Raw genomic sequence first — 72,089 nt, forward strand, 5'->3', positions numbered from 1 at the left:
TTTGGAAAACAATTAAATTTGCAGACAAGATTTCTGATATTCGGTAGAGATATGTTAATGAAATGCTATTGATAAAAAGCGTATTTGGGGTAGTTAGTAACAGGCATAGAAAATATTTACTTACAGTGGCCCTTTAAGTTTTTATCCATCTTCCTTGAGTCCATTTATTTTGCTCTCTCATTTTAGGACACCCTTTTTACTTAAAAATCTGAATGTGTGTCCAACACTCCTTTTTTATACCTTCTTATTATAATGTTAAAACAATTACTAAAAAAATTAGAATTCATTCTCTATTATTTTAATTTGTGTCCTTATTTGCGCTGACAAGATTTTTCTATTGCAAACCTTGCGCATGGTGTTTTGGCGTGGGATTACAAGTTGAAAATAGAAACATTGCTTGCGCCATTTATGTGTTTGTGTATATTATCGCAAAGGGATTTTCTACAAAATCGTGTTCGCACTTACTCGCTCAAAAGCCTGCTTGGGATATGATGTCATTAATTGTGGGGATAAGAACACTTTTTTTTTTTTCCATTAAAACAGACTAATTACTTAAAATGGTAACAACCATTTATGTGTTAGAAAACCACTAACTGCATATTAACACCTACCATGTGCATATGCCTATACAAAATGTAATTATAGGGTTATCACAAGAAAGGACAGCGGTCACTTTAATTAGATTTACATCTTTAGCACCATTTTACGATTGCTGAAATGCACCTAAGATTGACACCTCGACCATGTTTTTACGGACATTTATGACTTAGGACAGCGTTCACTTAGGAGTCCTAAGGGAGTGTTGTGAGTTCCACCACTAATAAAAACCTAGGCAAAAAATATTGTGCCCATTCAGTTCTGCAATATAGTTCTGCCTCACAGTTAACATCAACTAGGCTTCTGCTAGAATCATGAGATGTAAGGATATCTCATGACAATCCCAATAATGCTAGTGATCACAATTTAATGTAAGCATATGTTTCCCACTGATGTTTGATGTGCTTGGTAATCATCTGTAGTGCTTACTTTGTGGTTTTACAATCCATTAGCGACATTTGTATAGAGTGTTTTGTAGTCTTCACTAATAAAGTATATGGTCAGTCTTGCTTCATAGCAACCCAAATAGGTATCTGACATATACTGTACATAATGTAATACAATTCATTTGCAATTCTAACTGTACCCCACTTTTTAACCAATCACAATTTTTTTAACAAAACACGTCAGCTATAATTCAGTGCAAAGTTTATTTTCACCAAAAATACAATTATCATCCATATTAACAGCCAATGAGATTTTATAACACATTCTACTAATTCCATGACAAAAAAATAGAAATTGAACCACTTCCTTAAATCCATTACAAAAACATTGCCATGGTGGCATCACACTTTACCCTAGAAGAGAATGAAGTGCTTGTGGCCACCTTAGAGCCACAATATATCTACCTAATGGGATCGTGGAGGATGGAGAAGAACCCACATGAAAGGGATCCCATGTGGAGTGACATTGCAGATATTGTCAACTTGATAATTGAGAAATCTGTTCCGCAATATTGGAAAAGGATTTACAACATTAAATGGAAGGTCTTAAGGAAGAAAAAAAATTACGGAAATTTAAAAAACTAAAAGCTAAGATCATAAATGGAAAAATTTCAACAACCAAAATTTAAATAGTATGAAAACGATTTCCTGAACCTTTTGATGTCAGAAAATAGTTTCCAACATTTTGCAACAGATTAATATTTGATCTGAGGACCATCCCATCCCTTTCATGTGGGTTCTGTGTCCCCCTCTAATCCCACAGATCTTGAAAACAATGTACACGGCGAAGATGAGCGTTTGTGTACAAATTGTTTGGCTACAAAAAAAGTTTACTTTGTATTTCAGACACTCTGGATAACGGTAATATTTTTCATACTCATTTGTGACAGAAATGCCAGATTTCACAATACTGATATCTGATTCCTCAGGAAACTTGGTATTTAAAGGGTCAGTCTACACCAGAATTTTTATTGTTTTAAAAGATAGAAAATACCTTTATTACCCATTCCCCAGTTTTGCATAACAAACACAGTTATAATAATATACTTTTTACCTCTGTGATTATCTTGTATCTAAGCCTCTGCCAACTGCCCCTTTATTTCAGTTCTTTTGACAGACTTGCAGTCTAGCCAATCAGTGCTGGCTCCCAAGTAACTTCACGTGCGTGAGCACAGTGTTATCTATATGAAACACATGAACTAACACCCTCTAGTGGTGAAAAACTGTTAAAATGCATTCTGAAAAGAGGTGGCCTTCAACATCTAAGAAATTAGCATATGAACCTCCTAGGTTAAGCTTTCAACTAAGAATACCAAGAGAACAAAGCAAAATTGGTGATAAAAGTAAATTGGAAAATTGTTTAAAATGACATGCCCTATCTGAATCATGAAAGTTTATTTTGGACTAGACTGTCCCTTTAATTAACTATTTCCAATGTAAAATGTCAAACATTAACAAATAAATATATAAATGTATTCGCAGATATATTTATATATTTATATATTTATATATTATTTGTGAGTGTATTTTTGGTAATTAACACTTTGTTTAAAAAATATATTTACATACTAGATGAAAACATATCTGAGCAGAAAGAAAAAACAAAGGTTGAAGGTTTGCAAAATATTAACTATTAACAACTATATCCTACCACCTATAAACTACTTACTATTAACTATTTACAAATCTAACCTAATAACAACTATTTCTTATTAACTATGAACTAATTACGTTTAACTCTTAGCTATTTACTATCTATGAACTTCTAGCTAATCTATACTACCTATATCCTAATAATAACAAATAATTTAGGGTACTTTTCCTTTACCAGGCCGTCACTGCCAGCAAATTGCGCTTTAGTTTGTTTTGGTCAGTTATTGCCAAAGCACTGTAGAAGCGGAAATTCCCCCATCTCCACTCTCTGGGGGATTCAAGGGAGGTGAAGCATCAATCCACGAGTTTCACTTGGGGTGGATGCCAAAGGATTGGCGCAGAGCAGCATTGATCCACCGGCATTTACCCCAAGTTAAACTCGTGGATTAACGCTTTGCCCCCTGGAATCCCCCAGGTGGAGACAACAAAGAGAGTGGAGATGAAGGAATTTTAGCTTCTATTTTACTTTGGCAATAACAGAACAAAACTCTATTGCGCCAGAATGGTGCCCCATGAGTACCCTAACCTATTTCTAAATACACATCTCTCATTTGCAAAACAACTATGCATGAGGTTATTATTAACCCTTTAAAAGAAAGTCAGAACTGCAATGTATAATAAGGAAAAATATTATTTGCAAACATCATAAAATGTATTATTTCAGATAATCCTTCAGATTTAACTGTTTTTGAGAAATTGTACAAATTAATAGACAAAGACCAACCTTTTGAAAGTGTTTGTTGTAAAAGGTCATTTTAAAGACAAGTAAAAGCTTAAAGCGCCAGATTACGAGTGAAACACTATTTAGCACGTTCACTCGAGCACTAACTCCGCTAGAAGTAAACTTTGTGTGGGTGTCGGGTTGCGCTCGTATTACAAGTTGAAAGTAAACCATTATCGCTCGCGCTCTTAACTAGCAGTAAGCTGCACCACGACGGCTTCAAAGCAGCTTCTATTGCTTAATAAATGGAGCCCATTGTCAACATTCTGGTAGCAATCTCCTTTTAATAACGCCGGGAATCTGGCGAAACATGTTAAGGAAGGGAGCGGGCTGATGGGAGGCTCTAAATGTTTTTAATACTTGCAGTGTCTATTGGTTCAATCTAATATTATAATTATGCAGCCGATCTCAGTATACTATTTTATTAATATACTTACTTTTGAGCAGTAATTTGTAATGCAACTTAGATATGCCATACAGACAACTAGTATCTTTTAAGGCAGAGCACATATAGGTATGGTGGAACAACCTAACTTATACAATATATATTTTACAACGATCCAGTGTAAAAGACTAATTTAAAGTTTATTATCTAGCCTTCAAACTCAAATTCACTCACTACAATGGAAACTTACTAATAACAAGCCGCTTCTGTGATTACCAGCATTACTACTTAACCGACTGATACAGCTGAAACTAAAATTTATGTAGTTCTTCACAGTATTATTTACAGTCTGATAAACCTCAATGCTAACTGTTTATAACATTATCAGCAATTGATAATATTAAAACTACAAAGGATATTACTATGACCAGAACGGATTACTGTATACTGAATATAGCATGTTGTGATTAACTCATTACTAAAAATAAAGGTACTACAACGTTGGAACACTTTTTAACCCTTTGAGTGCTAAGCCATTTCCCACCTGGGTGCTAAGCTGGATTTAAGCTTTTTTTTTTTTTTTTAACTATTTTTAAATACATATATTTTTTCCCTTTTTTTTTTTTCCACAGCCACAAGACTTATACCGTTGGAAAGGTTAGGCGATTACCTTTCCAACAGCGGGTCTTGGGGGTCTGTAGCTGCTTAGATACAGGCTGCTAAGGAGCATGCCCCCTTTTCCTACACTATATTGTGCATTGTAAAGTTAAAATAAAGTTGCACGGTGACGTCATCACGTCATTGCGCGTGACAATCGCTGGGGTAGGAGTCGATGGGAGCCCAGATTGCCCTCAATGTGGGTGAGTGCTTGCGATGGCTCTGAGCAGTAACCGCTGTACCTTACACAATTCCTAGCAAACACATAGTAGTAATCCAACTACCTTAGATACTAGGCAGTATGCTGTGGATTATACAAGCAGTATTGTTCTAGCCATAACCATTATTTGGGAGTAGGTAATTACTGCATAATTTTCCAATATTTTTGCACAGAAGTAACACTTAGTTATGTTTTCTGATAACTTCACAACTTATTGTACTTAATGGCAATTTCATTAAAGGGACACTGAACCCAAACTTTTTTTTTCATGAGTCAGATAAAGCATTCAATTTTAAACAACTTTCTAATTTACACCTATTATCAATAAATCTTCGTTCTCTTGCTATTTTTATTTGAAAATCATGAATGTAAATTTTAGCAGCCAGACCATTTTAGGTTCAACACCATGGATAGCGCTTGCTTATTGGAGGCTGACATTTACCCACCAATAAGTGAACATAACCCAGGTTCTCAACCAAAAATGAGCCGGCTCCTATGCATCACATTCCTGCTTTTTAAATAAAGATAGATAGAGAGAACGAAGAAAAATTGATAATAGGAGTAAATGAGAAAGTTGCTTAAAATTGCATGCTCTATCTGAATCATTAAAGAAAAAAAAATTGTGTTTAGTGTCCCTTTAATAGGATTCTAATACTTGTAGGCATAATATGCAGTTGATATCTACTCAAGCCTAGTTTTCGCCAGTATTTTAGTTTTATATTCTCACCCACTTTTTTAAGATTGTTTCAATAAAAGTTTATGTTTTAATTACTTATGACATACACGCCCCAATATAATGCAATACATACAAGGGGTAACTTTGAGTGCTTATTTAGTATCCTTACTTTTGTTAAGTTCTGTAACTGAATTGTTGAAAAGCAATGTCCTCTTTCCCAAAGGGAATGTAGAACCAATGTCTTCTGATGTGTTAAAAATGATGGTGCAATACAGCTACCTAGATAGCAGGATCTGTTCAAGTCACTGCATGGTATTCTTGTTCTATCTAATATCTATCCCAGTCTATCCATCTATCTATCTATCTATCTATCTATCTATCTATCTATCTATCTATCTATCTATCATCTATCTATCTATCTATATATCATATATCTATCCCAGTCTATCTATCCATCAATCTATCTATCTATCTATCTATCTATCCGAGTCTATCTATCGATCTATCTATCTATCTATCTATCTATCTATCTATCTATCTATCTATCATCTATCTATTTATCCCAGTCTATCTATCTATCTATCTATCTATCTATCTATCTATCATATATCTATCCTAGTCTATCTATCAATCTATCTATCCCAGTCTATCTATCTATCTATCTATCTATCTATCTATCTATCTATCTATCTATCTATCCATCATCTATCCCAGTTTATCTATCTATCCCAGTCTATCTATCTATCTATCTATCTATCTATCTATCTATCTATCTATCTAACTATCTATCGATCGACCTATCTATCTATCTATCTATCTATCCCAGTCTATCTATCTATCCCAGTCTATCTATCCATCGATCTATCTATCTTTCTGTCTGTCTATCTGTCTGTCTTTCTATCTATCCATCTGTCTCTCGCATAGTGCATAAACAGGGCAAGCATTGTGTACTTCATTTAATGGAATGTTTAAACATAAATCCGGCTTTCAAAATAGCTGAAGTCCACAAGCCGCCACCTATTTCTGCATTCGGCAGCTAACGAAGCTGACAAATGCCAATGCCTAATAATTGTTTTAGCCTCTTAGTAATCGGTTTTCATTTCATGTGTGAGATATCATGGATTGGGGCATTTAACACAACTATAGATATTAAAGGGACATTAAAGCCAAAATTAAACTTTCACGATTCAGATAGAATATGCAATTTAAATCAACTTTCCAATTTACTTCTATGATCAAATTTTCTTTGTTCTTCTTCTATCCTTTGCTTAAAATCATTCCTAGGTAGGCTCAGGAACAGCAATACACTACTAGGAGCTAACTTGTGATTGATGACTGCACATACTGTACACGCCTCTTGTCATTGACTCACTAGATATGTTCAGCTAGCTCCCAGTAGTAAGCTGCTGCTCCTTCAACAAAGGAAATCAAGAGAATGCAGCAAATTTGATAAAATAAATGAAAATGCTGAATTTTGTTGTAAATGAAAAATCTGAATCATGAAAGATACATTTTGGGTTCATGTCCCTTTCATAGCAGGAATGCCCATTAACAATACATTAGAAAATACAGGTGAAGTGGTGATCAATGATTTTAGACATCATCTCAACTTTACACGAGGCCCCTGTGCAACCTCACAAGCATCTTGTGATTTATTATTTTTATTTTAGCATTTTTTTGGTGAGCACCAACAGATTCTGCAACATTATATGCTATTGGGTACAATCTCCAGAAGGGGACAGTTAATGTCCTATCTGCACTGTTCAGGGCTTTTGCTGCAATACATATTATGGTGCATTTCTTCTAAGTAAACACTATTGGGTTTTGGAAGCTCAGGATCTATCTATGAAGAATAACATGAATTTAGCTTAGAATTATTTTTTCTCTGAAGAACCAGTATGACAGTCTATACACTGATTGCGAGTGGTGCGTTAACACTTACGCACGAACCAAAAGGTTTTTTATCGAGGGTGTTTGTACACATCGGGTTTACCGCTGGTATTACAAGTTGAAAGTAAACGCGATCGCTTGAGTGAAATTGCGATTTACACTAGAATGATTACTGCTTACTTACAGCTCTGGTTAACTGTTTCGCAAAACAAAAAAGTGTCAGAAAAAATACATTACAGTTACACACATAATAACACTATCTAATAAATATACATTACACAGTACAATTACACTCATAATAACACCATCTAATAAATATACATTACACAGTACAGTTACACTCATAATAACACCATCTAATAAATATACATTACACAGTACAGTTACACTCATAATAACACTATCTAATAAATATACATTACATACTACAGTTACACTCATAATAACACCATCTAATAAATATACATTACACAGTACATTTACACTCATAATAACACCATCTAATAAATATACATTACACAGTACAGTTACACTCATATTAACACTGTCTAATAAATATACATTACACAGTACAGTTACACTCATAATAACACCATCTAATAAATATACATTACACAGTACAGTTACACTCATAATAACACCATCTAATAAATATACATTACACAGTATACAGTTACACTCATAATAACACTATCTAATACACATTACACAGTACAGTTACACTCATAATAACACTATCTAATAAATATACATTACACAGTACAGTTATGCTCATAATAACACCATCTAATAAATATACATTACACAGTACAGTTATGCTCATAATAACACTATCTAATAAATATACATTACACAGTACAGTTATGCTCATAATAACACTATCTAATAAATACACATTACACAGTACAGTTATGCTCATAATAACACTATCTAATAAATATACATTACACAGTACAGTTATGCTCATAATAACACTATCTAATAAATATACATTACACAGTACAGTTATGCTCATAATAACACCATCTAATAAATATACATTACACAGTACAGTTATGCTCATAATAACACTATCTAATAAATATACATTACACAGTACAGTTATGCTCATAATAACACTATCTAATAAATACACATTACACAGTACAGTTATGCTCATAATAACACTATCTAATAAATATACATTACACAGTACAGTTATGCTCATAATAACACTGTCTAATAAATATACATTACACAGTACAGTTACACTTATAATAACACTATCTAATAAATATACATTACACAGTACAGTTATGCTCATAATAACACCATCTAATAAATATACATTACACAGTACAGTTACACACATAATAACACTGTCTAATAAATATACATTACACAGTACAGTTACACACATATTAACACTATCTAATAAATATACATTACACAGTACAGTTATGCTCATAATAACACTATCTAATAAATATACATTACACAGTACAGTTATGTTCATAATAACACCATCTAATAAATATACATTACACAGTACAGTTATGCTCATAATAACACTATCTAATAAATATACATTACACAGTACAGTTATGCTCATAATAACACTATCTAATAAATATACATTACGCAGTACAGTTATGCTCATAATAACACCATCTAATAAATATACATTACACAGTACAGTTACACACATAATAACACTGTCTAATAAATATACATTACACAGTACAGTTACACACATATTAACACTATCTAATAAATATACATTACACAGTACAGTTACACACATATTAACACTATCTAATAAATATACATTACACAGTACAGTTATGCTCATAACAACACTATCTAATAAATATACATTACACAGTACAGTTATGCTCATAATAACACAATCTAATAAATATACATTACACAGTACAGTTATGCTCATAATAACACTGTCTAATACAAATTATTTTAAAAAATATTGCCCAAAAAAGTTATAAGGGCTCAAAGATATGAGGTCTCAGGTCTTTAAAAAAAAGGCAAAGGGCTTAAACATTGAGATACATACAGATACATTTCTAAATATTATATTCTAAGTTCAGCTTTTTATACGCATCAGGTTACTGCACGAGCGAAAACAGTTTACTTTCAACTTGTAATACAAGCTCTACCTGACGCATGCAAACCGCTAGCGGAGTTAGCACTCAAACAGGACATTAATCTGGTCCTTATATTTTATAATCTTCCCTGTTATTATTTTACACCTTCCCTGTTATTATTTTACACCTTCCCTGTTATTATTTTACACCTTCCCTGTTATTGTTTTACAAAGTGTATTAGCTACACCTTAAACAACTCTGCTATGTTGCACACATGCTACTATTACCTGTAGTTGCCAGTGTAAAAATATTTAATTTTAGCCCAATTTAGCAGGTGGTCTGTTCCCTTTCTAATAATCAAGTAGAAAGTGGGAACCGCGGCAGGTGTGCACGAGGACACGTTGACAGGCACTATGCAATCTCTGGGCTGGGTTACTTCACTGTGGGAATGGTTAACAATATATAAACCCTACCTGTGAAACTCAATCTCTCATCTTTCTGGCACGATGAAGGGAATATTCATTTTATTTGCGCTGGTGGCTGCTGCCTCCAGCATGGAGAATTTTGGAGGGTGAGTAGAAATGAATTTCAAAAAATAATCTGCCCATTTGCTCCATCTCTATTTAAAGGGGCGTGGGAGTCAAAACTCAACTTTCATCATTTAGAAAGAGCTTACAATTTAAAAAATAATCCAAACATTCTGTTATTAAAAGTACATCTTTCTTATAGTCTCTGTGAGAGAATACTGAGGTAACCTCAAGTGAATGTGTCTACAGCACCATGTATAACATAGTTAGAAACATTGTTGCAAGCACTGCTGCTATATAATGCATAAGACATGTGCACACTCCTGAGCATCACTATGCTTTCATAGAATCAGCTAAGTTTCAACAAAGGAGACCAAGAAAAATTTTGATAACAGATCTAAACTGATTTTTTAAATTATGCATCTACTATCTAAATCTAAGTTGTTTAAACTCACAAGCTCTGTCTGAATCATGAAAGAAAAAGAAAACATTTTTGGATTTGTGCCCGTTTAACTATCGCCGTTATCAGTCCCTGGATTCCATGTTTTAATTTCACAAGAACTACAGCACACATCTCACTAGCTGCAGCGAGATTTTGTATTTGTGATTTCACAAGAACTACAGCAAACATCTCACTAGCTGCAGCGAGATTTTGTATTTGTGATTTCACAAGAACTACAGCACACATCTCACTAGCTGCAGCAAGCTTTTATATTTGTGATTTCACAAGAACTACAGCAAACATCTCACTAGCTGCAGCGAGCTTTGTATTTGTGATTTCACAAGAACTACAGCAAACATCTCACTAGCTGCAGTGAGCTTTGTATTTGTGATTTCACAAGAACTACAGCACACATCTCACTAGCTGCAGTGAGCTTTTGTATTTGTGATTTCACAAGAACTACAGCACACATCTCACTAGCTGCAGCAAGCTTTGTATTTGTGATTTCACAAGAACTACAGCAAACATCTCACTAGCTGCAGCAAGCTTTTGTATTTGTGATTTCACAAGAACTACAGCAAACATCTCACTAGCTGCAGCAAGCTTTGTATTTGTGATTTCACAAGACCTACAGCACACATCTCACTAGCTGCAGCGAGATTTTGTATTTGTGATTTCACAAGAACTACAGCAAACATCTCACTAGCTGCAGCGAGCTTTTGTATTTGTGATTTCACAAGAACTACAGCAAACATCTCACTAGCTGCAGTGAGCTTTTGTATTTGTGATTTCACAAGAACTACAGCACACATCTCACTAGCTGCAGCAAGCTTTTTGTATTTGTGATTTCACAAGAACTACAGCACACATCTCACTAGCTGCAGCGAGCTTTTGTATTTGTGATTTCACAAGAACTACAGCAAACATCTCACTAGCTGCAGCGAGCTTTTGTATTTGTGATTTCACAAGAACTACAGCAAACATCTCACTAGCTGCAGCAAGCTTTTGTATTTGTGATTTCACAAGAACTACAGCACACATCTCACTAGTTGCAGCGAGCTTTGTATTTGTGATTTCACAAGAACTACAGCAAACATCTCACTAGCTGCAGCGAGCTTTTGTAGTTGTGATTTCACAAGAACTACAGCACACATCTCACTAGCTGCAGTGAGTTTTTGTATTTGTGATTTCACAAGAACTACAGCAAACATCTCACTAGCTGCAGCGAGCTTTTGTATTTGTGATTTCACAAGAACTACAGCAAACATCTCACTAGCTGCAGCAAGCTTTTGTATTTGTGATTTCACAAGAACTACAGCACACATCTCACTAGTTGCAGCGAGCTTTGTATTTGTGATTTCACAAGAACTACAGCAAACATCTCACTAGCTGCAGCAAGCTTTTGTATTTGTGATTTCACAAGAACTACAGCAAACATCTCACTAGCTGCAGCAAGCTTTTGTAGTTGTGATTTCACAAGAACTACAGCACACATCTCACTAGCTGCAGTGAGTTTTTGTATTTGTGATTTCACAAGAACTACAGCAAACATCTCACTAGCTGCAGCGAGCTTTTGTATTTGTGATTTCACAAGAACTACAGCAAACATCTCACGAGCTGCAGCAAGCTTTTGTATTTGTGATTTCACAAGAACTACAGCACACATCTCACTAGCTGCAGCAAGCTTTTGTATTTGTGATTTCACAAGAACTACAGTAAACATCTCACTAGCTGCAGCGAGCTTTTGTATTTGTGATTTCACAAGAACTACAGCACACATCTCACTAGCTGCAGCGAGCTTTTGAATTTGTGATTTTTGAATATAAAACACTAAAGTCAAAATTACACTCTTTAATTTATTTCTGTTATCAATTTTTCTTAGTTCTCTTGCTATTCTTTTTTAAAGAGTAATCCTAGGTGAGCTCAGGAACGTGCATGTTAGCCATCTGGCAACCGTATTTGCAACAATGTTGAAAGTAGTGTTATACATTGTTGCAGACACTGCTGCCATAGAATGCTAAAGAAATGTGCGCACTCATAACCTCTTATCAGCCAACCTTTATTTACTCTTTAACAAATGATACCTGGAGAACAAAGCAAATTTGATAATAGAAGTCAATTTGCTCAAAACTATGCTCTACCTGATTTATGAATGTTTCATTTTGACTTTACTGTCCCTTTAAAGTGACATGAATACCAATTTATTTATTTTTTCATATTTTTTCAAACCTGTCCTCAGACCTCCCTAACAGGTGAGATTTTAAGGATCACCTTTAGTGAGAGCAGGTAAAATAACCATTTTTATTATTTCTCCGGTACTTCAGTTCAGATATCCTCAAAATCTGGCCTGTTAGGGAGATCTGAGGACAAGTATAAAAACCAGTGAGATGGAGAATGCAATTTTATAATCAAATTTGCTTCATTCTCTTGGTATCCTTTATGGAAGAAGCCGCAATGCACTACTGGGAGCTAGCTGAACACATAGAGTCTGCAAATAACAAGAGGCATGTATATATTTATATATATGGAGTATACCAACCAGTATTGCATTACTGCCCCTGAGCCTACCTAGCTATGCTTTAAAATAAAGGATACCAAGAGAACAAATCAAGTTAGATAATTGAAGTTAAAACGTTTTTTTTAAATTGTTTGTTCTGTCTAAATTGTGAACATTTAATTCTGACTTTACTGTCCCATAAATATTGTCCTCCTGGAACACCCTCAATCTACTCCAGATAAGAATATGGCCAGTGGTTGCAGGAAACACGTGTAATGCTAATTCTGGTGACTCACTAGCTGTATCCTCATTCAGAGTGGCACAGAAACATACATTTAACTATGCATTTAACAGTTTTCAGCGATTAAACATGTAGTAAAAGAAATGAAGTTGTAAATAACTAACTACAGACACAATGTTGTCTCTTTAAATCATGGTCTGTTTGGGGCACCTGATGTTTGGAGTTAATATTCCAGCAGCCATAGGTTTAGCATCACTGGTAACATCTTCCACTTTACTGTCTACAGACAACAGGTCCTCCGAATCCTCCCAGAGAATGAGGAGCAAGTAACGCTGGTGAGGGACCTGGAAAACCTGGAACATCTGCAGGTAAATGGAACATTTTACAGTTTAATATTGTTCCTGATCTTGGTAAACTCAGTCAGGCTGCTTGATTTTGTATTTAATTACATTTTTGTGGAGTTTAAAAAACAAAGTAGAAACAGTTACAAGTGTTGGTGTTAGGGTCGCCACCTCGGCCATGTTTTCCTGGACAGTTATGCGTTACACATGCTGCAGGGTGTGCACGGAGGACATGCATAGCTGCTGGCCAGGATCAGTATTCTGGTGCTATCCAGGGGTGCAATTCATGTTGGCCTCTGCACACCCTGCAGCATGTGTAACTCATAAGTGTTCAGGAGAACATGGCCGAGGTAGCAACCCTAGTTGAAGTCCTAATCTAATGAGCTATTTAATTAACCTTTTGGCTACCAGAAAGAACTGCTACACATTGTGTCACAATAAGTAACAACAGTTTTGTTTGGTAACGGATGAGCTATAACTGATACAATGCAGAGGTCAATTCCTGTGTATTAGAGGAGTTTTTTTGCTCAGTATGATAGGCATTTTTACAATTCAATCCCATTCCATAAGAATATAATTATCAGTTTCATATCTACTAGACCTTTTACCTCTTTAAACTCCATTTTGTCCATCTCCATACAGCTTTTTTATTAATCAGTTTAAAGGGACATTAATATGTATTATTACAACTATTATTTGCTTTGTTTTCTTGGAATCCTTTGTTGAAAAGCATATCTAGGTAGGCTCAGAAGCAGCAGTGCACTACTGTGAGATAGCTGCTGATTGGTGATAGCACATATGTACCTGTTATCATTGGCTCACCTGATGGGGTCAGCTAGCTCTCAGTAGTGCATTGATGCGCTTTCAACAAAGGATACCAGGTGAATAAAGCTAATTTGATAATAGAAGTAAATTGGAAAGTTGTTTAAAATGTTATACTCTATCTAGATTATAAAAAATGAATATTTTGGATTTCATATCCCTTCAACAAACAGTATAATTACCATGTTTCATTCAAATGTACCTGATCTATATAGCATAAGTAAGCTAACCTGTACCCTATTTATATAGCATAAGTAAGCTAACATGTACCTGATTGATATAGCATAAGTAAGCTAACATGTACCCTATTTATATAGCATAAGTTAGCTAACCTGTTCCTGATTTATATAGCATAAGTAAGCTAACCTGTTCCTGATTTATATAGCATAAGTAAGCTAACCTGTACATGATTTATATAGCAAAAGTAAGCTAACCTGTACCTGATTTATATAGCATAAGTAAGCTAACCTGTACCGGATTTATATAGCATAAGTAAGCTAACCTGTACCTGATTTATATAGCATAAGTAAGCTAACATGTACCCTATTTATATAGCATAAGTTAGCTAACCTGTTCCTGATTTATATAGCATAAGTAAGCTAACCTGTACCGGATTTATATAGCATAAGTAAGCTAACCTGTACCTGATTTATATAGCATAAGTAAGCTAACATGTACCCTATTTATATAGCATAAGTTAGCTAACCTGTTCCTGATTTATATAGCATAAGTAAGCTAACCTGTACCTGTTTTATATAGCATAAGTAAGCTAACATGTACCCTATTTATATAGCATAAGTAAGCTAACAAGTACCTGATTTATATAGCATAAGTAAGCTAACCTGTACCTGTTTTATATAGCATAAGTAAGCTAACAAGTACCTGATTTATATAGCATAAGTAAGCTAACATGTACCTGATTTATATAGCATAAGTAAGCTGACAAGTACCTGATTTATATAGCATAAGTAAGCTAACAAGTACCTGATTTATATAGCATAAGTAAGCTAACAAGTACCTGATTTATATAGCATAAGTAAGCTAACAAGTACCTGATTTATATAGCATAAGTAATCTAACCTGTACCAGATTTCTATAGCATAAGTAAGCTAACCTGTACCCTATTTATATAGCATAAGTCAGCTAAACTGTTCCTGATTTATATAGCATAAGTAAGCTAACCTGTACCTGATTTATATAGCATAAGTAAGCTAACATTTACCCTATCTAACCTGTGCATGATTTATATACATAAGTAAGCTAACCTGTACCTGATTTATATAGCATAAGTAAGTTAGTCTGTACCTGATTTATATAGCATAAGTAAGCTAACATGTACCCTATTTATATAGCATAAGTAAGCTAACATGTACCCTATTTATATAACATAAGTAAGCTAACCTGTATCTGATTTATATAGCATAAGTAAGCTGACCTGTACCTGATTTATATAGCATAAGTAAGGTGTCCAGCTTTTGATCTATAAACCATAAGTAGGAGCTAACTTTTTACTGATTTATATAGCATAAGTAAGCTAACATGTACATGATTTATATAGCATAAGTTAGCTAACCTCTACTTGATTTATATAGCATAAGTTAGCTAACCTGTACATGATTTATATAGCATAAGTAAGTTAGTCTGTACCTGATTTATATAGCATAAGTAAGCTAACATGTACCCTATTTATATAGCATAAGTAAGCTAACATGTACCCTATTTATATAACATAAGTAAGCTAACCTGTATCTGATTTATATAGCATAAGTAAGCTGACCTGTACCTGATTTATATAGCATAAGTAAGGTGTCCAGCTTTTGATCTATAAACCATAAGTAGGAGCTAAATTTTCCTGATTTATATAGCATAAGTAAGCTAACATGTACATGATTTATATAGCATAAGTTAGCTAACCTGTACCTGATTTATATAGCATAAGTTAGCTAACCTGTACCTGATTTATATAGCATAAGTAAGTTAGTCTGTACCTGATTTATATAGCATAAGTAAGCTAACATGTACCCTATTTATATAGCATAAGTAAGCTAACATGTACCCTATTTATATAACATAAGTAAGCTAACCTGTATCTGATTTATATAGCATAAGTAAGCTGACCTGTACCTGATTTATATAGCATAAGTAAGGTGTCCAGCTTTTGATCTATAAACCATAAGTAGGAGCTAACTTTTTACTGATTTATATAGCATAAGTAAGCTAACATGTACATGATTTATATAGCATAAGTTAGCTAACCTGTACCTGATTTATATAGCATAAGTTAGCTAACCTGTACATGATTTATATAGCATAAGTAAGCTAACCTGTACCCTATTTATATAGCATAAGTAAGCTGACCTGTACCTGATTTATATAGCATAAGTTAGCTAACATGTACCCTATTTATATAGCATAAGTAAGCTAACCTGTACCTGATTTATATAGCACAAGTAAGCTGACCTGTACCTGATTTATATAGCATAAGTTAGCTAACCTGTACCTGATTTATATAGCATAAGTAAGGTGTCCAGCTTTTGATCTATAAACCATAAGTAGGAGCTAACTTTTTACTGATTTATATAGCATAACTAAGCTGCATTAGAAGCTAACCTGTTCCCTGTTAATACTTTTAGCTTGACTTCTGGCAATCCCCCAGAGCTGCCGAGAAACCCATTGATATCCGTGTCCCATTCCCCAGTCTGCAAGCAGTGAAAGTTTACCTGGAATCCAACAACATTCCCTACAGCATCATGATTAAAGACTTGCAGGTACAAAACTGGGTGACCAGGAAGAGTCTAGTGGTGGTTTTAGGCCATAGCATCTGGGGGTTTAAAATGTTGACTACAAACCTTCAAATCAAGAGAAAGTGGCAGATGGTGGGGACCCATCTTCTACCTATTTATACCATTAATTTTACCTCCTTCCTTGTTCTATGTACAGCACAGGGCTTGTAAGGCTCTATTTTGCCCATCCAAGGCACTTTCGAGGATTGGAAGTGCCACAGTATTGAATGAGGTGTATAGTAAAATATACTAATAACTCTAACACTGAGTAAATCCACCCTAAGTTGCACCATTTAAGAAGAACTAATAATCTATTAGAACCAGGATTAATTTAAAGTGATCATTTTATATGCAATTCAACAATATAACTGTTAATTCCATCCCATCCCATCCCTAACCTGTGCCCTGCTCTACTGAACTCTGTTCATTAAATAAGAAGATAACTAACATAAGCAGCACAGTTTAGTTATATTTTAATACTGATGTTAAACCAATAGCTGGGTGCTTGGGATTTCTATGGATTTACACATGTAATTATTTGTCAGCTTCTGATATTGAGAAGCAGAGGGGAGATGCACCTTGACCTTTCTTGATGCCTTAATTCCTTATGCTGTGCTCCCTCTGTACCCTACACATTAACTGCTTTTATTTGGTTATTGAAACCACAAGAATTACAGAAGGCTTTAGAATCCTCTAGTAAGTCTTGCTAAAAATATTAATTGATGTTTATGCCTCATTTAGAACTTGTTGGATGAAGAACAGAGCTCTATGAAAGCTGCACGTGCCATGGACAATGCCCGTTCTACTAACTCCTTCAACTATGCCATCTACCATACATTTGATGAGGTAATTTCAAGGAAACCAAATGACTTTTCTTCTGTAAAACAAGTTCTCACCCTAACAAAAGCAGATGTCTAAAAAGTGCATTCATATGTCAGCTTCTGGCATTGGAGTATGAGCTGTCATTATGTTAGAATATGTAGAAAGGAGCGATTTTTATGATTAGAACACACATACATAAATAAATATATCATTTACTCTCTTTCATAGATCAAAAATATCAAATATCATGTTTGTTTTATGTCACTAAAATATTTCGCTCCATGATTTAGAAGATCACATTGTAATATCTGTTACTATTTTTTTTTGAAAATCAGTTGTTTCTGTTTTGGCAAATAAGCCCTTTTGTTCTTCTGCTTATTGGATTATTATTATTAGTAATTTGTAGAGCGGCAACAGATTCTGTAGAACTAGTATTGGATGTGTCATTATCAACTAATATGGCTGTGGGAATGTTCCTTATGAGCTTCTATCCCACAGATCATTTCTTAATGGGCTTCCTGCTAGTTTTAAAATTAAAATAAACAGGTTTCACTTAAACTTTATTATGCAAAAAATCATATAAAATGTTTTAATTGTGTTCTTTCATTCTTTAAATATATTGGTAATTATCTCATTTATAATCAAACCAATGCTTCCTTGGTACAAGTCGCAAAATTGAGTTTTCTGGTGCTATTACATTAATTACAGCATTAGTAAAGTGTATTAGTACTTAGGATATCATGTACTGCTGAAGAGTTCTTTAAAGGCGTTTCATTGTACCCATCTCACAGATCAACAGTTTCATTGACACCCTGGTGGCTGAAAACCCAAATCTGGTGAGCAAAATAGTGATTGGCAAGAGCACTGAAGGTCGCCCACTCAACGTTCTGAAGGTAAATGACATTAGATTTAGTAGCATCTGCAAACTACTTCTTCATCCATCTAGAATCAATTGAAATGTATTTGCTTTCAAATGAATACTTATTTAACTAAAATCATAAACAAACAAAATAATTGTATTATTTGTATCCACCATAATACTGATACTCTATATACTTTATAAGGTTTTAGCTGTTTTACATATACTATCATTTACAACCTATCTCTAATATTATACCTTAGTTCAGCACTGGATCTAACCGTCCTGCTTTCTGGATTGACACCGGTATTCATTCCCGCGAGTGGGTCACTCAGGCTAGTGGAGTCTGGTTTGCTAAAAAGGTAATTTGTGGCAAGGACAAGTGGTTAGAGAGCGGTAGAGCGTTCTACAAGCGTGATTATTATTTAATGTTGATTTGCCGTCTCTTCTGTATTCAGATTGTTCAGGATTACGGCACTGATCCTTCATTGACTGCTACCTTGAACAAGTTGGACATCTACTTGGAAATTGTAACCAACCCTGATGGATATGTTTTCAGTCACACCTCGGTAATGATACAAAAGAAATGCATTGTTAAAGGGACATAAAACCCAAATGTGTTTCTTTCACGATTCAGAGTATGGAACTTAAAATAACTTTCTAATTTACTTCTATGATCACATATTTTTTTGTTGGCATCTTTTGTTCAAAAGCAGGAAACTAAGCTCAGGAGCGTTCACGTGTCTGGAACACTTAATGGCAGCAGTTTTACAAGAATGTTATCCATTTCCAATAGATTTAGATGGCAGCACTATTTCCTGCCATGTAGTGATCCAGATACCTACCTAGGTATCTCTTCAACAAAGAATAACAAGGGAATAAAGCACATTTTATAATAGAAGTAAATTGGAAACTTTTTTATAAATTATATACTCTGGGGCTGAATGGAGCTTGATGCCCCTGTTTCCGTGTGAGCCTTCTAAAGACCACTGCTCCATAACTTGTCCGCCGATTCTGAGGCTGCGGACATCCATCTGCCCGATCCTATACGATCGGGTTGATTGATACCCCCTGCTAGCGGCCAGATGACCGCTAATCTGCAGGGGGTGGCATTGCACAAGCAGTTCACAAGAACTGCTTGTGCAATGATAAATGCTGACAGCGTATGCTGTCAGCATTTATCGACGTGCAGCGGACATGATATGCTACATCGTATCATGTCTGCTCGCACTTTCATAAAACGGCCCCCTGTCTGAATCACAAAATAAACATTTTGGGCTTCATATCCCTTTGAAATATTTACAAGTAACATATCATCCATTTGATATTGGCTTTTGTCTAATTACTCTGCATGTTTTATATTTGAGATAATCCATTGTGTACAAAAAGCATATGAGAATTATTATAGGGCTAGATAACAAGCGCAATCAACTGCGCAGGGTGCATTATATTGCGTTTGGTCTCACACTAATAATAACACACAACCGGGTATTACAACCGGATTATTTTTGCTTGGCTGAAACTTTTTATCGCATCTTATACGTTTAATAGATAGCGCAGGGAGCGATATTAGCTTGCTCATTGGATTACAAGTGTTGTGTTAGAACGCATTACAAAATACCGCTGTACAATGTAAGTATTTGAGTCGGACTGGGACCTTAAATAGGCCTGTACATTAAAGGCCAGAGCAGCCCACATCTGTCAGTTAGGCAGCCATAATACACCAGATCTCCCAGCAGCACCTCTGCTTTACAGCCAGACAGAAAATGTCCATTTTAGAAAACCGTCAGACTGTACCAGCTTTCCTATTACCCATATTACAGAGGGTGGGGCTGCTATAAAGCTGTAACGCCCGCATAAGAGCATGTCCCCCAGGGCATTTGCACTGTATGTCCTATGGCCATTCCGGGCATGGATTTGAGACCTGAAGTTGACTTTCAAATCCTTTTCAATTGGCATAGACCACTGGTTCTCAAACTTGTCCTCAGGACTCCCTAACAGGCCAAAAATGTAGGACTTCCTTGGGTGAGAGCAGGTAAAACTATCTTTACTAATCAGCTGATTATTACCTGTGCTCTAATTCAGATATCCTCAAAATCTGGCCTGATAGGGAAGTCTGGGGACAGGTTTGAAAACAGTGGCTTAGGGGTCCATTTATTAAACACTTTCAGATGGTAACATAAAATGATAAATCGTATATAGCAAAAAAGTCTGCAATATACTTTCATTATTTATTTTGTTCCCTTTTCCTGTAATTCCATTCTGAAATTGTGAGCTTTTTAGTTCCTGTTAGAAATGGAAGTGCAGAAAACTGTTATATTCCACACAGCCATTGGTTGCACACTCTAGTGACCTATTTATAACTGTCCCTAATTGGCTACAGCAGAGAAAGTAACCTAAGTTACAACATGGCAGCTCCCATTGTTTTATAGACACTAAAACTATTTTGCCAATATTTAAACTAATGAAACTTCATGTTATTTTTTGACTAAACTTTTCTTTGAATGCATTATTCTAGCTTGTTTTTATTTAGTATTTAATGTCCCTTTAAATATGGCCTGTAGAATTTAAAAAAGGATTCAGAGTAAACTCTCATATAACTGGCAGTAAAACCGTTATGTTATATTGACAGTCTGTGCCAGAGTTAGAGTTAACTAAAAACTTGGTTTTGGAGTATAAAGGGTTGTGTTGTCGGAAGATCTTTTGAATCTTAAACCATATATAGTTTTGTTACAAATTAACCGTGTTACGTTTTACAGAATCGTATGTGGCGTAAAACCAGATCTGCTAACCCAGGATCAACCTGCGTTGGAACTGACCCCAACAGAAACTGGGACGCTGGATTTGGAGGTAATTAGTTTTTGCTGTTCTGATATTGGAAATATTTATTGGATCACTCTGAAATTAGCAACACTTATAGAGATACTGCATTGCACAAGAAAGCAAGTGTTGATTTGGGAGCAGATAAGGTTCTCTAATAGTGAACCTGTCCGCCTGCAGTCATGTTATACAGTATTTTGCCCATGATAAAGCTTACAGACTATTTTATGGCTCCAAAAGTTACGTTTATTATACTGACTCCAGAAAGAGTAGGTTTATTGAAAGGGTTTACCTGGTAAGCCAGAGACGGCCTTGGTTATCTGCTAAACTAAACTAATTGACCAGACTGTTCTGTCACACTGTATTCTCTTCTCTATTTAAGAGCAGGAGAACCTTTAAAGGGACATGAAACCCCAACAAAAATCTTTAATGATTTAGACAAAGAATACAATTTACAATTTACTTCTATAATCTAATTTTCTTCATTCTTCCTTTATTGAAGAAGCAGCAAAGCACTACTGGGAGCTAGCTGAACACATTGGGTGAGCCAATAACATGAAGCATAAATGTGCAGCCACCAATCAGCAGCTCCTGAGCCTGCGTAGGTATCCTTTTCAACAAAGGATATCAAGAGAACAAAACAAATTACATAATCAAAGTAAATTTGAAAGTTATCTAAAATCACATGCTTTATCTGACTCATGAAAGACAAAATATGTGTTTCATGTCCCTTTAATGAACATTATCAAAGCAAACTATTCCATACAAACTTATTATGAGCTTTAATGATACACTCAGGATAAACATAATATGTTGCAGGGTTAGGTTCAATGTTATCTGTGGGAATGAGGCAACATCTTGTTAACCCCTTGTTATTAGAGTAAGAGACAAAGTGCAGCCCTGTTTGGCACCCAGGAGGTTAACCTTATTCTCAACCAAAACCATAATGCTGCTAAATTTTGACTTTCAATTTTTGCCATATGGCAGCGTTTTTATTGTAATCATCTAAATCCCAATGTTCTGTCCTGCACATTTTTTAATAGGATCCTTGCTGGCAGGGTCCTCTGTAGCTTATGAAACTTTAGGTAGAGAGATACTCTAACTCAACAGACTACATATATAGCACTCATAAGTTGTACAAAAGACTCTATTCCTTAAGGCAAATCAGAGTTACTGATAGTCTAGTGAGCTTGCGTGTTCAACGTTAAAACATAACTTTTATTGTGTCAAAATTTAATATAAAATACTGGAAATTAATTTAAAAACACTCTCAGATGCTGGAGGATCAGTAATTAACCTGTTCACGTTAGATAAATTCTAGTAAAGTAGGTCATATATTGTGCTGGTTGACTACTTTAGTGTAGTTGTATCAAGTTATTTTAAGCTGATACAGACTCGTAGCAAGAAGTCTTATTGGATAATTGTGTATATATATATATATATATATATATATATATAAAAGAAAAGAAGAAAGATACTCTGTAATCTTAACTAATAGTAATATTGATGAAGTATCAATTTATATATTATATTATACACAAATGTCACTGTATGTTACAGATTGACCATATATCCGTGCAGCTCTAACATTCTGGTTCAGCCCAATACTGTCTGCTTGTAGGTAGCATACTTTATATATTGTAGTAGGGTAATGAGAGTACAGTGTACCCTGTTAAAAAGATTAATACTATTGTAGCTGGGTGATTAACCTCCTGTGTTGATCTTTGAATACCAATTTGGTACTCCACATGAGGGGGAAGCCGCCACTTCTATCTATTCTGTAGTGTATTCTTTCTATTACCCACACTTATTTGAATGGCTTCTGTGTTTGTACATGGAATGTTCAGTGTTGTGATTCACATACATTAGTTGTAAGCTCTTAACATTCTGTTATAACCCGTAAGTTGGGTGTGCTAAAATAGCTTCATAGGTTTATTATAGGCTCATATGTTTGGCATAACACTTGTATACTATGAATTGAAGCAGTGCTAAAATTACTTCATAGATTTGTTATAGGCTCATGTGTTTGGCGCAACACTTGTATACCATGTATTAAAGCAATGCCCACTCAAAAAAGTCTAACTTCAGCACACTTGTTACAAGTTCATATGTTTGGCGCAACACTTGTATATCATATATTGGATCAGTGCCCACTAAACTAAGACAGATTCAGCACACTTGTTATAAGCTCGTATGTCTGGCGTACCACTTGTATACCGTGTTTTGGAGCAGTGCCCGCTAAGATAAATCAGAATTCAGCACACTTGTTATAAGCTTATGTGTTTGGCGCAACACTTGTATACCATGTACTGGAGCAGTGTTCACTAAAGTCAGTCAAACTTCAGCACACTTGTTATAGGCGCAAAATTTGTATACCGTGTATTGGAGCAGTGCCCATTAACATAAGTAGAAATTCAGCACACACACAGATTGCAAGCTGTAACTATTCAGCTGGCGTAACACTTGTATACCGTGTTTTGGAGCAGTGCCCGCTAAGATAAATCAGAATTCAGCACACTTGTTATAAGCTTATGTGTTTGGCGCAACACTTGTATACCATGTACTGGAGCAGTGTTCACTAAAGTCAGTCAAAGTTCAGCACACTTGTTATAGGTTCATATGTTTGGCGCAAAATTTGTATACCGTGTATTGGAGCAATGCCCATTAACATAAGTAGAAATTCAGCACACATACAGATTGCAAGCTGTAACTATTCAGCTGCAGCTAATGGATTGTAATATAGTATAAAATATTAATACTACCACAGGCTAGTTGTAAACTTATATCTGTAGCGTAACATTTATTTTCAGATATGTGAGAGAGATATTCGTTAGTTGGATTGGGGGTTTTAAGCGCAGCTGATTAGATCACATATGCTGTCAAATTTCAGCACATATACATATTGCAGGATACCGCAGTTCAATTGGAGCTAATGTTGATCACACTGCTCAGTTTTTAGCTAGTGCAGTAAATGCACTCTTACCCGGTATTGCTTAGGTTCTCTGTCAGTGGTTTGTATTTAAACTGCTAGTTTTGTAAAATAAAGTCTGCAGTCCACAATCTGTATCAAATGATTGCTACAAGTAAGCCCCACTCCCGAGTGTACTGCTCTTGTATCGCTTGTATCGCTGCTAGTTTGTAAAATAAAGTCTACAGTCCACAGTCTGTGTCAAATGATTGCTACAAATGAGCCCCACTCCCGAGTATACTATTCTTGTATCGCTTGCTCATTGAGCCTATCTATTGGTTGTTGAGCATATATGGTCCAATATTATTGGAATATAACAGTGACGATATGCCTACTTTAACTAGTGAGTTAATAAGTTAGAACAGGTTTAATAATACAGCATTCTAAGGCTAATCTAAAAATACAGGAGCTCCAGGACTCCTCACCAATTCCCTAACGTCCCTAACATGTTTCGCCCTAACGGCTTTCTCAAAGGGTGAGCGCGCCGCTCACTTACTGGTTATTTAAAAGGTCTCAAGTCCCTCCTTTCAGATGATGTCATCCTCCTACTTGCAAATTGTTGCTTCCTATTGGGCTGCCATATCTTGACTGATGAGAACTACATATTGTTGTAATTTAGTTGCTATTCGTATGCCTATGTTATATATTATATATTAAAGGACTTATGAAAAGACTATTTTGTTCCTATCAATATTATCTGTCAGTTTTTTGGGACCAATAGATAAAGAAAAGCGTATTGAATATTATAATGTTAATTCCCATGACTTTATTTCCTTGGGTATCTTTTTTTGTATGTTTATTATTTCATGTCAGAAGGAATAAGGTTATTGTCATCAGATTTTTCTTACTCTACAGTATTTCATTTTTGAACATCAGATGTGAGATAATCATTTACAGTGTAATATTGTGTTATTAACTCTTAAGTATACTGTGCTATGTGTTCAAAAAAAGAGAGTTATATTATAGTGAAGTGGTGAAAAAATATAAAATAAAATAAATAATATATTTATACAAAGCTTATGAAATTAAATGTGCTTGAGATTAATGTGCTGCCGTTGTGGGTTGTATTCATTTTTTGGGGAAGTGTTAGTCAGATTGTGTGACTTTATTATTTACAAGAATTGAAACAATTTATATATTTAGTTATACACCAAGGATATTAAATGATGATACCTATCATTTAGTAAAAGTCTAATAAGATGGTATCCAATTAATTTTGTGAAACTAACTAAAATCCAGTGAGTTAAACCTTATTTAAGAAGAATAAATCTTTAAAAGTTTTTTAGGTGATATATAGAGTGATAGTGTAGAAGTTGTGTTTAATGAATTTAGTGATTAAATTTTAAATATTACATCTGATAGTTGCAATATCCTATTTCGTGAAAAGAGATTTTATTTTCTTGTATGTGATTGGATCTTTTTGTTTTATAATTACTGATGACATATAGTTCTTAAGTGTGTGTTATATTCTTTTGAACATATGTTACTATTTTCCTTTATTTCTGTGTTTGGGATATGTACATATATAAAAAAAAAAAAAAATTTACATATAAAAATTCTCATTTATAATGAGTTCTCAAATTTTTTTCCTTTGAGAGGAACTTTTTTTAAATGATAATATATAACATACTCCTTTGGAGAAAATTCAGCCGATTCTGGTAATAAAGTCAAAATTTACTCAACCAATCAAATTAATGGTTATATGTTATTTCCAGGATTGGGGTCCTACAGGGATGGATATAGCATGATCTATAAATTTTGATCATTACAAGAAGGATGAAAAGTTGTTATTCTCGTTAAGACCTGAAGGTTGGACTGAATTCATTAAGAAAATCCATCTACTTTCAGCTTGTAGTAGTTTGTTTTCTAGATTTCCACCTCTAATACCCAGTTTGATTTTTTGTAGTCCAAAACATTTCAGATCATTTTGTCTACAATTGTGTTTGCTCATGAAATGTCTTGCCACTGATGTTATTTGTTTTCCTGCTTGTAGGTCTTTTGCTGCATTTTTTATGTTTCTAAGATGCTCTTGCAATCTTATTCTTATTTTTCTGGTGGACATACCTATGTAAAATAGGTTGCATGTGCATTCTATTGCATAGATAATCCCCTCTGTTTGACAGTTGATGTGTGAGTTTATTGTGTGGCTTTTGTTAAACCGGTCCTTTACTGTGTGTGTTTTCAACATAAAGCAACATGTTGAGCATGTACCACACTTGAAGGATCCTTTGGTAAAGGCAGTTGTTGTTTTTTTACTTTGCAGATGACTTGGGCTGATTAGATCTTTCAGATTACTGCTTCTCCTGTAGCCTGTTAGGATTTTTGGTCCTAAAGTTTTGTTTAGGATAGGGTCTGATAGTAGGATATGCCAATTTTCTTGTAAGATTTTTCTTACTTGTAGCTTACCCAGGATATGGAGAATCATCTGAAGACTATAATTATACCTACATATAATACATATAATGTGTTTAATACAGAATTACATCTTGCTGTCTAGGTCCTGGATCCAGCTCCAACCCTTGCACTGAGACCTACAGAGGACGCGCTGCTCACTCTGAACCTGAAGTTAAAGCTATTGTGGACTTTGTGAAGGGTCACGGAAATATCAAAGGATTTGTCTCAATTCACAGCTACTCTCAAATGCTCCTCTTCCCCTACGGATACACCAGCGCTCTTACTCCTGACCATCAGGAACTGGTGAGACACTAGGATTGCATTATTATTATCAGTTATTTATAAAGTGCCAGCAGATTATACAGCGCTACACAAAGAATAAAAACATTACAGGGATACATAAACAGGTACAGTATTGGGGTACATTACAGGGATACATAAACAGGTACAGTATTGGGGTACATTACAGGGATACACAAACAGGTACAGTATTGGGGTACATTACAGGGATACATAAACAGGTACAGTATTGGGGTACATTACAGGGATACATAAACAGGTACAGTATTGGGGTAAATTACAGGGATACATAAACAAGTACAGTATTGGGGTACATTACAGGGATACATAAACAGGTACAGTATTGGGGTACATTACAGGGATACATAAACAGGTACAGTATTGGGGTACATTACAGGGATACACAAACAGGTACAGTATTGGGGTACATTACAGGGATACATAAACAGGTACAGTATTGGGGTACATTACAGGGATACACAAACAGGTACAGTATTGGGGTACATTACAGGGATACACAAACAGGTACAGTATTGGGGTACATTACAGGGATACATAAACAGGTACAGTATTGGGGTAAATTACAGGGATACATAAACAGGTACAGTATTGGGGTACATTACAGGGATACATAAACAGGTACAGTATTGGGGTACATTACAGGGATACATAAACAGGTACAGTATTGGGGTACATTACAGGGATACATAAACAGGTACAGTATTGGGGTACATTACAGTTGTAGATGCAGTAAATGAGTTATAGAGAAGGAGAGGAAGGCCCTGCCCTTGCGCACAATCAGTAGTAGAAACTGAACACAACGTGGCCTACAGGTAGAGTGTCTCTCAAGTTTACAATCTAAATGAGAGGGAAGGGACACGGAAGGTAAGGGCAGTAAGTCTGATATAAGGCAGAGTGAACTGAGAGTGAGTGATGACATAGGGGGGACACACAAAAGTGTGTGGGGACTGAGCAAGTGAGGTTTGGAAAAGTGTAAAAGAATGTGGTAAAAGGACAGTACAAAGGCTGTGAGTCTGAAGCAGTTTCTCTAGCCTGGATTATTAGTGACAGCTGCACATAATTACTGTTAGATGGTGTGTATATATTAAGGTAAAGACTAGGGTGAGAATAATATATAATGCTGCATACATGTATTATATATTATTATCTGTTCATGTTTTTATTGTCTGTAACATATTATGACTTTGTTTCCCCCAGAACAATCTGGCCAGGGTAGCTGTTAATGCCTTGACCTCTCTGTATGGTACAGTGTACGAATATGGAAGCATTATCACCACTATCTGTAAGTCTATCTATCTATCGATCTATTTATCTATCTGTTTCTCTATCTATCTGTTTCTGTCTATCAATCTACCTTTCTTTCTATCTATCTATTTATCATCTGTCTGTCTATCTATCTATCTATCATTTATCTATCTGTCTTTCTTTCTTTCTATCTATCCATCTATTTATCTATCTATCTATCTATCTATCTATCTATCTATCATGTTGTTTATTAGTTTTGCCTGGAAGCTTTGGCTAAATTAGGCTTGGCCAGCCTAAGAATTAAAAGGATAATGTTTTCTTTCATGAATCAGATACAGCAGGCAATTTTAAGCAGCTTTCTAATACATCTGTAATGTATCTGTATTTGAAAAAGCAGGAATGTAAGCATAGGAGCCGGCCCATTTTTGGTTCAGCACCCTGGATAGCGCTTGCTGATTGGTGGCTACATTTACCTACCATTCAGCAAGTGCTACCCAGGTGCTGAACCAAAGATAGTCCGGCTCGTACGCTTATATTTCTACATTCAAATAAAAATACCAAGAGAACGAAGAAAAATTTATAATAGGAGTCAATTAGACAGTTACTTAAAATTGCAAGCTCTATCTGAATCATTAAAGAAAACATTTGGGTCCGGTATCCCTTTAACTTTATATATCAATGGGGCTTTGTTATTTATTGATTTCTGGAACTTACGCTAAATCATTAATTTGAAATGTGTTCAAATAAAAATTTAGTAATTTGCATCTTTCTCTATAGACCAAGCCAGTGGTGGAACCGTTGATTGGACCTACAACCAGGGAATCAAGTATTCTTATACCTTTGAGCTCCGTGACACTGGTCGCTACGGATTTGCTTTGCCAGCTTCTCAGATCATCCCAACTGCCCAGGAGACTTGGTTGGCTCTTACAAAGCTCATCGAGTATACTAGGGACAACCCCTACTAATCTCTTTGACTAATAATGATAATAAATATTGATATGTAAAATCAAATAACTGATTTGTATTTATTAATTTAAATATGCAATTAATATAAATTCTGCAGTGTCTGGGAAATTAAGATATCCTATTTTGTTGGATAGTACATTGTCTATCCCTGACTTTCTTTATCCTTTATATGTCCATCTAAACCCCATCCAGACTATCCAGCCACACCCACAATCCCTCAGTCTTTCATTTCCTTGGTGAAGAATACTAATTTAATCAAAGTTCTAAACTGGATTTTGTCCTCTTAGCCTTAAAACGGATATATTTTCAATGCAGTGTACATGTTACCTTTGAACAGCTTAGGTCATATTTTCATGTGCTAGTATTGCAACTATAGGGTCTATTCTGATGTGCTCATAAACAAGAATATACATAGTAAGGATAACATGGTTAAGGTCACAGGTGGCTATGGCCAGGACAGAAGGCAAGTTCAGACAATATTGAGCAAGATCACACTCACAACAAGTTAACCGTAACTTCATACTGCAAAGTTTCCACTAACTAAAATTAACCCAACTCCCCCAACTGAGTCTCCCTAAGCATAGCTATGTCTGTTCCCCATAATTCCTATTAACTCCTTACCACATAGGACCTCACAACATATTAACCCTGTGCTGCCTGTCTGTCTTGCTTGCCCTCTTAACACCCCAAGAAACTCCCTGCACGACTTTCCAGTGTACCTCCCTCCTAGAAACCATAGGCCCCTACACGATTCCCAAGAGACCAATCACCCACTAACACAATAAGAAACACCCTACAACCTCAAAACCCTCGTATAAAAATGTAAACAATAAATATTTTATATATTCCTTAATCCACAATCTGGGCTTGGTCTGGTTCCACTCTATGTATGCATTTTTCCCATTAGAACTGATTAGTTATGTAATTAATCAGTCAGGTTGGGGTTTAAAAGCTAAATACCATCATTTAATAACTATTTTGAGGAATGGGAGTGTAAATTCTAAAGCTGACCTCTTCCTTTTTACTTAAACACTAAATAAATTTCATGCACCTCCCTCTGATCATGTGTGCTGCCATTATGGAACCTAGGTTACACTGCAGGTATCTGAAGGAGAGTTGCGGCTCATATGCAAACACATCAGCCCTGGAATGTAAAGAAAGATAGATTTAAACATGGAGGCACCAATAATTAGAGGGAGGTGGGGAATAACCTCAATACTACTGGAATAAGTGGACAGGTTAAAGGTTAAGTTGGATACTTTATTAAGGTAACTGAAGTACACACAAGTATCACAAGTAATGGTTCTGTAATAACAAGGCATATATACAGAGCTCCCAACTTTCCAGCATTTTGTGGGAGTCACAGTTTGGGAGATTTGTCTTGCTGTTCCTCCCACTGTTTTCTCTGTTTTAGTGAAACTACAGACCATGTAGCCACATCCTGACTCTACGCAAACCCACCAAATACAAGAAGCAGATCCTCTCCTGGACCAGCCCATGTGTCTCCCTGACTGTTCAAACCTGACTGTTCAAACCTCAATAAAAAATATTTAAAAATTTTTTTTTTAAAAAAATAGTGTGTTATTCAAGGCAAGGTTGCCCGCTGTCTCCGCTGTTACTTAACCTAGCTATCAAACCTTTGGCTTGCTACATCAGGCAATGCAGTGAAGATCTTGAAATCAATGCACAAATTATCCACGTATCACTCTATGCAAACTACCTTCTGCTCTATGTAAATAATACCTCAATAAATATCCCATATTATTAGACATCATGAGTAAATTTGGAAATTTCTCTGGATACAAAATTAACGTAGATAAGTCTAAAGTAGCCTGGCTACACAAATCCCATAACTCTTCCTTACAACACACCAATTTAAAAATGTATTCAGGGTCCTTTAACTACCTAGGAGTCCAACTTCACATCAATCCATACCGACCTATACCATTTAAATATTAGTAAATCGGTATTGGTAGCTAATTTATTTAAATAATTTAATGATAGTGTAGTGTTAGGTTTAATTGTAACTTAGGTTAGGATTTATTTTACAGGTAATTTTGTATTTCTTTTAAGCTAGGTAGCTATTAAATATCCATTGATAGCATTTAGAATATCATGTGTAGTTGGCAAACACTTCCACTCTCTCTCTCTATGGCAGTATACATCTTTTAAAAATAATTGCCCTCCCTAAACTCCTATACCCTTTACAAATGATACCTCTTTTATTAACTAATAGAGACTTGAACACCTTAGCTTCATTTGGCTCCTTTATTTGGAGACATAAAAACGTAGGATTAATAAAAGTAATCTGGCAATGTCAATCATAATGGGAGGTTTTAAATTCCCTAACATTCATCAATATAACTGGAAAGCTCTGGTTATAATTGTTTTTGACTGGCTCACACATTCTTATTATTTCTGTCCTTCCTTAGAACGAGGACTAGCATCTCCTATCCATTTATCTTACCTACCTCACTCTAAATTATCTTCACTTCCTCAACATATCATCCTGAACAATCTGTTTAGGGACCCTTTAAGGGCCTGGGCTAAATTATGCAGGTTTTGGGGACTTGGCTTTAAAATCAGCAAATACCTCTCAATACAGAGTACGTTTTTGCCTGGATTTACCACAACGGCCTTACAGAACTGGGAAAAACAGGGATTTGTAGAGAAATAAACCCTATTTCTCTATAAATTCTATCATTTTCAGATATTCAAGAGCAATATGCAATACCAACTAACAACAATATTTGCATATTTTTAATGTCATCATTATATTCATTAACTCCTCTCCACCGGCCTCCTACTGGATCTCACTCAATCACACATGTGTATAATATGTTAGAAGCCCATTATGAACAGCCGTCCTTGCATAACAATTTATCCAAATGGCAGGAGGTGAAGGATCTGTCCATCACATCAAAGGAAATAAACTACTATCTAATAACTACTGTCCATCAAGCATACATCACACCCAAAGTACGTGCTAAAATTGCAAATGTTCGGCTCCCTCTCCAGACTTCATACATTTGATTTGGGATTGTCCCAAGTTACAGAGGTTCTGGGGCAAAGTGGCATACTGGCTTACAAAAGTACTCAAAGATAAGATAAAATTATCAGCGAGATACATTCTCTTTTTTCAGGATAGCAATAGTGATCCCAGACATCAGAGATTTTTAAATATGGTGGTGCTCATGGCAAGGAAACATATCCTTCAATATTAAATTCATAACAAAGCACCTTTAAAAATATATTAACACTTTATACTCTCACGGCTAGATTACGAGTTTTGCGTTATGAGCGGCTCGGTACAAACTTGCAAGTTATTTCCACCGCTCAACTCCCTATAGCGCTGCTATTACAGGTTTTCAAAATCCCGGCGTTAGCAGGCAATATTGCAGCGTTGAGCTCCATTGAGCTCCATACCGCACCCAAATACCAGCGCTGCTTTGAGCTGATTTTACGTGCTCGTGCACGATTTCCCCATAGACATCAATGGGGAGAGCCGGCTAAAAAAAAGCATAACACCTGCAAAAAAGTAGCGTAAAGCCCCGTAACGCTGCCCCATTGATTACTATGGGGAAAGAAAAGTTATGTTTACACCTAACACCCTAACATAAACCCCGAGTCTAAACACCCCTAATCTGCTGCCCCCAACATCGCCGGCATCTACATTATACTTATTAACCCCTAATCTGCAACCCCCGACACTGCCGACACCTACATTACAGTTATTAACCCCTAATCTGCCACCCCAATGTCGCTGCCACCTACATTACACTTATTAACCCCTAATCTGCCGCCCCGACATCGCCGACACCTACCTACACTTATTAACCCCTAATCTGCCACCCCAACGCCGCCGCCACTATACTAAAGTTATTAACCCCTAAACCTAACCCTAAGTCTAACCCTAACACCCCTAACTTTAATATAATCAAAATAAATTTAAATAAAAATGAATACCTAAATAATTCCTATTTAAAACTAAATACTTACCTATAAAATAAACCCTAAGATAGCTACAATATAACTAATAGTTATATTGTATCTAGCTTAGGTTTTATTTTTTTTCACAGGTAAGTTTGTATTTATTTTAACTAGGTAGAATAGTTAGCAAATAGTTATTAACTATTTACTAACTACCTATTTAAAATAAATACAAATGTACCTGTAAAATAAAACCTAACCTGTCTTACACTAACACCTAACATTACACTACAATTAAATCAATTACATTAATTAAATACAATTAACTAAATTACAAAAAATAATAAACACTACATCACACAAAATAAAAAAGAAATTATCAAATATTTAAACTAATTACACCTAATCTAATAGCCCTATCAAAATAGAAAAGCCCCCCCCCCCCAATAAAAAAACCCTAGCCTAAACTAAACTGCCAATAGCCCTTAAAAGGGCCTTTTGCGGGGCATTGCCCCAAAGAAATCATCTCTTTTACCTGTAAAAAAAATACAAGCAACCCCCCAACAGTTAAACCCACACAACCAAACCCCCCAAATAAAATCCTATCTAAAAAAACCTAAGCTCCCCATTGCTCTGAAAAGGTCATTTGGATGGGCATTGCCCTTAAAAGGGTATTTAGCTCTTTTTCAGCCCAAACCCTAAGCTAAAAATAAAACCCACCCAGTAAACCCTTAAAAAACCCTAACACTAACCCCTGAAGATCCACTTATAGTTTTTGAAGACCAGACATCCATCCTCAACGAAGCCGGGAGAAGTCTTCATCCAAGCGGCAAGAAGTCCTCAACGAAGCCGGGAGAAGGTGGTGGTGGGTTTTACTGTTATGGGGGTGTTTGTATTTTTTTTTACAGGTAAAAGAGCTGATTTCTTTGGGGCAATGCCACGCAAAAGGCCCTTTTAAGGGCTATTAGCAGTTTAGTTTAGGCTAGGGTTTTTTTATTTTGGGGGGGCTTTTTTATTTTGATAGGGCTATTAGATTAGGTGTAATTAGTTTAAATATTTGATAATTTCTTTTTCTTTCATGTAATTGGCAAGAGTCCATGAGCTAGTGACATATGGGATATACAATGCTACCAGGAGGGGCAAAGTTTCCCAAACCTCAAAATGCCTATAAATACACCCCTCACCACACCCACAATTCAGTTTTACAAACTTTGCCTCCTATGGAGGTGGTGAAGTAAGTTTGTGCTAAGATTTCTACGTTGATATGCGCTTCTCAGCATTGTTGAAGCCCGATTCCTCTCAGAGTACAGCGAATGTCAGAGGGACGTGAAGGGAGTATCACTTATTGAATTAGATGATTTCCCTAACGGGGGTCTATTTCATAGGTTCTCTGTTATCGGTCGTAGAGATTCATCTCCTACCTCCCTTTTCAGATCGACAATATACTCTCAATTTACCATTACCTCTACTAATAACTGTTTTAGTACTGGTTTGGCTATCTGCTATATGTGGATGGGTGTCTTTTGGTAAGTATGTTTTCATTACTTAAGACACTCTCAGCTATGGTTTGGCACTTTATGCATTTATATAAAGTTCTAAATATATGTATTGTACTTATATTTTCCATGAGTCAGGTTCATGTATTTCCTTCTGCAGACTGTCAGTTTCATATTTGGGGAATGTAAACATTTTTAAGAAATTTATTTCTTACCTGGGGTTTAGTCTTTTTTCAATTGACTACGTCTTACAATTGCGGATATTAGGCCTGCGGGTGCGTAAAATGCTTAACTTTATTGCGTCATTCTTGGCGCGAGAAATTTTTGGCGCGAAAAAAATACGTTTATGACGCAACTTCGTCATTTCCGGCGTCATACGTGACGCCGAGACCTTTCACAAGGCGGCGTCATTGTTGACGCAAGTGTATCATTTCCGGTTATTTTTGGCGCCAAAAAAAGAGTTTACGTTACAATGTGCGTCATACTTGGCGCCATTTTTTTTTCATTATTTTAATACCCCTTGTATGTTTGCCTCTTGCTTTTTGCTATCAGAGGCCTATGCTATTGCATTTTTTCCCATTCCTGAAACTGTCATATAAGGAAATAGATAATTTTGCTTTATATGTTATTTTTTCTCTTACATTGTGCAAGATGTCCCAATCTGATCCTGCCTCAGAAATTTTTGCTGGAACATTGCATTTGTTGTAAAATTGTAGAAATTATTCCACCGAATGTCATTTGTAATAGTTGTCATGATAAACTTTTACATGCAGATAGTGTTTCCATCAGTAATAGTACATTGCCAGTTGCAGTTCCTTCAACTTCTAATGTGCATGATATACCTGTAAATTTTAAGGAATTTGTTTCTGATTCTATTATGAAGGCTTTGTCTGCATTTCCACCTTCTAATATACGTAAAACGTCTTTTAAAACTTCTCATTTAGCTGATGAAATTTCAAATGACCAACAACATAATAATTTATCCTCTTCTGATGAGGATCTATCTGATTCAGAAGATCCTTCCTCAGACATTGACACTGACAAATCTACTTATTTATTTAAAATAGAGTATATGCGTTCTTTATTAAAAGAAGTGTTAATTACTTTGGCTATTGAGGTAACCAGTCCTATTGACGTTCAGTCTAATAAACGTTTAAATGCTGTTTTTAAACCTCCTGTGGTTTCTCCAGGGGTTTTTCCCCTTCCTGAGGCTATTTCTGATATGATTTCTAGGGAATGGAATAAGCCAGGTACTTCTTTTATTCCTTCTTCAAGGTTTAAAAAATTGTATCCTTTACCAGCAAAATCTATAGAGTTTTGGGAAAAAATACCCAAAGTTGATGGGGCTATTTCTACTCTTGCTAAACATACCACTATTCCTATGGAAGATAGAACTTCCTTTAAGGATCCTTTAGATAGGAAGCTTGAATCTTATCTAAGGAAGGCCTATTTATATTCAGGTCATCTTCTTAGACCTGCTATTTCTTTGGCTGATGTTGCGGCTGCATCAACTTTCTGGTTGGAAAATTTAGCGCAACATGAATTGGATTCTGACATATCTAGTGTTGTTCGCTTACTGCAACATGCTAATCATTTTATTTGTGATGCCATTTTTGATATTATCAAAATTGATGTTAGATCCATGTCTTTAGCTGTATTAGCTAGAAGAGCTTTGTGGCTTAAGTCTTGGAATGCTGATATGACATCTAAATCTAGATTACTATCTCTTTCTTTCCAAGGTAATAATTTATTTGGTTCTCAGTTGGATTCTATTATTTCAACTATCACTGGGGGAAAAGTAGTTTTTTTGCCTCAGGATAAGAAACCTAAGGGTAAATCTAAGGCTTCTAACCGTTTTCGTTCCTTTTGTCAGAATAAGGAACAAAAACTCAATCCTCCCCCCAAGGAATCTGCTTCCAATTGGAAGCCTTCCTCAAAATTGGAATAAATCCAAGCCATTTAGGAAACCAAAGTCAGCCCCTAAGTCCACATGAAGGTGCGGCCCTCATTCCAGCTCAGCTGGTAGGGGCAGATTAAGGTTTTTCAAGGATTTTTGGATAAATTCTGTCCAAAATCATTGGATTCAGAGCATTGTCTCTCAAGGGTATCGAATAGGATTCAGAGTAAGACCTCCTGTGAGAAGATTTTTTTCTCTCATGCATCCCTGTAAATCCAGTAAAAGCTCAGCCTTTTCTGAAGTGTGTTTCAGACCTGGAGTCTTCAGGGGTAATCATGCCAGTTCATCCTCAGGAACAAGCTATGGGGTTTTATTCAAACCTATTCATTGTACCAAAGAAAGAAAAATTATTCTGGATCTAAAAATTTTGAATCGTTATGTAAGAGTACCAACTTTCAAGATGGTGACTATAAGGACTATTCTGCCTTTTGTTCAGCGAGGACATTATATGTCCACAATAGACTTGCAGGATGCATACCTTCATATTCTGATTCATCCAGAACACTATCAGTTTCTGAGATTCTCTTTTCTAGACATAGGTTCAAATGGAACCCCTTGAAGAACCTTAAGAACTAAATTCAAACTCCATGGCGGAGCAACAGGTTTGATTCTAACTAAAGCCTGACAGAACGATTGAACGCCTGGAACATCTGCCAGACGTTTGTGCAGTAGAATTGATAAAGCAGATATCTGTCACTTCAAGGAACTAGCTGATAGCCCCTTCTCCAATCCTTCTTGGAGAAAGGACAAAATCCTAGGAATCCTGATCTTACTCCATGAGTAGCCTTTGGATTCGCACCAATAAAGATATTTATGCCATATCTTATGATAAATTTTCCTGGTGACAGGCTTTCGAGCCTGAATCAAGGTATCTATGACCGACTCCGAGAAACCCCGCTTGGATAAGATCAAGGGTTCAATCTCCAAGCAGTCAGCCGCAGAGAAACTAGATTTGGATGCTGGAATGGACCTTGAATCAGAAGGTCCTGTCTCAATGGCAGAGTTCATGGTGGAAGAGATGACATGTCCACCAGGTCTGCATACCAAGTGCTGCGTGGCCATGCAGGTGCTATCAAAATCACAGAAGCTCTCTCCTGTTTGATTCTGGCAATAAAACGAGGAAGGAGAGGAAATGGTGGAAACACATAAGCCAGGTTGAATGACAAGGGTACTGCTAGAGCATCTATCAATACTGCCTGAGGATCTCTTGACCTGGACCCGTAACAAGGAAGTTTGGCGTTCTGACGAGACGCCATCAGATCCAATTCTGGTGTGCCCCATTGCCGAATCAATTGTGCAAACACCTCCGGATGGAGTTCCCACTCCCCCGGATGAAAAGTCTGACGACTTAGAAAATCCACCTCCCAGTTCTCCACTCCTGGGATATAGATTGCTGATAGATGGCAAGAGTGAGTCTCTGCCCATCGAATTATTTTGGTAACCTCTATCATCGCTAGAGAACTCTTTGTTCCCCCCTGATGATTGATATATGCTACAGTCGTGATATTGTCCGACTGGAATCTTATGAATCTGGCCGAAGCCAGCTGAGGCCACGCCTGAAGCGCGTTGAATATCGCTCTCAGTTCTAGAATATTTATCGGGAGGAGAGTCTCCTCCTGAATCCACAATCCCTGTGCTTTCAGGGAATTCCAGACTGCACCCCAGCCCAATAGGCTGGCGTCCGTCGTCACTATGACCCACGCTGGCCTACGGAAACACATTCCTTTGGACAGATGATCCTGTGACAACCACCAAAGAAGAAAGTCTCTGGTCTCTTGGTCCAGATTTATCTGAGGAGATAAATCTGCATAATCCCCATTCCACTGTTTGAGAATGCAAAGTTGCAGTGGTCTGAGATGCAAGCGAGCAAACGGAACTATGTCCATTGCCGCTACCATTAAGCCAATTACCTCCATACACTGAGCCACTGACGGGCGAGGAATGGAGTGAAGAGCTCGGCAGATGTATAAAATTTTCCCAGGAAAGGAACTCATGTGTGAGGGATAAGTGAACTCTTTTGTACGTTCACCTTCCACCCGTGAGATCTTAGAAAAGCCACCACGATGTCCGTGTGAGACTTTTCTAGTTGGAAAGTTGACGCCTGGATTAAGATATCGTCCAGATAACGCACCACAGCTATGCCCCGTGGCCTTAGAACTGCCAGAAGGGACCCTAGCACCCTTGTGAAAATTCTGGGAGCTGTGGCCAACCCGAAGGGAAGAGCCACAAACTGGTAATGCTTGTCCAGAAAGGCGAACCTGAGGAACTGGTGATGATCTTTGTGGATAGGAATGTGTAGATACGCATCCTTTAAGTCCACGGTGGTCATATATTGACCCTCCTGGATCATTGGCAAAATAGTCCGAATGGTCTCCATCTTGAAGGATGGGACTCTGAGGAATTTGTTTAGGATCTTGAGATCCAATATTGGTCTGAAGGTTCCCTCTTTTTTGGGAACCACAAACAGATTGGAGTAGAACCCTTGCCCCTGTTCTGTTTTCGGAACTGGGCAGATCACTCCCATGGTATACAGGTCTTCTACACATCATAAGAACGCCTCTCTTTTTGTCTAGTTTACAGACAATTGAGAAAGATGGAATCTCCCCCTTGGGGGAGAATCTTTGAAATCTAGAAGATACCCCTGGGTTACTATTTCTAAAGCCCAGGAGTCCTGAACGTCTCTTGCCCAAGCCTGAGCGAAGAAAGTCTGCCCCCTACTAGATCCGGTCCCGGATCGGGGGCTACCCCTTCATGCTGTCTTGGTGGTAGCAGCGGGCTTCTTGGCATGTTTACCCTTGTTCCAAGTCTGGTTAGGTCTCCAGACTGACTTGGATTGAGCAAAATTCCCCTCTTGCTTTGCGGCAGGGGAAAAGGTAGAGGGACCACCTTTGAAGTTCCGAAAGGAACGAACAATATTTTGTTTGGTCCTCATCTTATTTGTCTTATCCTGAGGAAGGGCATGGCCTTTCCCTCCAGTGATGTCTGAAATGATTTCTTTTAGTTCAGGCCCGAATAGGGTCTTACCCTTGAAAGGGATGGCTAAAAGCTTAGATTTTGATGACACATCAGCAGACCAGGACTTAAGCCATAACGCTCTACGCGCTAAAATGGCAAAACCTGAATTCTTTGCCGCTAATTTAACAAATTGAAAAGCGGCATCTGTAATGAAAGAATTAACTAGCTTGAGAGCCCTAATTCTATCCAGAATATCATCTAATGGGGTCTCAACCTGAAGAGCCTCTTCCAGAGCCTCGAACCAAAAGGACGCTGTAGTAGTTACAGGAACAATGCACGCTATAGGTTGGAGAAGAAAACCTTGGTGAACAAATATTTTCTTCAGAAGACCCTCTAATTTTTTATCCATAGGATCTTTGAAAGCACAACTGTCCTCGATAGGTATAGTTGTACGCTTAGCCAGTGTAGAAATAGCTCCCTCCACCTTAGGGACCATCTGCCATGAGTCCCGCACGGCGTCAGATATGGGAAACATTTTCTTAAAAGTAGGAGGGGGAGCGAATGGAATACCTGGTCTATCCCACTCCTTAGTAACAATTTCCGAAATCCTCTTATGGACCGGAAAAACATCAGTGTAGGCAGGAACCTCTAGGAATCTGTCCATTTTACACAATTTCTCTGGAACTACAATAGGGTCACAATCATCCAGAGTCGCTAAAACCTCCCTGAGCAATAAGCGGAGGTGTTCTAGTTTAAATTTAAAAGCCGTCATATCTGAATCTGTCTGAGGGAACATATTTCCTGAATCAGAAATCTCTCCCTCAGCCAGCAAATCCCTCGCTTCAGAACATTGTGAGGGTACATCGGATATGGCTAATAAAGCGTCAGAGGGCTCAGCGTTTGTTCTCACACCAGACCTACTGCGCTTCCCCTGCAACCCAGGCAGCTTAGATAAAACCTCTGTGAGGGTAGTATTCATAATTGCGGCCATATCTTGCAGGGTGAAAGAATTAGACTCACTAGAAGTACTCGGCGTCGCTTGTGCGGGCGTTAACGGTTGTGACACTTGGGGAGAATTAAATGGCAAAACCTGATTCTCTTCTGACTGAGAATCATCCTGCGACATACTTTTAGTAGCTAAAATATGTTCTTTACAATTTATTGACCTTTCAGTGCATGAGGGACACATTCTAAGTGGAGGTTCCACAATGGCTTCTAAACATATTGAACATTGACTTTCCTCAATGTCAGACATGTTGAACAGGCTAGTAATGACTACAAACACGCATGAAAACACTTTATTTAATGAAAAAAATAACAATCTTAAAAAACGGTACTGTGCCTTTAAGAGAAAAAAAGCATACACATTCTGCAAAACAGTCTAAACATGCATCAATTTTTTCCAAATTTTGTATGTAGACACACTATAGGTAGTTAAGATTGCACCACAAATTTTTTAACAATTAACCCCTTCATTTCCAAACCGGATCGAAAATTAGGCCCAGATCCGGAAAAAACACTATCAGCACCTTGCCACAGCCCTGCTGTGGCCCTACCTGCCCTCAGGGATCGAAAGTGTGGGGTAAAAGCTTTGATTTGGCCCAAAACATACATCAGGGCCCTCAGAAGTTAGAGATTGCTGTTTACTGACAAAACTAACTGCGCATCTGAGGCGCGAAAATAGGCCCCGCCCATCTCACTCGATGTTTCCTCAGCCTTAAAGAACTGCACCAGAGCAGTTATAACTAGCCATGTGGGTTGTAAGACCTTAAAATTAAGCCATGTGTGCCCTAATAAAATTGCCCAAAAACGTTTATTGCCCACAAAAACGTTAAGCACTCCCAATCAACAAAAAAACGTTTGCTGACAAACATTTGTCTATTCAGTGTCAACCATATTAGAAACTGGCCCCATATGCAAGCTAAGTAATTCCCTTCTTTTAGCTCTAGGATTACTGCTTACCCTTACCCTCCTGGGTATAATGTCAGCCTTTCTGAAATACAGAGTCATTCCAGAAAAAATGACTGAACATACCTCATTGCTGCATAGCATGAAACCGTTCCTCACACTGATGTTTCCTGTACTCCTCAGCCTCTGTGGGAACAGCAATGGACCTTAGTTACAAATGCTAAGATCATCATCCTCCAGGCAGCAGTCTTCATCCATCTGCTGCCTGAGAGTAAATAGTACACACCGGTACAATTTAAAATAACAAACTCAGGGGGGGCGGAGCCAACTACCCAAGAAGCAGGACGTACAATACAGGAGCTCCGGCTCAAATGCCTAATATTTAGGGTAAAATCATGGCTTTTTGTATGGATACACAGTAATATTGAAATCCTTATGGGCTCTTTTCATACAGCAGCCTGCTGAACGAGTTTGGACTTCACCTACCCTCCACCTAACCCACAGAACGCAACCACGAGGGTACAGATTACTAGCGCAATAGCTAGGATCCCAAAACTAGCAGTGTCAAGGATAAAAGTTCGCAATTCCTGCATAGTGACTCGATATGTCCACCTAGCTTACCGATCTGAGATATTGGAGCAGCCTGTGAAGCAGCATTAGTTGCGTTACTAACTTTCCTAGCAAGGAAAATGGCGGCTGTCAAGGACTGGGAGACAATAGCTTTGGGCCTTATTGAGACTTCCTACCGGCTCCTAGAGACGAATATAAGTAAGATCTTTGCCGAAATAACTGAAAACTGTTTCCCATCTACTTTGGCACTACAATGGCAAACAGTAGGCGATTTGGGCAAGGAGATGCTGAACACCACTATTGACAAACGCAGTGACACAGTGGAGACCCTACTCTATGATGCAGAGCTGCACCAACTGGAGGAAGAAAGATCGGCGGATGCCTTGTTCTCCACCTGCTTATAGGAGACCCTGCTCACTAGGGGATCGCTGTGGTCCGGGATCAACATCGGAACTCAGTTTGAGGAGCGGTACTCAGAGACTGTACCTCCACACTCCGGAGAAGTCCCTGCACGAATCCCAGGACATCTGTAGTAGCGACATGATCGCTATCCGGGTCACTCACTCAGAGCTACTTATGGCACTTCAACCAAGCAGAGGAGCAGTATGTAGCTGGCCGGTGCAGTCGGCCCAAGGAGCCCGTCCAGCCCCGTGATCTGGCATGGGATGAGTGTCTGTACTTGGGCACGAATTCAGAAACTCAGATGCTCTACAGTTTATTTTAAGTTTGATTGCGCCTGTGTAAGGGTTACTGTTCACATTCCTATTGATTATGTCCCTTTAAGACCTTCCGTATAAAAAGCACCTCCCTCCTGCACTTATTGCTGGTTAATTGAGTTAATTTCCTAGCTCCTGTCTCTCAGTGCAAGTATCCCTTCTGCTGAAAGTCATATCTCCATTTCTGCCTGAAAAGAGTGCTCAAACCACTGGAATTTCAAGTTTGCTTGCTTTCCGCAAGCCAAGTCTATTAGCTACTTACTCCGCTAATAATCTGATCCAGCGCTTCATCTACAAACAAGTTCACAAACCTGCTGCTGCCACAGTAAACCAGGCTCTCCAGCATCGCTGCAACCACAGCGCTCCGATAGCGGCTACGTCATCAGCTACCGACGACAAACAGCTCTCCCTCTGTGTGACACGCTGCAGCTCACGGCAAACGGAGTCTTAGGTTACGGCTCCAGGATTCAGGTCAGACTTATTATTACCTAATTCAACATTGTGATTGCATCCAAGGGTGAACTTTATCTACAACATCAAGCTGAGCATTAACTTATATCTAACTTAAGTGGTATACTTGCGTAATATATCTAAACTGCCCAGAAAGTTGTTAAACAGTTTATGCAGTATATACGCTGTCACTCGAACGGGCATATATTAAAACATTTGTGAAGCATTTATTTCTCATTCATCCTGCTTCTCAAATGTAACAAACCCTAATTTTAAAGGCTTGTTCTATTACCTAGTTGAATAACGATTACAAGGATTCAGTTCAAATCCTGCCGTTACAGAATTAACCAGCAAACTACAAATTAGGATTTTGTGTTTGTGTACACAGTTATATCCTATATTACATATTTCATTACTCAGAAGGAATCATGGAACAAGACCCTTTAAGTGATAGAGTACAAGTCCTTTCAGATAGATTGGAAGCCCTATCCGGTTCCTTCCATGAATTACAAGTAGAGAATCAGGCTTTAAAAGCCTGCCTAAGGGAGACTCTGGCACCTAAACCAATTTCTGCAGAATCTACCCCAGAACCCATGGTCTCCCCTCCAGAAAAATTCTCTGGTGACCGGTCACGATTTAGAGAGTTTAGGAACTCTTGCATGTTATTATTCGAAATGAAACCTCGCACTTATCCCACAGAAAGGTCTAGAGTGCTCACTGTGATATCTTACTTGAGGGGGGAGCCCAGGGCTTGGGCAGACAAATTTTATGAAAGTGAGGATTCAATTCTAGGATCACTAACTGCTTTCTTTAATCAAATGTCAGCATTATATGATGACCCTTTCAAGCAGGTCACAGCTGAAAACGTACTTAGGTCTCTAAAACAAAGGAAGAACCCAGTGGAGTCCTATATAACACAATCTCTGCCCGTGATTCTGAATGGAATGAGGTTTCACTTAAAACTCAGTACCGCTTAGGGTTGTCTGAGGAAATAAAAGATGAACTCTCACGCACAGGCATCCCAGATTCACTGGAGGATTTCTTCACCCTTACTATTAACATAGATAGACGCCTTAGGGAACGCTGCTCTGAAAAAGCTAGCGGCGCAAGGAATTTACCATCTACAGCTGTCTATCAAACTAAGGAAACCCCACAACCTATGGACATAGGATTTATGAAGGGACCCCTCTCCTCTCAGGAGAAAACTAGGAGGAAGTTGCACAGTTTGTGCATGTATTGTGCCTGCCCCACACATGAAGTAAAGGACTGCCCAGTCCTCGCTAAGAATAAGAAGGGTGGGTTGCCTAGTTCATCTGATTCTTTTCTTATGAAAATTGTTAAACCCTCATATCTAACTATACCTATTGTCTTACAGTGGATCAAGTCCGGATAACCACTGAAGAGCTATTCTTGACACTGGATCTTGTAGAAATTGTGTTGATCTTTCTTTTGTGAAACGGAATAAAATACCATTAGTGTGTAAGCATACACAGGTCTCTGTGAAGGTCATTGATGGCTCATTACTTAAATCTGGTCCTGTTACACACCAGACCACACCATTACAGGTAACATCTTGCACACATATCACAGAAACACTCACTTTTGACGTAATTCCCTCTCCAATGTTTGATGTAATACTTGGTATTAATTGGTTTTGCACCCATAAACCTACTATCAACTGGAGTTATCTTAGCCTATCTTTTCCTCATTTCACTCAAGATAATATAACCTCTTCTAATTTAGTTTTGTTGCAGGTTGATGACAACGTGCTACCTAAGCAATATGCAGATTTTTCAGATGTTTTTAATAAAAGACGCTGAAAGTTTGCCTCCCCATAGGGATTACGATTGTCCCATTGATTTACTCCCAGGAGTTTCAATCCCTTATGGACACATATACCCCCTTTCAAAGCCAGAATTAGAACACCTTAAAAGTTATATTGACGAAAATCTTAGAAAGGGTTTTATAAGACCTAGCACCTCTCCCGTAGGTGCTGGGATATTCTTTGTCACCAATAAAGATGGCACGTTAAGACCCATTATCGATTACAGGGAATTGAATAGGCGAACCAGAAAAAACAGGTATCCCCTCCCGCTGATCCCTGAGTTAATTGAAAGATTAAGGGGGGCCTCAATTTTCACGAAATTGGATCTTTGAGGTGCCTACAATCTTATACGAATGAGAGCTGGCGACGAATGGCTCACTGCTTTTCGGACTAGATATGGGCTATTCGAATATACAGTGATGCCATTCGGTCTGTGCAATGCCCCAGCAACATTCCAATGCTTAATCAATGATCTCTTCAGAGATATCTTGGACGTATACATAGTTGTCTATTTAGACGATATTCTGATCTACTCACAAAACCTTGACCAACACAGAGTTCATGTGAGAGAGGTACTTTCTAGGTTGCGAAAGAATAATTTATATGCAAAACTGGAAAAATTTATTTTCGAATCTAATAATATTTCCTTCCTGGGTTATGAGATCTCCCCTCTGGGAATTAAGATGCAAGATGAAAAGGTTCAGGCTATCCAGGATTGGCCAGTTCCTCGATCAAAGAAAGATGTTCAGCGTTTCCTGGGCTTTTCAAATTATTATAGAAAATGTATTCCTGGATTTGCTGCCATTACCAAACCTCTAACAGAACTTACCAAATTAAATCTTCCTTTTAGGTGGACAACTCAAACCCAATCGGTATTTGATTTCCTAAAAAACAAATTCACTACCGCACCCATCCTTCAGTACCCAGACCTAAAAAAACAATTTATACTAGAGGTAGACGCTTCAGAATTCGCCATTGGGGCAGTCCTTTCACAAAGGAGATCGTTTAAAGACCTCTTACATCCAGTCGCGTTCTTCTCCAGGCTGATGCAACCAGCAGAATTAAATTACCCTGTAGGCGAGAAGGAATTACTTGCAATAAAGTGTTCCTTCGACCATTGGAGACACTTGCTGGAGGGGGCTACACAACCAATGGTCATATATACCGACCACAAAAATTTGCAATACCTACTATCCAATCGAACTCTATCCTCCAGACAATTATGCTGGAGTCTTTACTTCTCCCGATTTCACTATATCATTACTTACAGGCCAGGTGCAAAAAATGGCAAGGCTGACGCCCTCTCCAGGCAAGGATCTAAACCCACAACTCCTAACATTCCTTCCACCATTGTCCCAAAAGATTGTATCATTGGAGTTATAACAAATCTAACAACTTTACTAAAGGATGCAACTGCCATCGACTCATCAGTACCCCATACCGATCTCACCTGTAATTCTGAAGGTTTATTATGCAAGGAAGGAAAGTTATATATACCTCCAACTCTCAGACCCTCAATTTTAAAGTCAGTCCATGAATCCCCACTTGCTGGACACATGGGAAGAGATAAAACTTCTGATTTATTGAAACGTTCCTTTTGGTGGCCTTCTCTTAATCATGATCTCAAGGATTATGTCTCTAAGTGCATTGTATGTGCAACATCCAAACCTTCAAAACAACTTCCTATGGGGCTCTTACAACCTTTACCGGTACCACAATTACCCTGGGAGGCTGTTTCTATGGATTTTATAGTTGATTTACCAGTGTCTAACAATTTCACCACCATAATGGTTGTCACTGACTTATTTTCGAAAATGGCTCATTTCACTCCAATTTCTTCACTACCCACTTCAAAGATCACAAGTGAATTGTTCATTCAAAATATAGTAAGATTACATGGTATACCCAAAACTATCCTTAGCGACCGTGGTACCCAATTCACTTCCAAATTTTGGAGAAACTTGTGCACAGCTTTGCACATTGAACAAAAACTCACCACTGCCTACCATCCTCAAACGAATGGGCAAACGGAGAGGGTAAATCAGTGGCTCGAGCAGTATTTGCGCTGCTTCTGCTCTCACCAACAGGATTCTTGGGCCACCTATTTACCCCTAGCAGAGTTTGCATATAACAATAATAAAAGTTCTACCACTGCTACATCCCCATTCTTTATAAATTACGGTTTACATCCCAATTTCACCCTTCTTCCGAAAATTGATACACCATGTCCGCAGGTAAACGATCTTGTCAACGACATCTCAGCTAACTTCTCCTCAATTCGTGAACATATACATCAGGCACAAGCTTCACAACGTAGGTACTATGACCTCCGCCACCGACCTAGCCCGCAATACTCCGTAGGACAACATGTATGGCTCTCCACAAAAAACCTCAGGATACCATATCCATGCAGAAAACTAGGCAAAGTCTTTTTGGGGCCTTACCCTATCATCCGTGTCAATGGTTCCACTACGGTCACGCTGCAACTACCACCCACCTTCAAGATACATCCAACTTTTCATGTGTCGCTAATGAAGCCTTGTAGCATGCCTGTATCCAGTACTGTTTCTGATGGTTTGATACCTACTCTTACCTCGGATATGGAATATGAGGTTCACAGCATCTTGTATTCTAGACTCCGTAATGGGAATCTCTTTTATTTGATACATTGGAAGGGATTTGGACATGAAAATGATTCCTGGGAGCCTGCTTCGAATATTTCTGCTCCTCGTCTCGTCTCTCTCTTCCACAGACAAAACCCTGATCGTCCCAGGTCTTGAACCTCGCTGTGGTTCTTTTTTGGGGGGGCTCTGTAAGGGTTACTGTTCACATTCCTATTGATTATGTCACTTTAAGACCTTCCGTATAAAAAGCACCTCCCTCCAGCACTCATTGCTGGTTAATTGAGTTAATTTCCTAGCTCCTGTCTCTCAGTGCAAGTATCCCTTCTGCTGAAAGTCATATCTCCATTTCTGCCTGAAAAGAGTGCTCAAACCACTGGAATTTCAAGTTTGCTTGCTTTCCGCAAGCCAAGTCTATTAGCTACTTACTCCGCTAATAATCTGATCCAGCGCTTCATCTACAAACAAGTTCACAAACCTGCTGCTGCCACAGTAAACAAGGCTCTCCAGCATCGCCGCAACCACAGCGCTCCGATAGCGGCTACGTCATTAGCTACCGCTGACAAACAGCTCTCCCTCTGTGTGACACGCTGCAGCTCACGGCAAACGGAGTCTTAGGTTACGGCTCCAGGATTCAGGTCAGACTTATTATTACCTAATTCAACATTGTGATTACATCCAAGGGTGAACTTTATCTACAACATCAAGCTGAGCATTAACTTATATCTAACTTAAGTGGTATACTTGCGTAATATATCTAAACTGTTAAACAGTTTATGCAGTATATACGCTGTCACTCGAACGGGCATATATTAAAACATTTGTGAAGCATTTATTTCTCATTCATCCTGCTTCTCAAATGTAACAAACCCTAATTTTAAAGGCTTGTTCTATTACCTAGTTGAATAACGATTACAAGGATTCAGTTCAAATCCTGCCGTTACAGCCTGGGCCCACTAGCAGGTTCTTCAGGCATTATTATTGACACGTTACTTATTGTTATTTGTCCTAGGATTTATATATATAGACTCTTTGATGTTATTGCTAGAATGTTAACAGATGTTTAAATTCTGACGTTTGCCATTTGCAGTCCTATTTGGATATATCTTATACTTTAAGCACAAAATTGCATGATGGTTATTAACCGGATATATTTATCTAGTTTGTATGTTTTGTACCTCTCACTACTATTATATAGATTAGATTCCCTTTTCTGGCAGACAAATTCTGCTATAGCTAGATTTGCATATATTCTGAACAAAGTAATCCTTATACAGGCTCTTCTGGTGATTACTTTTTTCACACACAGACACGCTTAGACCTTAACTTTTGGTTCATAAGGGATAAAAACAAACCTAACAGTGTTTACCTATACATATTGTTGTGCTATATATACAGTTAACTGCTCTGGTGAACATTGAGGTTGATGGACAACTAATTACCCCTAACTTAATTCTTTAAGTCATTTAACTTAAGTTTTAAAATTGCCCCACAGGTCTATAGTAATATATATTTGTAGCCTCCACCCTAACATATATCACGTGGCTTACAGTTCAGCCCTACCTTGTTTATGTGCACCTACCTACTTCTTTAGTTCAGCTGTGTGACATATAGGTCCTAGCCCATTTACTCCTGTTTAACCTTTTTAGAACTCACCATATGCTCCTCCCCTTCACCCATAAATATTCCCCAGATGCCACAGGCCACCTGCGCTGGGTGTAGGGCCCACACTCAGTAGCCAGGTCCCAACTTAGGGGAAAGGAGAACTACAGTTCTCCTTTATAGGGTAAATGCCACTATATACTTATTGCTTGGATCGCTAGCTAACCTAATGGGTAATCATATATTTCTTAGTTACTGCTTGTTCCTATGTGCTGCATGTTTTGACAATTTACTCCTTTGAAAGCCTATAGTATCCTGCACATTGTATCTCATAAGTTCATGCCTCCCATCTGAATAAGTGACTGTTAATGACTGCTCATTATGCCTGTTTCTGGGTGCTTACTACAACCCAGGTGTTTGTTTATTAATCTTGGTCCTATACCACGGTCAAAAAATGTTTATATTATAGATATGTACCAAGCCAGACGAATGTTTTTACAGTAGTGTGGGGCTGGCTGTGAGCACATGTGTAAATGATTATGTTACTGCTAAATGAGCCAAGCTATAGCAAGTTTGAATATATTGCATTATCATAGCTATAATTACTCTATCCCTTTGCATACTAGCTGACAGCAGCATGTTGCTGATTAAATGTGTCTCTTCTTTTTTAAACTGATTTTGTGCAATGAGGACATATGACATCTCTTTTCTTTGCAGAGATGAGCGACTCCTATCTTCAATAAGTAGTATGTGCAAAACCTATGACTAGATTGTATGGTCATAACTACACTGTGAGGCACCACATCAATGCAATACCCCAGATATGCTTCTGTTGCAGGCTGGCCCTGCGTTAACATTCCTACTTTTTAGGATCTACTCACTAGCAATATCCTTAATGCAACATTTCTCTTATATGTAGCTAATCTGTATCTACCTCTCTCCTGGCTATCCACATGCTCATGAGACCTTACTCAGAGACATACTAAGTCTACCTACCTGGTTTAAACATCCACCTACAGTAGTTGGCCCAATTGCAATCCCTTTCATGTGCTTTTGATTGGCATACCCAGAAGACAATCAGACGTTCTTTGTCCGCTTATCATAGGTAACTCACCACCTCCTACCCCCCACCCCACATAATATGCCTCCTTTAGCAGGAGGACTGAATACGCGGTTTTTCTCGCATATACCGCACCTTATCTACCTTCTTTATTAGCAAAATCTTGCAGTTTATCATTATATTCAGCTTCATTTCTCTTATAACCTATGCAAGATTGTACAAATATATATATATGTTCACATAACAATATTATCCCTATAACACCTAACCTAACATAAGCACTATTCATATAAGCATGAGATAAAATTATATGAAATCGAGGTCTACTAATGAGATCCATCAGTGGTCTCCTTTGTTTGCCCATGCCTTCTTGCATCTTAATGCTTGTGATGGTCCAAGAATGGCCTAGGATTGTACTTAGAAGGCACCGTGATCTAAATGTTTGGCATCCTATGTATCCCATATTTGCATGATCTGTAAATTGTTACATTTGCGTTTTCTTTATGTTTATCTTATTTCTCTTGTGAAACTAAACCTTACTGTATGTGACATGCAATGCAAGAGCTTATCTTTATGATTAATGTATGCCTTAAATATACCTCAATAAAAATTATTAAAAAAATAAAAAATAACAAACTCTTGCTTGAAGAAATTAAAAACTAATATTTTATCACCTCTTTCACTTTACCCTTCCTAGTACTTAGAGTAGGCAAAGAGAATGACTGGGGGGTGGAGCTAAGGGAGGAGCTATATAGACAGCTCTGCTGTGGTGCTCTTTGCCACTTCCTGTAGGGAAGGATAATATCCCACAAGTAAAGGATGAATCCATGGACTCGTCTTACCTTTATAGAAGAAATAAATACTTACCTATAAAATAAACCATACGATAGCTACAATATAACTAATAGTTACATTGTAGCTATTTTAGGATTTATATTTATTTTACAGGCAACTTTGTATTTATTTTAACTAGGTACAATAGCTATTAAAAAGTTAATAACTCTTTAATAGCTACCTAGCTAAAATAATTACAAAATTACCTGTAAAATAAATCCTAACCTAAGTTACAAATACACCTAACACTACACTATCAATAAATGAATTAAATAAATTACCTTTATCTAAACTAAAATACAATTAAATAAACTAAACTATATTACAAAAAAAACAACAACACTAAATTACAAAAAAATAAAAAAATATTACAAGAATTTGAATCTAATTACACCTAAGAATAAAAAAGCCCCCCAAAATAAGAAAAAAAATCACTACCCTATTCTAAATTACAAAAGTAATCAGCTCTTTTACCAGCCCTTAAAAGGGCTTTTTGCGGGGCATTGCCCCAAAGTAATCAGCTCTTTTACCTGTAAAAAAAAATACAAGACCCCCCCAACATTACAACCCACCACCCACACACCCCTACTCTAAAACCCACACGATCCCCCCTTAAAAAAACCTAACACTACCCCATTGAAGATCACCCTACCTTGAGCCGTGTTCACCAAGCCGGGCACCACTGGTCATCCGATCCATCCAGAAGTCTTCATCCGATCGGGGCAGAAGAGGTCCTCCATCCAGCAGAAGTCTTCATCCAAGCGGCATCTTCTATCTTCATCCATCCGGCTCGGAGCGGGTCCATCTTCAAGACATCCGACGCGGAGCATCCTCTTCTTCCCGACGACTAACGACGAATGAAGGTTCATTAAAATGACGTCATCCAAGATGGCGTCCCTTGAATTCCGATTGGCTGATAGGATTCTATCAGCCAATCGGAAATTAAGGTAGGAAAAATCCGATTGGTTGATTTAATCAGCCAATCGGATTGAAGTTCAATCCGATTGGCTGATTGGATCAGCCAATAGAATGCGAGGTCAATTCTATTGGCTGATCCAATCAGCCAATCGGATTTTTCCTACCTTAATTCCGATTGGCTGATAGAATCCTATCGGAATTCGAGGGACGCCATCTTGGATGACGTCATTTAAAGGAACCTTCATTCGTCGTTAGTCGTCGGGAAGAAGAGGATTCTCCGCGTCGGATGTCTTGAAGATGGCCCCGCTCCGCGCCGGATGGATGAAGATAGAAGATGCCGCTTGGATGAATACTTCTGCTGGATGGAGGACCTTTTCTGTCCCGATCGGATGAAGACTTCTGCCGGTCAGGATGTCCTCTTCTGCCCCATCAGATGAACACTTCTGGACGGATCGGATGACCATTGGTGCCCGGCTGGGTGAACATGGATCAAGGTAGGGTGATCTTCAATGGGGTAGTGTTAGGTTTTTTTAAGGGGGGATCGGGTGGGTTTTAGAGTAGGGGTATGTGGGTGGTGGGTTGTAATGTTGGGGGGGGGGGGGTCTTGTATTTATTTTTACAGGTAAAAGAGCTGATTACCTTGGGGCAATGCCCCACAAAAAGCCCTTTTAAGGGCTGGTAAAAGAGCTGATTACTTTTGTAATTTAGTATAGGGTAGGGAATTTTCTTATTTTGGGGGGCTTTTTTATTTTTTTTAGGGGGCTTAGATTAGTTGTAATTCAATTAAAATTCTTGTAATTTTTTTATTTTTTGTAATTTAGTATTTGTTTGTTTTTTAATATAGTTTAGTTTATTTAATTGTATTTTAGTTTAGATAATTGTAGGTAATTTATTTTATTAATTTATTGATAGTGTAGTGTTAGGTGTATTTGTAACTTAGGTTAGGATTTATTTTACAGGTAATTTTGTAATTATTTTTTAACTAGGTAGCTATTAAATTATTATTAACTATTTAATAACTATTGTACTTAGTTAAAATAAATACAAAGTAGCCTGTAAAATAAATATAAATCCTAAGCTAGCTACAATGTAACTATTAGTTATATTGTAGCTAGCTTAGGGTTTATTTTATAGGTAAGTATTTAGTTTTAAATAGGAATAATTTATTTAATTATAGTAATTTTATTTAGATGTATTTAAATTATATTTAACTTAGGGGTGTGTTAGGGTTAGGGTTAGACTTAGGTTTAGGGGTTAATAACTTTATTATAGTCGCGGCGATGTTGGGGGCGGCAGATTAGGGGTTAATAATTGTAGGTAGGTGGCGGCAATGTTAGGGAGGGCAGATTAGGGGTTAAGAAAATTTATTACAGTGTTTGCGAGGCGGGAGTGCAGCGGTTTACGGGTTAATACATTTATTACAGTGGCAGTGATGTCCGGTCGGCAGATTAGGGGTTAATAAGTGTAGGTAGGTGGCGGCGACATTGGGGTCGGCAGATTAGGGGTTTATAAATATAATGTAGGTGTCGGCGATGTTAGGGGCAGCAGATTAGGGTTTCATAGGTATAATGTAGGTGGCAGCGATGTCCGGTCGGCAGATTAGAGGTTAAATAGTTTTATTATAGTGTTTGCGATGTGGGGGGCCTCGGTTTAGGGGTTAATAGGTAGTTTATGGGTGTTGGTGTACTTTGTAGCACTGTAGTTAAGAGCTTTATGTTCCGGCGTTAGCCCATAAAACTCTTAACTACTGACTTTTTTATGCGGTAAGAGTCTTGGAGGTAGAGGCTGTACCGCTCCCTTCTTCCAAGACTTGTAATACCAGCGTTAGCCAAATCCCATTAAAAAGATAGGATACGCAATTGACGTAAGGGGATTTGCGGTAGCCAAAAGTCACGGAAGAAAAGTGAGCGGTACACCTGTACCTGCCAGACTCGTAATACCAGCGGGCGTTAAAAAGCAGCGTTAGGACCCCTTAACACTGCTTTTTAAGGCTAACGCAGAACTCGTAATCTAGGCTACTGTCTAATAAATATACATTACACAGCACAGTTACACACATAATAACACCATCTAATAAATACATTACACAGTACAGTTACACTCATAATAACACTATCTAATAAATATACATTACACAGTACAGTTGCACTCATAATAACACTCTCTAATAAATATAAATTACACAGTACAGTTGCACTCATAATAACACTGTCTAATAAATATACATTACACAGTACAGTTACACTCATAATAACACCATCTAATAAATATACATTACACAGTACAATTACACTCATAATAACACCATCTAATAAATATACATTACACAGTACAGTTATACTCTTAATAACACCATCTAATAAATATACATTACACAGTACAGTTATACACATAATAACACTGTCTAATAAATATACATTACACAGTACAGTTACACACATAATAACACCGTCTAATAAATATACATTACACAGCACAGTTACACTCATAATAACACTGTCTAATAAATATACATTACACAGTACAGTTGCACTCATAACACGTCTAATAAATATACATTACACAGTACAGTTATACACATAATAACACTGTCTAATAAATATACATTAAACAGTACAGTTACACACATAATAACACCATCTAATAAATATACATTACACAGTACAGTTACACTCATAATAACACTGTCTAATAAATATACATTACACAGTACAGTTGCACTCATAATAACACCGTCTAATAAATATACATTACGCAGTACAGTTACACACATAATAACACCATCTAATAAATATACATTACACAGTACAGTTACACTCATAATAACACTATCTAATAAATATACATTACACAGTACAGTTACACACATAATAACACCATCTAATAAATATACATTACACAGTATAGTTATACTTATAATAACACTATCTAATAAATATACATTACACAGTACAGTCACACTTATAACACTATCTAATAAATATACATTACACAGTACAGTTACACTCATATTAACACTATCTAATAAATATACATTACACAGTACAATTATACACATAAAAACACTGTCTAATAAATATACATTACACAGTACAGTTACACACATAATAACACCATCTAATAAATACATTACACAGTACAGTTACACTCATAATAACACTATCTAATAAATATACATTACACAGTACAGTTGCACTCATAATAACACTGTCTAATAAATATAAATTACACAGTACAGTTGCACTCATAATAACACTGTCTAATAAATATAGATTACACAGTACAGTTACACTCATAATAACACCAATGTAATAAAACATAATTTATGCTTACCTGATAAATTTATTTCTCTTGTAGTGTATCCATCCACGGATCATCCATTACTTGTGGGATATTCTCCTTCCCAACAGGAAGTTGCAAGAGGATCACCCACAGCAGAGCTGCTATATAGCTCCTCCCCTCACTGCCATATCCAGTAATTCGACCGAAACAAGCCGAGAAAGGAGAAACCATAGGGTGCAGTGGTGACTGTAGTTTAATTAAAATTTAGACCTGCCTGAAAAGGACAGGGCGGGCCGTGGACTGGATACACTACAAGAGAAATAAATTTATCAGGTAAGCATAAATTATGTTTTCTCTTGTTAAGTGTATCCAGTCCACAGATCATCCATTACTTGTGGGATACCAATACCAAAGCTAAAGTACACGGATGATGGGAGGGACAAGGCAGGAACTTAAACAGAAGGAACCACTGCCTGTAGAACCTTTCTCCCAAAAACAGCCTCCGAAGAAGCAAAAGTATCAAATTTGGAAAATTTGGAAAAAGTATGAAGCGAAGACCAAGTTGCAGCCTTGCAAATCTGTTCAACAGAGGCCTCATTTTTAAAGGCCCAGGTGGAAGCCACAGCTCTAGTAGAATGAGCTGTAATCCTTTCAGGAGGCTGCTGTCCAGCAGTCTCATAGGCTAAACAGATTATACTCCGAAGCCAAAAAGAAAGAGAGGTTGCCGAGGCCTTCTGACCTCTCCTCTGTCCAGAGTAAACAACAAACAGGTTAGATGTTTGGCGAAAATCTTTAGTAGCCTGTAAGTAAAACTTCAAGGCACGGACTACGTCTAGATTATGCAAAAGACGTTCCTTCTTTGAAGAAGGATTAGGACATAATGATGGAACAACAATCTCTTGATTGATATTCTTGTTAGAAACCACCTTAGGTAAAAACCCAGGTTTTGTACGCAGAACAACTTTATCTGAATGAAAGATCAGATAAGGAGAATCACAATGTAAGGCAGATAACTCTGAGACTCTTCGAGCCGAGGAAATAGCCATCAGAAAAAGAACTTTCCATGAAAGAAGTTTGATATCAATAGGATGAAGGGGTTCAAACGGAACCCCTTGAAGAACTTTAAGAACCAAGTTTAAGCTCCATGGAGGAGCAACAGGTTTAAACACAGGCTTAATTCTAACTAAAGCCTGACAAAATGCCTGAACGTCTGGAACTTCTGCCAGACGCTTGTGTAAAAGAATAGACAGAGCAGAAATCTGTCCCTTTAAAGAACTAGCTGATAATCCTTTGTCCAAACCCTCTTGGAGGAAGGACAATATCCTAGGAATCCTAACCCTACTCCATGAGTAATTCTTGGATTCACACCAATGAAGATATTTACGCCATATCTTGTGGTAAATTTTCCTGGAGACAGGCTTTCGTGCCTGTATTAAGGTATCAATTACTGACTCGGAGAAGCCACGCTTTGATAGGATCAATCGTTCAATCTCCATGCAGTCAGTCTCAGAGAAAGTAGATTCGGATGATTGAAAGGACCTTGTATTAGAAGGTCTTGTCTCAGAGGCAGAGTCCATGGTGGAAAGGATGACATGTCCACTAGGTCTGCATACCAGGTCCTGCGTGGCCACGCAGGCGCTATCAATATCACCGATGCTCTTTCCTGTTTGATTTTGGCAATCAGACGAGGGAGCAAAGCAAACGGTGGAAACACATAAGCCAGGTTGAAGAACCAAGGCGCTGCTAGAGCATCTATCAGTGCCGCTTCTGGGTCCCTGGACCTGGATCCGTAACAAGGAAGCTTGGCGTTCTGGAGAGACGCCATGAGATCCAATTCTGGTTTGCCCCAACGGAGAACCAATTGAGCAAACACCTCCGGATGGAGTTCCCATTCCCCCGGATGAAAAGTCTGACGACTTAGAAAATCCACCTCCCAGTTCTCTACACCTGGGATATGGATCGCTGACAGGTGGCAAGAGTTAGTCTCTGCCCAGCAAATTATCTTGGAGACTTCTGACATCGCTAGGGAACTCCTGGTTCCGCCTTGATGGTTGATGTAAGCCACAGTCGTGATGTTGTCCGACTGAAATCTGATGAACCTCAGTGTTGCTAGCTGAGGCCAAGCCAGAAGAGCATTGAATATTGCTCTTAACTCCAGAATATTTATTGGGAGGAGTTTCTCCTCCGGAGTCCATGAACCCTGAGCCTTCAGGGAGTTCCAGACTGCACCCCAACCTAGAAGGCTGGCATCTGTTGTTACAATTGTCCAATCTGGTCTGCGAAAGGTCATACCCTTGGACAGATGGGCCCGAGATAACCACCAGAGAAGAGAATCTCTGGTTTCCTGACCCAGATTTAGTAGAGGGGACAAACTGTGTAATCCCCATTCCACTGACTGAGCATGCATAATTGCAGCGGTCTGAGATGCAGGCGCGCGAATGGCACTATGTCCATCGCCGCTACCATTAAGCCAATTACTTCCATGGACTGAGCCACCGTGGGGTGCGGAATGGAGTGAAGAACACGGCAAGCATTTAGAAGTTTTGATAACCTGGACTCCGTCAGGTAAATTTTCATTTCTACAGAATCTATTAGAGTCCCTAGGAAGGAAACCCTTGTGAGAGGAGATAGAGAACTCTTTTCTTCGTTCACTTTCTACCCATGCGAGCTCAGGAATGCCAGAACTATCTCTGTATGAGATTTGGCAATTTGAAAGCTTGACGCCTGTATCAGGATGTCGTCCAGGTAAGGAGCCACCGCTATGCCTCACGGTCTTAGGACCGCCAGAAGTGAGCCCAGAACCTTTGTAAAAATTCTTGGGGCTGTAGCCAACCCGAATGGAAGAGCTACAAATCGGTAATGCCTGTCTAGAAAGGCAAACCTCAGGAACTGATGATGATTCTTGTGAATCGGAATGTGAAGGTAGGCATCCTTTAAGTCCACTGTGGTCATTTACTGACCCTCTTGGATCATGGGTAAAATGGTTCGAATAGTTTCCATCTTGAATGACGGAACTCTGAGGAATTTGTTTAGGATCTTTAAATCCAACATTGGTCTGAAGGTTCCCTCTTTTTTGGGAACCACAAACAGATTTGAATAAAACCCCTGTCCTTGTTCCGTCCGCGGAACTGGATGGATCACTCCCATTACAAGGAGATCTTGTACGCAGCTTAGGAATGCCTCTTTCTTTATCTGGTTTGCAGATAATCTTGAAAGGTGAAATCTCCCTTGTGGAGGAGAAGCTTTGAAGTCCAGAAGATATCCCTGAGATATGATCTCCAACGCCCAGCGATCCTGAACATCTCTTGCCCATGCCTGGGCGAAGAGAGAGAGTCTGCCCCCTACTAGATCCGTTGTCAGATAGGGGGCAGCTCCTTCATGCTGTCTTAGAGGCAGCAGCAGGCTTTCTGGCCTGCTTGCCCTTGTTCCAGGACTGGTTAGGTTTCCAGGCCTGCTTGGATTGAGCAAAAGTTCCCTCTTGTTTTGAAGCAGAGGAAGTTGATGCTGCACCTGCCTTGAAATTTCGAAAGGCACGAAAATTAGACTGTTTGGCCTTTGATTTGGCCCTGTCCTGAGGAAGGGTATGACCCTTACCTCCAGAAATGTCAGCAATAATTTCTTTCAAACCAGGCCCGAATAAGGTCTGCCCCTTGAAAGGAATGTTGAGTAATTTAGACTTTGAAGTCATATCAGCTGACCAGGATTTGAGCCATAGCGCCCTACGCGCCTGGATGGCGAATCCGGAATTCTTAGCCGTTAGTTTAGTCAAATGAACAATGGCATCAGAAACAAATGAGTTAGCTAGCTTAAGAGTTCTAAGCTTGTCAACAATTTCAGTCAATGGAGCTGTATGGATGGCCTCTTCCAGGGCCTCAAACCAGAATGCTGCCGCAGCAGTGACAGACGCAATGCATGCAAGGGGCTGTAAAATAAAACCTTGTTGAATAAACATTTTCTTAAGGTAACCCTCTAATTTTTTATCCATTGGATCTGAAAAAGCACAACTGTCCTCAACCGGGATAGTGGTACGCTTTGCTAAAGTAGAAACTGCTCCCTCCACCTTAGGGACAGTCTGCCATAAGTTCCGTGTAGTGGCATCTATTGGAAACATTTTTCTAAATATAGGAGGTGGGGAAAAGGACACACCGGGCCTATCCCACTCCTTACTAATAATTTCTGTAAGCCTTTTAGGTATTGGAAAAACATCAGTACTCACCGGCACTGCATAGTATTTATCCAGCCTACACAATTTCTCTGGCACTGCAATTGTGTCACAGTCATTCAGAGCAGCTAATACCTCCCCAAGCAATACACGGAGGTTCTCAAGCTTAAATTTAAAATTAGAAATCTCTGAATCAGGTCTCCCCGATTCAGAGACGTCACCCACAGACTGAAGCTCTCCGTCCTCAGGTTCTGCATATTGTGACGCAGTATCAGACATGGCTCTTACAGCATCTACGCGCTCTGTATCTCGTCTAACCCCAGAGCTATCACGCTTGCCTCTCAATTCAGGCAATCTGGATAATACCTCTGACAGGGTATTATTCATGATTGCAGCCATGTCCTGCAAAGTAATCACCATGGGCGTCCCTGATGTACTTGGCGCCATATTATCGTGTGCGTCCCTTGAGCGGGAGGCGAAGGGTCCAACACGTGGGGAGAGCTAGTCGGCATAACTTCCCCCTCGACAGACCCCTCTGGTGACAATTCTTTTATAGATAAAGACTGATCTTTACTGTTTAAGGTGAAATCAATACATTTAGTACACATTCTCCTATGGGGCTCCACCATGGCTTTTAAACATAATGAACAAGTATCCTCTGTTTCAGACATGTTTGTACAGACTAGCAATGAGACTAGCAAGCTTGGAAAACACTTTAAAGCAAGTTAACAAGCAATATAAAAAACGTTACTGTGCCTTTAAGAGAAACAAATTTTGACAAAATTTGAAATAACAGTGAAAAAAGGCAGTTACACTAACAAAATTTTTACAGTGTATGTAACAAGTCAGCAGAGCATTGCACCCACTTGCAAATGGATGATTAACCCCTTAATAACAAAAACAGAATAATAAATGACAAAAACGTTTTTTTTTTGTTTTTTTTAAACACAGTCACAACTGCCACAGTTTTGTTACCCTCCTCAAACACGACTTTGAAGCCTTTTGAGCCCTTCAGAGATGTCCTGTATCATGCAGAGGGAAGCTGAATGTCTCTGTCAGTATTTTTAGCTGAACAGAAAAGCACTAAAAAAGGCCCCTCCCACTCATATTACAACAGTGGAAAGCCTGAGGAAACTGTTTCTAGGCAAAAATCAAGCCAGCCATGTGGAGAAAAACTAGGCCCCAATAAGTTTTGTCACCAAACATATATAAAAACGATTAACATGCCAGCAAACGTTTTATATTACACTTTTATAAGAGTATGTATCTCTGTTAATAAGCCTGATACCAGTCGCTATCACTGCATTTAAGGCTTAACTTACATTAATCCGGTATCAGCAGCATTTTTCTAGCAAATTCCATCCCTAGAAATATGTTTACTGCACATACCTATTTGCAGGAAAACCTGCACGCCATTCCCCCTCTGAAGTTACCTCACTCCTCAGAATATGTGAGAACGGCAATGGATCTTAGTTACTTCTACAGTTACACTCATAATAACACTATCTAATAAATATACATTACACAGTACAGTTGCGCTCATAATAACACTATCTAATAAATATACATTACACAGTACAGTTACACTCATATTAACACTATCTAATAAATATACATTACACAGTACAGTTAAACTCATAATAACACTATCTAATAAATATACATTACACAGTACAGTTAAACTCATAATAACACCATCTAATAAATATAAATTACACAGTACAGTTGCACTCATAATAACACTGTCTAATAAATATACATTACCCAGTACAGTTACACTCATAATAACACCATCTAATAAATATACATTACACAGTACAGTTACACTCATAATAACACCATCTAATAAATATACATTACACAGTACAGTTACACTCTTTATAACACTATCTAATAAATATACATTACACAGTACAGTTGCACTCATAATAACACTGTCTAATAAATATACATTACACAGTACAGTTACACTCATAATAACACTGTCTAATAAATATACATTACACAGTACAGTTACACACATAATAACACTGTCTAATAAATATACATTACACAGTACAGTTATACTCATAATAACACCATCTAATAAATATACATTACACAGTACAGTTATACTCATAATAACACAAACTAATAAATATACATTACACAGTACAGTTACACTCATAATAACACTATCTAATAAATATACATTACACAGAACAGTTACACTTATAATAACACTATCTATTAAATATACATTACACAGTACAGTTGCACTCATAATAATACTGTCTAATAAATATACATTACACAGTACAGTTAAACACATAATAACACTATCTAATAAATATACATTACACAGTACAGTTACACTCATAATAACACTATATAATAAATATACATTACACAGTACAGTTACACTCATAATAACACTGTCTAATAAATATACACTACACAGTACAGTTACACACATAATAACACTATCTAATAAATATACATTACACAGTACAGTTACACTCATAATAACACCATCTAATAAATATACATTACACAGTACAGTTACACTCATAATAACACTATCTATTAAATATACATTACACAGTACAGTTGCACTCATAATAATACTGTCTAATAAATATACATTACACAGTACAGTTACACACATAATAACACTATCTAATAAATATACATTACACAGTACAGTTACACTCATAATAACACTATCTAATAAATATACATTACACAGTACAGTTACACTCATAATAACACTGTCTAATAAATATACATTACACAGTACAGGTACACTTATAATAACACTATCTAATAAATATACATTACACAGTACAGTTATGCTCATAATAACACTGTCTAATACAAATTATTTTAAAACATATTGCACAAAAAAGTTATAAAGGCTCAAAGATATGAGGTCTCAGGTCTTTAAAAAAAAGGCAAAGGGCTAAAACATTGAGATACATACAGATACATTTCTAAATATTATATTCTAGGTTCAGCTTTTTACACGCATCAGGTTACTGCACGAGCGAAAACAGTTTACTTTCAACTTGTAATACAAGCTCTACCTGACGCATGCAAACCGCTAGCGGAGTTAGCACTCAAACAGGGCATTAAATACCGCTCCACTCATAATCTGGTCCTTATATTTTATAATCTTCCCTGTTATTATTTTACACCTTCCCTGTTATTGTTTTACACCTTCCCTGTTATTGTTTTACAAAGCGTATTAGCTACACCTGAAATAACTCTGCTATGTTGCACACATGCCACTATTACCTGTAGTTGCCAGTGTAAAAATATTTAATTTTAGCCCAACTTAGCAGGTGGTCTGTTCCCTTTCTAATAATCAAGTAGAAAGTGGGGACCGCAGCAGGTGTGCACGAGGACACGTTGACAGGCACTATGCAATCTCTGGGCAGGGTTACTTCACTGTGGGAATGGTTAACAATATATAAACCCTACCTGTGAAACTCAATCTCTCATCTTTCTGGCACGATGAAGGGAATATTCATTTTATTTTCGCTGGTGGCTGCTGCCTCCAGCATGGAGAATTTTGGAGGGTGAGTAGAAATGAATTTCACAAAATAATCTGCCCATTTACTCCATCTCTATTTAAAGGGGCGTGGGAGTCAAAAATCAACTTTCATCATTTAGAAAGAGCTTACAATTGAAAAAATAATCCAAACATTCTGTTATTAAAAGTACATCTTTCTTATAGTCTCTGTGAGAGAATAGCCTCAAGTGAATGTGTCTACAGCACCATGTATAACATAGTTAGAAATATTGTTGCAAGCACTGCTGCTATATAATGCATAAGACATGTGCACACTCCTGAGCATCACTATACTCTCATAGAATCAGCTAAGTTTCAACAAAGGAGACCAAGAAAAATTTTGATAACAGATCTAAACTGATTTTTTAAATTATGCATCTACTATCTAAATGGTGAAAATTACGTATTGACTACCATGTTAGACATTAGATTATTAAATGGACATGAAACCCAAAAAAGTTATTTCATGATTCAGAGAAAGCATGTGATTTTAAACGACTTTACAATTTACTCCCATTATCTAATTTGCTTCATTCTCTTGGTATCCTTAGTTGAAAAGCATACACAGGTAAGCTCAGGAGCACCTTTAGACTACTAGGAGCTAGCTGGTTATTGGTGGCATCACATAAATGCCTCTTATCATTGGTTCACCAGATGTGTTTAGCTAGTTCCCAGTGGTGCAACAAAGGATATTAAGAGAATTAAGCAAATTTGATAATAGAAGTGAATTGGAAAGTTGTTTAAACTCACAAGCTCTGTCTGAATCATTAAAGAAAAAGAAAACATTTTTGGATTTGTGTCCCTTTAACTATCGCCGTTATCAGTCCCTGGATTCCATGTTTTAATTTAACAAGAACTACAGCACACATCTCCCAGGCTGCAGCAAGATTTTGTATTTGTGTTTCACAAGAACTACAGCACACATCTCACTAGCTGCAGCGAGATTTTGTATTTGTGATTTCACAAGAACTACAGCACACATCTCACTAGCTGCAGCGAGATTTTGTATTTGTGATTTCACAAGAACTACAGCAAACATCTCACTAGCTGTAGCGAGATTTGTATTTGTGATTTCACAAGAACTACAGCAAACATCTCACTAGCTGCAGCGAGATTTTGTATTTGTGATTTCACAAGAACTACAGCAAACATCTCACTAGCTGCAGCGAGCTTTTGTATTTGTGATTTCACAAGAACTACAGCAAACATCTCACTAGCTGCAGCGAGCTTTTGTATTTGTGATTTCACAAGAACTACAGCAAACATCTCACTAGCTGCAGCGAGATTTGTATTTGTGATTTCACAAGAACTACAGCACACATCTCACTAGCTGCAGCGAGATTTTGTATTTGTGATTTCACAAGAACTACAGCAAACATCTCACTAGCTGCAGCGAGCTTTGTATTTGTGATTTCACAAGAACTACAGCAAACATCTCACTAGCTGCAGCAAGCTTTTGTATTTGTGATTTCACAAAAACTACAGCAAACATCTCACTAGCTGCAGCAAGCTTTGTATTTGTGATTTCACAAGAACTACAGCACACATCTCACTAGCTGCAGTGAGCTTTGTATTTGTGATTTCACAAGAACTACAGCAAACATCTCACTAGCTGCAATGAGCTTTTGTATTTGTGATTTCACAAGAACTACAGCAAACATCTCACTAGCTGCAGAAAGCTTTGTATTTGTGATTTCACAAGAACTACAGCAAACATCTCACTAGCTGCAGCAAGCTTTTGTATTTGTGATTTCACAAGAACTACAGCAAACATCTCACTAGCTGCAGCAAGCTTTGTATTTGTGATTTCACAAGAACTACAGCAAACATCTCACTAGCTGCAGTGAGCTTTTGTATTTGTGATTTCACAAGAACTACAGCACACATCTCACTAGCCGCAGTGAGCTTTGTATTTGTGATTTCACAAGAACTACAGCAAACATCTCACTAGCTGCAGTGAGCTTTTGTATTTGTGATTTCACAAGAACTACAGCACACATCTCACTAGCTGCAGCGAGCTTTTGTATTTGTGATTTCACAAGAACTACAGCAAACATCTCACTAGCTGCAGTGAGCTTTTGTATTTGTGATTTCACAAGAACTACAGCACACATCTCACTAGCTGCAGCGAGCTTTTTGTATTTGTGATTTCACAAGAACTACAGTACACATCTCACTAGCTGCAGCGAGCTTTTGTATTTGTGATTTCACAAGAACTACAGCACACATCTCACTAGCTGCAGCAAGCTTTTGTATTTGTGATTTCACAAGAACTACAGCAAACATCTCACTAGCTGCAACAAGCTTTTGTATTTGTGATTTCACAAGAACTACAGCAAACATCTCACTAGCTGCAGCAAGCTTTTGTATTTGTGATTTCACAAGAACTACCGCAAACATCTCACTAGCTGCAACAAGCTTTTGTATTTGTGATTTCACAAGAACTACAGCAAACATCTCACTAGCTGCAGTGAGCTTTTGTATTTGTGATTTCACAAGAACTACAGCACACATCTCACTAGCTGCAGCGAGCTTTGTATTTGTGATTTCACAAGAACTACAGCAAACATCTCACTAGCTGCAGCAAGCTTTTGTATTTATGATTTCACAAGAACTACAGCACACATCTCACTAGCTGCAGCGATATTTTGTATTTGTGATTTCACAAGAACTACAGCAAACATCTCACTAGCTGCAGCGAGCTTTTGTATTTGTGATTTCACAAGAACTACAGCACACATCTCACTAGCTGCAGCGAGATTTTGTATTTGTGATTTCACAAGAACTACAGCAAACATCTCACTAGCTGCAGCGAGCTTTGTATTTGTGATTTCACAAGAACTACAGCAAACATCTCACTAGCTGCAGCAAGCTTTGTATTTGTGATTTCACAAGAACTACAGCAAACATCTCACTAGCTGCAGCAAGCTTTTGTATTTGTGATTTCACAAGAACTACAGCAAACATCTCACTAGCTGCAGCAAGCTTTGTATTTGTGATTTCACAAGAACTACAGCAAACATCTCACTAGCTGCAGTGAGCTTTTGTATTTGTGATTTCACAAGAACTACAGCACACATCTCACTAGCTGCAGTGAGCTTTGTATTTGTGATTTCACAAGAACTACAGCAAACATCTCACTAGCTGCAGTGAGCTTTTGTATTTGTGATTTCACAAGAACTACAGCACACATCTCACTAGCTGCAGCGAGCTTTGTATTTGTGATTTCACAAGAACTACAGCAAACATCTCACTAGCTGCAGTGAGCTTTTGTATTTGTGATTTCACAAGAAATACAGCACACATCTCACTAGCTGCAGCAAGCTTTTTGTATTTGTGATTTCACAAGAACTACAGCACACATCTCACTAGCTGCAGCAAGCTTTTGTATTTGTGATTTCACAAGAACTACAGCACACATCTCACTAGCTGCAACAAGCTTTTGTATTTGTGATTTCACAAGAACTACAGCAAACATCTCACTAGCTGCAGCGAGATTTTGTATTTGTGATTTCACAAGAACTACAGCAAAAATCTCACTAGCTGCAGCGAGCTTTTGTATTTGTGATTTCACAAGAACTACAGCAAACATCTCACTAGCTGCAACAAGCTTTTGTATTTGTGATTTCACAAGAACTACAGCAAACATCTCACTAGCTGCAGCAAGCTTTTGTATTTGTGATTTCACAAGAACTACCGCAAACATCTCACTAGCTGCAGCAAGCTTTTGTATTTGTGATTTCACAAGAACTACAGCAAACATCTCACTAGCTGCAGTGAGCTTTTGTATTTGTGATTTCACAAGAACTACAGCACACATCTCACTAGCTGCAGCGAGCTTTGTATTTGTGATTTCACAAGAACTACAGCAAACATCTCACTAGCTGCAGCGAGCTTTTGTATTTGTGATTTCACAAGAACTACAGCACACATCTCACTAGCTGCAGTGAGCTTTTGTATTTGTGATTTCACAAGAACTACAGCAAACATCTCACTAGCTGCAGCGAGCTTTTGTATTTGTGATTTCACAAGAACTACAGCAAACATCTCACTAGCTGCAGCAAACTTTTGTATTTGTGATTTCACAAGAACTACAGCAAACATCTCACTAGCTGCAGCGAGCTTTTGTATTTGTGATTTCACAAGAACTACAGCACACATCTCACTAGCTGCAGCAAGCTTTTGTATTTGTGATTTTTGAATATAAAACACTAAAGTCAAAATTACATCGAAATGGATTGGATAGAAAATGACATTTTAAACAACTCTTTAATTTATTTCTGTTATCAATTTTTCTTAGTTCTCTTGCAATTCTTTTTTAAAGAGTAATCCTAGGTGAGCTCAGGAACTTGCATGTTAGCCATCTGGCAACCGTATTTGCAACAATGTTGAAAGTAGTGTTATACATTGTTGCAGACACTGCTGCCATAGAATGCTAAAGAAATGTGCGCACTCATAACCTCTTATCAGCCAACCTTTATTTACTCTTTAACAAATGATACCTGGAGAACAAAGCAAATTTGATAATAGAAGTTAATTTGCTCAAAACTATGCTCTACCTGATTTATGAATGTTTCATTTTGACTTTACTGTCCCTTTAAAGTGACATGAATACCAATTTATTTATTTTTTCATATTTTTTCAAACCTGTCCTCAGACCTCCCTAACAGGTGAGATTTTAAGGATCACCTTTAGTGAGAGCAGGTAAAATAACCATTTTTATTATTTCACCTGTACTTCAGTTCAGATATCCTCAAAATCTGGCCTGTTAGGGAGATCTGAGGACAAGTATGAAAACCAGTGAGATGGAGAATGCAATTTTATAATCAAATTTGCTTCATTCTCTTGGTATCCTTTATGGAAGAAGCAGCAATGCACTACTGGGAGCTAGCTGAACACATAGAGTCTGCCAATAACAAGAGGCATGTATATATTTATATATATGGAGTATACCAACCAGTATTGCATTACTACCCCTGAGCCTACCTAGGTATGCTTTTAAATAAAGGATACCAAGAGAACAAATCAAGTTAGATAATTTAAGTTAAAAGTTTTTTTTAAATTGTTTGTTCTGTCTAAATTGTGAACATTTCATTCTGACTTTACTGTCCCATTAATATTGTCCTCCTGGAACACCCTCAATCTAATCCAGATAAGAATATGGCCAGTGGTTGCAGGAAACACGTGTAATGCTAATTCTGGTGACTCACTAGCTGTATCCTCATTCAGAGTGGCACAGAAACATACATTTAACTATGCATTTAACAGTTTTCAGTGATTAAACATGTAGTAAAAGAAATGAAGTTGTAAATAACTAACTGCAGACACAATGTTGTCTCTTTAAATCATGGTCTGTTTGGGGCACCTGATGTTTGGAGTTCCAGCAGCCATAGGTTTAGCATCACTGGTAACATCTTGCTCTTTACTATCTACAGACAACAGGTCCTCCGAATCCTCCCAGAGAATGAGGAGCAAGTAACGCTGGTGAGGGACCTGGAAAACCTGGAACATCTGCAGGTAAATGGAACATTTTACAGTTTAATATTTTTCCTGATCTTGGTAAACTCAGTCAGGCTGCTTGATTTTGTATTTAATTACATTTTTGTGGAGTTTAAAAAACAAAGTGGAAACAGTTACAAGTGTTGGTGTTAGGGTCGCCACCTCGGCCATGTTTTCCTGGACAGTTATGAGTTACACATGCTGCAGGGTGTGCACGAGGACATGCATAGCTGCTGGCCAGGATCAGTATTCTGGTGATATCCAGGGGTGCAATTCATGTTGGCCTCTGCACACCCTGCAGCATGTGTAACTCATAAGTGTTCAGGAGAACATGGCCGAGGTAGCAACCCTAGACGAAGTCCTAATCTAATGAGCTATTTAATGAACCTTTTGGCTACCAGAAAGAACTGCTACACATTGTGTCACAATAAGTAACAACAGTTTTGTTTGGTAACGGATGAGCTATAACTGATACAATGCAGAGGTCAATTCCAGTGTATTAGAGGAGTTTTTTTGCTCAGTATGATAGGCATTTTTACAATTCAAACCCATTCCATAAGAATATCATTATCAGTTTCATATCTACTAGACCTTTTACCTCTTTAAACTCCATTTTGTCCATCTCCATACAGCTTTTTTATTAATCAGTTTAAAGGGACATTAATTTGTATTATTACAACTATTATTTGCCTTGTTTTCTTGGAATCCTTTGTTGAAAAGCATATCTAGGTAGGCTCAGAAGCAGCAGTGCACTACTGTGAGATAGCTGCTGATTGGTGATAGCACATACAGGGAGTGCAGAATTATTAGGCAAATGAGTATTTTGACCACATCATCCTCTTTATGCATGTTGTCTTACTCCAAGCTGTATAGGCTCCAAAGGCTACTACCAATTAAGCATATTAGGTGATGTGCATCTCTGTAATGAGAAGGGGTGTGGTCTAATGACATCAACACCCTATATCAGGTGTGCATAATTATTAGGCAACTTCCTTTCCTTTGGCAAAATGGGTCAAAAGAAGGACTTGACAGGCTCAGAAAAGTAAAAAATAGTGAGATATCTTGCAGAGGGATGCAGCACTCTTAAAATTGCAAAGCTTCTGAAGCGTGATCATCGAACAATCAAGCATTTCATTCAAAATAGTCAACAGGGTCGCAAGAAGCGTGTGGAAAAACCAAGGCGCAAAATAACTGCCCATGAACTGAGAAAAGTCAAGCGTGCAGCTGCCAAGATGCCACTTGCCACCAGTTTGGCCATATTTCAGAGCTGCAACATCACTGGAGTGCCCAAAAGCACAAGGTGTGCAATACTCAGAGACATGGCCAAGGTAAGAAAGGCTGAAAGACGACCACCACTGAACAAGACACCCAAGCTGAAACGTCAAGACTGGGCCAAGAAATATCTCAAGACTGATTTTTCTAAGGTTTTATGGACTGATGAAATGAGAGTGAGTCTTGATGGGCCAGATGGATGGGCCCATGGCTGGATTGGTAAAGGGCAGAGAGCTCCAGTCCGACTCAGACGCCAGCAAGGTGGAGGTGGAGTAGTGGTTTGGGCTGGTATCATCAAAGATGAGCTTGTGGGGCCTTTTCGGGTTGAGGATGGAGTCAAGCTCAACTCCCAGTCCTACTGCCAGTTTCTGGAAGACACCTTCTTCAAGCAGTGGTACAGGAAGAAGTCTGCATCCTTCAAGAAAAACATGATTTTCATGCAGGACAATGCTCTATCACTCGCGTCCAAGTACTCCACAGCGTGGCTGGCAAGAAAGAGTATAAAAGAAGAAAATCTAATGACATGGCCTCCTTGTTCACCTGATCTGAACCCCATTGAGAACCTGTGGTCCATCATCAAATGTGAGATTTACAAGAAGGGAAAACAGTACACCTCTCTGAACAGTGTCTGGGAGGCTGTGGTTGCTGCTGCACGCAATGTTGATGGTGAACAGATCAAAACACTGACAGAATCCATGGATGGCAGGCTTTTGAGTGTCCTTGCAAAGAAAGGTGGCTATATTGGTCACTGATTTGTTTTTGTTTTGTTTTTGAATGTCAGAAATGTATATTTGTGAATGTTGAGATGTTATATTGGTTTCACTGGTAAAAATAAATAATTGAAATGGGTATATATTTGTTTTTTGTTAAGTTGCCTAATAATTATGCACAGTAATAGTCAACTGCACACACAGATATCCCCCTAAAATAGCTATAACTAAAAACAAACTAAAAACTACTTCCAAAACTATTCAGCTTTGATATTAATGAGTTTTTTGGGTTCATTGAGAACATGGTTGTTGTTCAATAATAAAATTAATCCTCAAAAATACAACTTGCCTAATAATTCTGCACTCCCTGTATGTACCTGTTATCATTGTCTCACCTGATGAGGTCAGAAAGCTCTCAGTAGTGCATTAATGCTCTTTCAACAAAGGATACCAGGTGAATAAAGCAAATTTGATAATAGAAGTAAATTGGAAAGTTATTTAAAATGATATACTCTATCTAGATTAAAAAATAAATATATTTTGGATGTCATATTACTTCAACAAATGAAGTTTACCATTACCATGTTTCATTCAAATGTACCTGTTTTATATAGCATAAGTAAGCTAACCTGTACCCTATTTATATAGCATAAGTAAGCTAACATGTACCCTATTTATATCGCATAAGTAACCTAACATGTACTCTATTTATATAGCATAAGTAAGCTAACCTGTACCTGATTTATATAGCATAAGTAAGCTAGCCTGTACCTGATTTATATAGCATAAGTAAGCTAACATGTACCCTATTTATATAGCATAAGTAAGCTAACCTGTACCTGATTTATATAGTATAAGTAAGCTAAACTGTACCTGATTTATAAAGCATAAGTAAGCTAACCTGTACCTGATTTATATAGCATAAGTAAGCTAACCTGTACATGATTTATATAGCATAAGTAAGCTAACCTGTACCTGATTTATATAGCATACGTAAGCTAACCTGTACATGATTTATATAGCATAAGTAAGCTAACCTGTACCTGATTTATATAGTATAAGTAAGCTAACCTGTACCTGATTTATAAAGCATAAGTAAGCTAACCTGTACATGATTTATATAGCATAAGTAAGCTAACATGTACCCTATTTATATAGCATAAGTTAGCTAACCTGTTCCTGATTTATATAGCATAAGTAAGCTAACCTGTACCTGATTTATATAGCATAAGTAAGCTAACCTGTGCCTGATTTATATAGCATAAGTAAGCTAACATGTACCCTATTTATATAGCATAAGTTAGCTAAACTGTTCCTGATTTATATAGCATAAGTAAGCTAACCTGTACATAATTTATATAGCATAAGTAAGCTAACCTGTACCTGATTTATATA

At 37.6% G+C, this 72,089-nt stretch overlaps 2 protein-coding genes across 2 annotated transcripts in view; both read left to right on the top strand.

Moving 5' to 3' along the window:
* The first annotated feature begins 9,825 nt into the window (after positions 1-9,825).
* On the top strand, positions 9,826-29,422 carry LOC128664956 (carboxypeptidase A1). The gene is made up of 11 exons (XM_053719746.1): positions 9,826-9,897; positions 13,320-13,401; positions 16,830-16,964; positions 17,721-17,825; positions 18,593-18,694; positions 18,924-19,022; positions 19,119-19,229; positions 21,420-21,510; positions 26,946-27,145; positions 28,361-28,445; positions 29,186-29,422. Exons 1-11 carry the CDS (start codon positions 9,833-9,835, stop codon positions 29,371-29,373), a joined length of 1,263 nt encoding a protein of 420 aa, XP_053575721.1. The 5' UTR covers positions 9,826-9,832; the 3' UTR covers positions 29,374-29,422.
* A 33,733-nt stretch (positions 29,423-63,155) lies between these two features.
* LOC128664957 (carboxypeptidase A1-like) overlaps positions 63,156-72,089 on the top strand; it is a 17,416-nt gene continuing 8,482 nt past the window's right edge. Inside the window, exons 1-2 of the mRNA XM_053719747.1 lie at positions 63,156-63,220; positions 68,649-68,730. Coding sequence (XP_053575722.1) covers positions 63,156-63,220; positions 68,649-68,730 — 147 coding nt within the window. The remainder of the gene's footprint in view (positions 63,221-68,648; positions 68,731-72,089) is intronic.

The sequence above is a fragment of the Bombina bombina genome, chromosome 6, assembly GCF_027579735.1.
Source record: "Bombina bombina isolate aBomBom1 chromosome 6, aBomBom1.pri, whole genome shotgun sequence".
Classification (NCBI taxonomy): domain Eukaryota; kingdom Metazoa; phylum Chordata; class Amphibia; order Anura; family Bombinatoridae; genus Bombina; species Bombina bombina.

Coding starts and splice junctions, on each gene's coding strand:
- LOC128664956 (XM_053719746.1), top strand. CDS start 9,833: ATGAAGGGAATATTCATTTTATTTGCGCTGGTGGCTGCTGCCTCCAGC. Junction 19,230..21,419: donor ATGTTTTCAGTCACACCTCG/GTAATGATACAA, acceptor TACGTTTTACAG/AATCGTATGTGGCGTAAAAC. Junction 21,511..26,945: donor CTGGGACGCTGGATTTGGAG/GTAATTAGTTTT, acceptor CTTGCTGTCTAG/GTCCTGGATCCAGCTCCAAC.